Below are 70,606 nucleotides of genomic sequence, written 5' to 3'. Positions count from 1 at the left end.
CTCCTGTCCTCCTCCTGACCTCATCCTGTCCAAGACTTCCCCTTGTCCTCTGCCATGCCTCCTCCTGTCCTCCTCCCGATCTCCTCCTGACCTCCTCCAGTTAGCTCCTCCTCATCTTCTCCTGACCTCCTCCAGACCTCCTCCTGTCCTCCTCCAGACCTCCTCCTGTCCTAGACCTCCTCCTGTCCTCCTCCTGACTTCCTCCTGACCTCCTCCAGACCTCCTCCTGTCCTCCTCCAGACCTCCTCCTGTCCTCCTTCCAATCTCCTCCTGACCCAGACCTCCTCCTGTCCTCCTCCTGACCTCCTCCAGACCTCCTCCTGTCCTCCTCCAGACCTCCTCCTGACCCCCTCCAGTTAGCTCCTCCTGATCTTCTCCTGACCTCCTCCAGACCTCCTCCTGTCCTCCTCCAGACCTCCTCCTGTCCCAGACCTCCTCCTGTCCTCCTCCAGACCTCCTCCTGTCCCAGGCCTCCTCCTGTCCTCCTCCTAATCTCCTCCTGACCTTCTCCAGGCCTCCTCCTGTCCTTCCCCTCTCCTCCTCCTGTCCTCTTCCTGTCTTCCTCCCAATCTCCTCCTGTCCTCCTCCCAATCTCCTCCTGACCTTCTCCAGACCTCCTCCTGACCTTCTGACCTCCTCCAGTCTTCCTCCTGACCTCTTCCTGTCCTCCTCCTGTCCTCTTCCTGACCTCCTCCAGACCTCCTCCTGACCTCCTCCTGTCGTCTTCCTGACCTCCTTCTTTTCCAGACCTTCTCCTGTTGCAGACCTCCTTCTAATCTCCTCCCAATCTCCTCCTGACCTCCTCCAGACCTCCTCCTGTCCTCCTCCAGACCTCCTCCTGTCCCAGACCTCCTCCTGTCCTCCTCCCAATCTCCTCCTGACCTTCTCCAGGCCTCCTCCTGTCCTTCCCCTCTCCTCCTCCTGTCCTCTTCCTGTCCTCCTCCCAATCTCCTCCTGACCTTCTCCAGACCTCCTCCTGACCTTCTGACCTCCTCCAGTCTTCCTCCTGACCTCTTCCTGTCCTCCTCCTGTCCTCTTCCTGACCTCCTCCAGACCTCCTCCTGACCTCCTCCTGTCGTCTTCCTGACCTCCTTCTTTTCCAGACCTTCTCCTGTTCCAGACCTCCTTCTAATCTCCTCCCAATCTCCTCCTGACCTTCTCCAGACCTCCTCCTGTCCTTCCCCTCTCCTCCTCCTGTCCTCCTCCTGACCTCCTCCCGTCGTCCTCCTGACCTCCTCCTTTCCTCCCCCTCTCCTCCTCCTGTCCTCCTCCTGTCTCTCTTCAGTAAAAACGTCTTCCTGACCGTTGCTGATGAGGCTTCAGTCGACGATCAGCTGATTACCGTCAGGTCTTTGCTCCTACTATCCTGTCGTCCTCCTATCCTCCTCCTGACCTCTTCCTGTCCTCCTTCTGTCCCAGACCTCCTCCTGTCCTCCTCCTGACCTCCTCCTGTCGACCGTCAGGTGTTTACTCCCCGTTTCTTAAAGACGTTACTGTCAGATACACACTTCACACCACGCTGAGATCAGGTAAGTTTCCAGCTAACAGCTGTTGGTGCCACTATTTCAGGTCAAACTGTGTTTTTTCTTTTTTTTGTAGATTTAGCAAAAGAAGCAAATGACGTGTTTTGTGAGAGGCGAGCAAACACAACGAGCCTGAAGATCTGTTTTAAAATGAAAATTGAAATGTTGTGTGTTCATCTAGTTCATCCCTGGAGTTAGAGGCTCACCTTGGCTCATCTCGGCTTCACCTCGGCTTTACGAGCAAACTGAGCTCGGTGTTACGGTCGAAGCGGTGAACAGACCTTTGTGGGCTGTGAGCGCGCTTCATCGGCTCGCGTGGCCTTTGTGTGTTTCCTAGCAGTGGAAACGTAGCTGAATCACATTAAAAGAAGTGCGGTGTGACAGAGAGCTGGGCACGGCGCCGTGTTTTGGAAAGAAACTGTTGGTGAGCACCCAAACCCTCCAAATTTCATGTTTGGTTTGTTGGTCACACAGCAGGGGAAAGCCCCCTCTGCATCTTGGTTAACTAAAGGCAGTTAATAATGGAACATGAAACTGCATCTATTTCATGAAAAGCGTCTGCTGATCGTTCGCATGAGACACTACAAATATTAAAAAGGTTAACTGTAAGGACGCCCACAGCTGCTCCCTCCCAGCACGCTGTCTGCACGAAGAAAATACTCAGATGAATTCAAGGTTTCACCAACTAAAGGTGACGACGAGTCACACGGCACTCACCGACGCGTTAACAGGAGCTCATCTTTAAAATAAGCCCGGGGTTCATTCATGCTCATAAACCACACGACCTTTAGATCCCAGCAAACAGGTGGTTTCGAACGTTTTTACAGATAAATAATCACGTGAGAAGACGAGATAACGACTCACAGCAGGTAACAGAGAAGACTTCATGATGGGAAGTGTTTCCCTGTGCAGGACAGCCTCTGCTCTGAGACTCACATCACCAAGTCTCCATAGCAACTTCAGCCAAGACGCCAACACAGACATATCAGCAAACACCGCAGAACGACAACACCAAGAATAAACCCAGATGAACATTTCTACACTGGGTTCAAAGCCAAACTGAACCAGCGGCTCCTCAGGCCACATTTTTAAATATTCACCAGTCTTTTATGTGATAACATTTCAGTTGCACAGAGGAAGCTGGCCGGCGTTCTGCTGCTTCGGGTTGTGATAAACTCAGAAGAACAATGAGCCGAGAACACTACCCTGGGGTACACCGGAGTCTCGGATAGACGGCGAAGACGTTCAACTTTCAGATAAACAACACTCACTCACAAACCCACAGAAACGCTGCTCTGCTTTCACCTCAGAGGGTTGGCCAACGTTTGAGTGCAGGCTCGAGGTCAAAGCAGAAAATCAAAGCCAAACTTAAAAGCAGCTTTTGAACACTGCACGGAGAGCGGGCCGGGGTCGGGTTCTTCCTGCGTTCCAGCTCTGAGCTCTCAGCCCTGATATGAAAACATTACTTTTATCATGAAGCGTCTGAAATGTGACCAGAGGGACGTGAGACACTGTGAAACTGAATCACTGTGAGATCTCTGTGGACAAACATTACACTTGAGTCTCGTGAGCGCTTTAAACATGGACGGCTTGTGCCGATGCAGGGATATTAAAAGTTGTTTGCTGGCATCTCCACACCAGGAATAACACGGCACTTTATGGATGGAGCGATTAGCGGCTCGGTGACCGAGCAGCCGAGCGGGCGCTGCTGTGACTGGGAGCAAATGGGATTTCACTGCGGTACGAGCTGTAAAAACATGGCTGTGTTTCACCTCTCGAAGCACATCCTGCCTGCACGCTCTGACTGTGTGTGCGAGCTCTTTAGCAGCGTCCTGAGTCTGTGCAGCTGTCTCTCTTTGTTTGTACAACCGCAGCTCTGGCAGAGTTTCCGCCTGCTGCTGTTTCTTCCTGTGTCTTTACTCAGAAAACGCTGAGCGCTCGCCGCTCGACCACAAACAGCAAACAGCACGTTAACTGTTTGGCCTGCGACTCCAGCTGTAGCAGAGAGCCCGACCCTGGGCGACTAAGAGAAAACCTGTAGTGATCCCGTACGTGTCAGGAGTATCAGAGCAGCTGAGACGCATTTTTTCTAAACATCAGGTCTCTGTGGCTTTTAAACCCCAAAACACGCTGCGCCAAAAACTGGTCCACCCCAAGGATCGGGTCACAAACAGAGTAACATAGTGTAGCTGTTAAGTGCAGGAGGATTGGAAGGATTTATAATCGGGGAAACCAAACAACCTCTGGCTAAGAGGACGGCACAACACAGAAGAGCCACCTCGTCAGGCCAGGACTCTGCAGTATATTCACACCTACAGGCCAGTGGACACTCTTTCAATGATGAGGATGTAACATCCTGGACAGGGAGGAACGCTGGTTTGAGGGCGGAGTCAAGGAGGCCAGTTACGTGAAAAGGGAAAGACCATCTCTGAATCGAGGAGGGGCCTAAGGGTACATCTGTCACCATCTTACAATGCTGTGATTGCAGCCATTCCCCAACTCTCTGTGAATGGGACTCATGGCCATTGATCAGTGGTTGTTGATCAATGGTCATGAGAATTTGCATAATTATGATTAATATCATGTTATTACAATATACATAATTATCACGTTCGTACAATATAAATATTATATTGTTCAAACGTGAAAGGTATATTGCACGAACATTAAAAGTATATTGTTAGAACAATAAACTTTTCACGTTCTAACATGATATAGCTCTATTTTCCTTTTGCCTGGATGGCAGCTCTACGCTTACGTACTCGGATGAGCCAAAGTTCTACAAGTCGTGCCTCCATCTCTTGTGTCCAGATCACACGCTGCACTGCCGTGCTGCTCCACCTTTTCTCTTTCATTTCTGTGTTTGTGCGTGCGCAGTGTGAGAGGCTGCGTTGAGGGGCGACAGGATTTCAAACTGGTTTGATTATCTTGCGACCAAACGATTGATGATTGGGAGCTGGTCGTGAGGTGTTAACTGCTCATTACCCCATGTATACTACACAATGCACGACACACGATTAAGGCAAAACTCGGGACGATCCCCAAAACGGTTGCACGACTGAAAAATCGGCTCAAAATGGGCCAAAAATTGCACAGTGTATGGGCAGCTTTTGGAGGCTAGCTCCAAAAAAACATCCGCAGCTTGGCAGTGTATACAGCACTATAATGACCAGACCTAATTCTTTTGAAAACCTACATCTTTCCACAGGTCTCCACTTCATCAGACATCACCTAGACTCAGAGCTGGATGAGGCAGCACAAACAGCAGCCTAACCGACGAAGATGATGGATCCATGGGGTCAGGAAAGCCAGAAGCAGGGGAGCTGGAGAGGTACCTTTCATTTCCATTCACTGGAGGTGTGGATGTATTGCATGGCGTTCCTCACATCAAGAAGCTGTTGATCAAAATCAATACAGCTCTTCCTGCATCTGCAGCCTGTGAGAGACTTTTTAGTCATGCAGGACTCCTGTTCACTGCCAAACGGTCACAGCTTTACAGAAAGAACCTTGAGAGCAAACTGCTGCTGAAGTTTAACCATCACCTCACCGAGTGAAGAAATGGCACATTTTTGCTAAATATGCAGAAATAGATGCACACCCATTGTCAGGGTTTCTGGGTCGTTGACCCAGTATTTTCAGTTCAAGTTCACCATTTATCTACTGCCTGTTCCACTTCCTGTTTTATTGTGTTAGCCTTGGTCTGTGTGCATTATGTTCAGTCCTCTTCCCGTTTATCATTAGTTCATTATGTTCAGCTGTTCACTCACCTGTCTCCAATCGTTGTCATTGTTAGTCATGTATTTAAGCCCTCTCTTCCCTTCAGCCCTTGTCGTGTCATTGATGTTGATGTTACGTTGTCGTTTGTTCACTCAGTCAGCCATTCATTCAGTCGTCCAGCCAGCCATTTCCTACCTCTGTTCTGTTTGTTCACTCCATCGCAATAAACACCAACCTTCACCTACCTACCTGTGAGTCCAGCGTTTGGGTCCTCCTTCTCATCCACTCAGCAACCCCTGACAGAATGACACGACCCCGCGTTGTGGACCCAGCGGACTCGGACCTTTTTGAGCGGCAGGAGGCAGCGCTCTCCTTGTGGGCGGAAAAGCTCAAGAAGAGACAGCGGCTCTTCGCGGAGCGAGAGCACGTCTTCAAGGGCACTCGCTTGGCTCTGGGCGGGCCTCGGAGACGCCGCGTTCACCCACCTGCTACCTCCCATGCACCGGAGCATCTGCCACAGAGAGTGGGCGTTTCGCGCCGCGCTTCGGCGGCTCCCCCTCTCGCGGATCCGCTCCTCGCTCACACGCCACCTGCCTCATTCACCGGACCTTCAACCTCGCCATGGCACAGCGGCTCCGCCTCCCACCTCGGCTCAACAGAGGCTCCCGCGCCAGAGGCTCGGATGTGTACCCCGCCCGCTTCCTCTTCCCGGAGAAAGCGGCGCACACGCCGCCATAAAATGGACTATTTCCAGCAATACCCGGTGGTGAGTTCCAGTGACTGTTTTCCACCCTCATTTGCTTCTCCACTTAAAACCAATAATAAACCCATCTCTGATTCATGGGATGTTTCCCTCCTGGAGGATTCTGTAGACTGGGAAGAGTTTTTCTGCTCTGCTCCTCCAAAGACTGTAAATAGTGGTGGCAGAAAAACCAGAACAATACCCGATAAACCTGCCGGTATCACACACCCAGTCACTATTTCCACACCCATTACTCAGCCATTTCCCACCAGCACGGTGGCCCAGATTCGGCCTTCGTCTTCAGCCATTTCACCTCCTCAGATGTCTAGGGCCCGGCCTACACCCACACCAGTGCCAGCTCCCAGGAGGAAGGCAGCTGCGACGCAGTCTACCTCCACATCTGCTCTTGTTTCCCGGGTGGGGGTGACTGGTGTCCAGCCACCTCCCGTGCCTGTCCCAGCGCCCAGGCTGAGGGCAGCCTCAACCCAGCCTGACCTCCCTAGAGGCTTGGAAGAGCTAACCAGTCCACCTGCTACTTCACCACTTCCTCCACCTCCTGACCCAGCCTTTCACGCCCTCGCACTGTCCCTAGTTAGATTAGCTGACCTGTCCCCTGCTCAGGCACCAGCTTTACTAGCCCAGGCTGGAGCTCTATCCCCTTCAGTAACCCAGTCATTAGCTCAGCCATTATCCTCGCCCACCTCTGTTCATCCCTTAGCTTCCTCAGTCCAATCAGTTCACACTCCTGCTCCAGTCCCACCTGCTGTTCAGCCTTCACTCCAGTCAGTTCCCTCACCTGCTGTTCAGCCTTCACTCCAGTCCCCTGTAGTTCAGTCTCCTCCTGCCCTCCAGTCCCCTGTAGTTCAGTCTCCTCCTGTCCGGTCAGTCCAGTCTGTTGTCCAGTCTTCTGTAGTCCAGTCAGTTCAGTCACTCATCCACCACCCTGTTCAGTTCCCGGACCTGCAGCCACAGCACCCAGAGCCAGCTGTGAGCCCTCCTGCTCTCCAGCCAGGGGCTTCCGCGCCTGCTGGCCCGGCCGCTCTCCAGCCAGGGGCTCCAGCCAGGGGCTTCCGCGCCCGCTGGCCCGGCCGCTCTCCAGCCAGGGGCTTCCGCGCCCGCTGGCCCTGCCTGTCTCCAGCCAGGGGCTTCCGCGCCCGCTGGCCCTGCCGCTCTCCAGCCAGGGGCTTCCGCGCCCGCTGGCCCGGCTGCTCTCCAGCCAGGGGCTTCCGCGCCCGCTGGCCCTGCCTGTCTCCAGCCAGGGGCTTCCGCGCCCGCTGGCCCTGCCGCTCTCCAGCCAGGGGCTTCCGCGCCCGCTGGCCCTGCCGCTCTCCAGCCAGGGGCTTCCGCGCCCGCTGGCCCTGCCTTTCTCCAGCCAGGGGCTTCCGCGCCCGCTGGCCCTGCCTGTCTCCAGCCTGTCTCCAGCCAGGGGCTTCCGCGCCCGCTGGCCCTAAAGCTGTGGCTCCGTCACCCCCGGCTCCCGTGCCGTCGCCTGGTCCAGCCTCAGACTCAGCCTCAGCTTCTGCTTCGCCTGGTCCAGCCTCAGCCTCGGCGTCAGCCTCTGCTTCGCCTGGTCCTGCGGCTGCCGTGCCGTCGCCCCAGCCACGTTCTGGATGTCATCGCCGGCGTGGTCGCCCTCCAGACCTGCTCAGCGGCCCCCGCCGCCTTCCTCGCGGCCGCCCTCCGGACCTGCTCAGCGGCCGCCGCCGCCTTCCTCGCGGCCGCCCTCCGGACCTGCTCAGCGGCCGCCGCCGTCTTCCTTGCGGCCGCCCACCTGAACTGTCGCGTCTCGGCCGCCGGCCACGTGGCCGCCCACCTGAACTGTTTTTGTTTTGGACTCCGTCCTTCCGTCCTGGGCCCCCTCCGCCCGCCCTGTTCTGGTTTTTCTTTCTTTTGGCCGTCGGGTGCCGGCCTTTGAAGGGGGGGGGGGGTACTGTCAGGGTTTCTGGGTCGTTGACCCAGTATTTTCAGTTCAAGTTCACCATTTGTCGTTGCTGCAAAATGTTGTACTGCTTGAAATTGCGTCTCCACCGTTGCTCGACACTGCGTGTATAGAGCAGGTAGTGCAACAATAGAAAAATAGCTGCGGGACGGCACTGTGTAGCGTTTGTCTAGGGTGTTGATCATTTTCCTAAATCCCTCGTTTTGCACAGTGTTGATGGAGCCATATCTTTGGTCAGGTGATAAGTGATAGCCTCCGTAATTTCTTTGTGCCTGCGGAAGGTTGATGGGTATAGGGAAGCGCTGTATAAGGTTCCCGTTATTGATGTTTGGGTGGTTGACCGGGACAGATTTTCTCGTCACTTTCTTGGCCTTTACAGCTTCGTCATATTGCACTTTATGGTGACGTTTGAGGTGGTGATACAGATTTGTAGTGTTACCTTGCAGTGCTTGCAAATAATATTTTTTTGACTCTCATCGTCTTCTTTGAAGGCAAAAAACTTCCACACGGAGGAATGAGAACCTTTTCTTGGAAGTAATTTTACAGTGGGGTTGTCATTCTCACCGCCATCAGGAAACGTTTCTTCTGCGCTCATTGTGTTTTCTCCCCTCGGGCAGTTTCACATGCTCGCCGTTGTTTTTTCCCTGCCAGATGGCTTCTGTATCACGTGGTATAAGGCTCCGCCCTTGTCATTTGTTGAGCAGGAAGCGTGAGCGCTTGTTTTCATGCAGATTACGTCCCGGATCAAAATGCGGTACAATTGTCATCTTTTTTTTTTTTCTAAAATCGTTGTCATTTGGAAATGAGATCGCACATAAGTATGAATCGAGATGGCGATTTTCTAACGATTAATCGTGCAGCCCTAGTGTGCATACTTTATTAGGAGAGATGAGATTAAAAAAATTTCTTCCTTGCTGGTGCCATCGAAGAAGAAATGCTCAAGTAGCTATGTAGCACGTACGTAATCCAATTCCACAACACAGTGTGATGGTGGAAATCAGCTGTGTTTTGATGCCCATTTTATTTCGAATCTGGCGCGAACCAGCGAGCCAGTTCCTGAATCAGTCACGTGGTACGGACTGCCCGCGAGGCCTCGAACGTCACTGCAGACGTAATCAAAGCAAGCCTCGATACGCGCTTACCAAAAACTCCCCCGAGATTACCGACACACGCTCCGAAGCTTCGACACACAGGACACATCACTAGTAATTGGTGTAATTCTTTGTGAGTTGCAGTTGTTTTGTTTGTGCAGTCTGTGCATTTGTTTAATAGTTTGATCCCATGTGCTGATTTGTATAGTGGACAGTAACATGTGGCATAAAAGGAACAAATAGTACAGAAGTGCATCTAATGTGTTTATTGTTGTGCGTCATCAGCGTCCTCGTGTTTAGCCTGCCGCGGCCGTTGGTTGGAGGAGCTGCAACAACACTTAGAAACATTTTCCACTCGGTCGCTTAGAGTTTGCTGTGAAAACACAAAATATGCCCAGTCTGACAAATTATAAAGTGTAAACTTCGTTTGACACACAGCATTAAATACAGACGAAATAAAAACATACCGTTACAGTTAATTTAACGGGACATCTTCCCTTAGATGGTGGGTGTAGCAAATAATTATATTATATATTCTTTTAAAATTTCTTTACGGTTTATAACGCCGTCTCTTCACGAGATCTCATTAGACCGGCGGTCATGAATGCCGCTCCGCGAGAAGTCGGTGATAGGAAATCACGTGATGTTGTGGAAGTGTAACACTTCCAGCTCTTCAAAAATCACAGACGCTCAGAAAGGTTGGCTTTTCACGATTTATTCCTGCAGAAGACATAAAACACACTCAACAGGTGTCTTCTGATGGTACCAGCAATTATAGCTCCCTCACAGTGCAAACGCGCGCTGTGTTGACAGACTTACAATTAACTTTTTAATAAAGAAAAGATGGAAAATAATAATTTCTCCCATTTTACAGTCTGTCACCCTGAACTTGTATACAAAAAGAAATCTTATGACTAATAAAAATACATTTCACAACCGTATAAAACAAAATAACAGGATAACAGAAGTCTCAGTAAACAGTATCACCGGCTAACATTGCCCTCTAGTGGAAAATTAACGGTAGCGCACTACATTTTCACTTGCTTGTGCTTTACAGACAAGATGACTGTTAACGGCTCACATACCTGCAGAAGACATAAAACACACTCAACAGGTGTCTTCTGATGGTACCAGCAATTATAGCTCCTACAATGTAAAACAACATCACAAAAAGCACAGAAAAACAGTAAATCAAACACATTTCCTGCTATGCGTAGCAACCACTAGGGGGCTGACAAAAACTTACTGCCAAAGAGCATAAATACGGCAGGAACACTGTTTAACAGCAACCAGCCTTTGTTTCGGTTACACAGAAACTTTTTAACATCAATATGAACCTATATACATCGACATGTACAACTTATGTAACAACATTCACACCAGAAACCATAAAAATGCCAGAGCCTTTCATTACAGAACTTACCCTCACAGTGCAAGCGCACGCTGTGAGGAGCGGAAGCCTTAGCAGCTTCTAAACGTTAGAGTGAGATCCGGTTTCTGGGTTTTCAAAATAAAATATAATAAAAAAATGATAAAATTCACACTTAAAATAATAATTATGAACAGGTACGTGCACGTTTTTCAGATGTATTTTTTAACTCCGTTACAGAAGCACGGACGCTTACCTGACAGGCTCCAAGGCTGTGTCCCAATTCAGGGTCTGCACGCTTGAGGTACGCTTTTTAAGTGTGATTACGTCACCGCCACGCGACGACGGCTGTCCCAATTCAAAGTGTACTTCAAACGCATACTTCAAATGCATACTCCAAATGCGCCGTCGATTTCCCCAAATATCAAGCGTGGTCCGGTGCACGCTTCGTGGTCCCATATATCCCACAATTCATAGCGCGGCGGTGGGTGTGGATAATTTTGCCGCAAAATACGGCAGAAGGGAGCGGCTGAAGAGTGAACTGTCAAAAGTAAGTATATAAATAAGTATATGTAAGTATGTAAATAACGAAGAACATTGAAACATTACTGTTGGCCACATGTCGGCAAAGTTGTGTGACATTAGTGACGTTTGTACTGTCAGCGTTAAGTTGGTTTTAAAGCCTCTACTGATATATATATATATATATATATATATATATATATATATATATATATATATATATAAAATATTGGCCATATTATATTTACATTACCACAGTGAGATGACTTTCGTCTCATGAACAACATTAGCTAATTGTTATTTACTAACTAATCTTGAAATGGCTGTTCAGTACAGAAATGAAGCCCTTGAATCATGTTTTACAGTCCTGTGGTCTCAGCCTCAGATACTCAACTAATCAAAGTGATGTCATGACAGAAATGATTGACCAACAAAACATTTTTCTCCTTCATTTCTGTCAAACAAAGCTGTATGTAATTCTTGCGGTTAGTATCATGGTTGCTAGGCAACCTGAGCAGCACAGCGAAGGCTAGACCGTCCCATTTCACAAGCCTCTCACTGCCGCACTTCTCGTACTTATAGTACGCGCCGTACGTAGTACGCGTAGTGCCGTACTTCAAGCGTGCATACCCTGAATTGGGACACAACCCAAGTTTGCTTTGAGAAGTCTTGTGATAGGCTGTATCCCAATTCAGGGTCTGAAGCCTTAACGGTCCACAAGGGCCGCGTACTGAAAGACCGCTAAGGCCGGAAGTGCGAGGCTTGTGAAATGGGACGGTCTAGCCTCCGTCGCGCCGCCCAGGTTGCCTAGCAACCATGATACTAACAGCTGGAAACGTTTCATACAGCTTTGTTTGACAGAAATGAAGGAGAAAATCTTTTGTTCATTTGTTTGTTTCTACATGAGCTTTGATCATTCTCTGATTAAGCTCAGCTATTGAACGGCGTATATTTTAAAGGCTTTAAAACCAAGTTAGTACAAACGTCACTAATGTCACATAACTTTGCCGACATGTGGCCAACAGTAATGTTTTAATGTTCTTCGTTATTAAACATTTGCACATAAATAAGTGACATAATATTCAGTACTTACTTGAAGTTTACTCTTCGGGCGCCCCTCATCCGCCGTTGTTTTTCGGCAAAATTATCCACACCCACCGTCGCGCTATGCATTCTGGGATATGTTGGGCCACGAAGTCTACACCGCCACGTCCTTAAAATTCAGGGAAATGAAGGACGCATTTGAGGGGCGCATTTTGAGCAGCCTTTGAATTGGGACAGCCTTCGTCGCGTCGCGGTGACGTAATCGGCCTTAAAATGCGGCCTTTAAGGCTGCAGACCCTGAATACAGCCCGGGATACAGCCATAGTTTTTTTTTTTTTTTTTCCTGAGACCCAGCGTGAGATGACCAAAACTTAATTATGAAGTACAGAGAATGGAAACCAGGAGAAAAGCAAACATTAAAATCTATATTTAATGAAGAACATTAGAAAGAGAAATGTCACAGTTTCCTTTGATTTTCTTAAAATGCTTATGTTTAATTTTCAAACAACATTAAAAAGTGTCTGGACCCCGTTTGGCAGCATCAGTTTGATGTTCACAGTCAAACAAGTCAAAAAGTCGGACACAGAAAATCCGGCTGGTTCATTTGCAGATCTTCTGACCTGCAGCACCAAATAATGAGCTGGTCTACAAACACGAGGAGAACCTGCGAGTCATCGACGCTCAGAGCAGCACACATCAGTATCATCTGTTTCTCAAATAGGGCGAGAACTCCTCCTCTTCCTCTTCAGTTAGCGTGTCCGTGCTGCTGCCTTCACATCTGCTCGCAGTGCGGTCTGTGTGTGTCGGGAATACTTGAGGTGTCAGGTGATCTGATTCAGTTTGTGAGTCTGTGGCAGGTAAACCCTCCAGGCTGGACCCTTTCAAAAAGCCTGTGACGTCCTCCTCATCTTCATCGCGTGCAGCCATTGAGGCGAGGGTGACTGAGAACAGGTTGACATTGCCGGAGATGTCCCGCACCTCCTTGTCCTCTTTGGACTTCGCCACCTCCTCCTGACTTTGTCCCCAGACTCCACTTCGACTCCTCTCTTTCACCAAGCAGAACTGCGCTCCCTCCACCTCCGTCTCCACCTGGCCTTCGTCAGACTCTGCAGGCAGCGCCGTTACCTTCACCTTAGCAAATAACCTTGAACTTCCAGCGTCCGGTGCTGCCGTTGGCTCGCTGTTCGGTGACATGTTGCCAGACAGCTCCTCACAGCAGCAGCTCTCCCCCGAGGAGAGATCCACTGCTCTGTTCACATAGTGCATGTTGCCATCATCATCGTCATCGTCCTCTGAGATATCGTCAATGTTGGCAGAAGGTGATGTTGTGTGATTGTTATGCTCCCCGGTCTCCGAGGTAACTGAGATGGGATCTGGGACGGTGGGCTGCGGGGTCAGGACGTAGCCTTTGGTTAGAGCCGTCTACAAAGAGAAGAGAAAGAAGCTCTGAGAAGGTGGAACAGAGGCAAACTCTGCTGAAGATGTCTGAGTATCATCGAGTCACAGCTGTGTCTAAGTATGCAGGACAAACACATCAGCCAAAGCTGTTTTCTGGGGACAGTCACTGTGACCTGTTAGCTGCTTGACAACTACTCTTTCAAGGATCTAGAGATGGTCTAGAGATGCTTTTGGAGTAAAGGTTTAACTGCAGCCAGCTTGAAGTACACAGATGATTATTAGAGACAGGTTGATCATATTTAAGACTGAAGCAAGATCTACATGGAGCAGCAGGCAAAACAGAAGTAGTTTTCAGCTCAGCTGACTCATTTGCTTAACCTTTGAAGGACTTTGGTCCTGCTGTGGAAATGCAAATCACAATATGCTGCAGGAGCTTTACGACTGTGGAGCTTCAAAGTATTTGAACTTTGTCCTCTGAGAGACGCTCATGGATGAAAATGAACTTCACAGCAGAAATAAACACATCATTATAAAATGTCTCAAACCACAGGTGTTAGAGTGTATATGAAACTGCATTTCTTACAATTAGAGCTCTGGGCACAGTTTCCTTCAGTTTACAAATGACTCCCGTGTAGAAGAGGAGGAGCAGGCAGCTCGTGACGATGAAGATGGCAACCATCGGGACGCCGATGACCAAACCTAAAGTGAGGCCTGCAGACACACAGACACACATTATTCCATGCAGACGACCGAACCAGCCGAAGTACAGCGGAGGGGTGTGGTTTGTGGCTCTGCTGTGGGAGGGATGGGTGGAGCAGGTGGCTGGGGGAGGAGTCCCACTGGCGAGAGTGGCAGCCCTGGCATGTGTTAGTAATGACTCCCTCTGCATATTTACACAGATAAGGAGGCAGATGAATTGTGGCAGCTCATTACGCTCTGATTCAGCAACAACGCCGCCTTACCGGCTGCACATCAGCTCACCTCTCTGCTGGTCCACCGCCGTGGTGAAGGTGCACTTCCAGGCAGACGGCTCATGCGCGTTTAGATTTCTGGTGTTGAGCTTCACCTGTATGCAGTACTCCGCCCCTTTCTTTAAGTTTTCAAGGGTCAAACTTTCTTTTTCTGTTTCCAGCGTCTGCAGGTCAAAGAAGGAGGAAACGTGTCATTAAAATCACGTCTGGCATTCGTCCACGACCCACTGGTGGGATCCTCAGCATCGTTTTCTCCTCTGACCTCTACGCGGCCATGAAGACACCTTTGGAGGCCTGACCAGGTGCACAACACCTGCTCTGACAGGTGACTCTCAAAGTCAGTCTCCTCATGTCAATCAACCCGACACCTGCTTTTAGGCAGAAACCTGCTGTGATTGCAAGGGCGTAGATTTGGTTGTGGCGTTGGTGGGGACGGATGATTCAACCACCGAACCCTGCCCTGTTTCTTTTTTTCCCCCTTTTTGTCTTTGCTTCTTGATAAAAGGAGAAATATACTTGCCTACATATGCGATCTCTTTACATCAGCACTAAGGGAACACTGAATGACCTGCTGGTTTATGTCCATAAAACTACTCACGAAAGATGACCACAGAGTAAAAGATCTCTCAGCAAAATTCTGCAACATTTTAGGCACTATTGCCCCGATCAAGTCAGTGAGCTGGGATCTTTTATTCTAAACATGAACTACTGTTACCAGTTGGTGTTGGCACAAAACCTTCGGCCTTCTGTTAGAAAGCGGAAGATAAAGAGGAACTTCATCTTTCAGCACTGCAATGACCCAAAGCACACATCCAGAACAACAACAGAATGGATTCACCGGAATAAGACTGAGGCTTTGGAAGAGACCGGACAGAGTCCAGACCTGAATTCCAACATCTGTCGGCTGATCTGAAGAGGGCTGTGCACAGGAGATGTCCTCACAATCTGTCTGATTTGGACAGTTTTTTGCAAAGAAGAGTGAGCAAATATTTCCACATCAAGATGTGGCATGCTGATAGGTTCCTACCCAAAAAGACTGATTAGAGTGATAAAAGGCAAAGGTGCTGCAACAAGGTATTAGTTTAAGGGTGTGCATATTTGTGCAACCAGGTTATTTTAAGCCAAATCTGCGCCTTTGTGTGATTGGCTGCATTTCCATTTTTATATCGTATATGTTTTACAGCCGCGCCTGGACACCAGTCAGCGACCCCTGGCTCAGGGACAGGATGGTCTGTAGGCCTGTGTGACTGAAGCCTCAAACAGGTTTAAAGGAACTCTAGAATGAAGACTTTCACCAGCTGAGGTCTAAATCTGCACGTTGATGTTGGGATGAAATGGATGTCTTACCCTGATTTCTCCATCGGTTCCGATCCGAAATGAGACTTTGAAGCCGTAATATTGCTGGATAGTGGGAAAGTTTGGCAGGTCATCAGTCCAAGGCAGTGAAATGTTGATCTGGATGTAGTTTTCATATCCGACCAGTGAGACCTCTGGAGGACCTAATTTAGCTTGTAAACAGAAGAAAACACGCGGTCACCTTTTGGTAAAGATTCAACCAGTCCAGAGATTTTAGTTCAATCAAAGCCTGATGCATCTGGATTATGGGACACACTTAAATCCAAATGCACCAGTGTGAAACCCAGAAGACGCTCATGCTGACGTACTTTCTTTGTAAGGGACAAACTCAATTATTTTGGACTTCGGAGACCAGGTTTGGTTGAAGAACGCTTTGACGTGCAGGTAATAATGAAAGTTCCACTCTGGTAGCATCAGCGGCATCGATGTTCCAGATGTTAGGTTGCATTGGGGCTGCGTTGGTATGTTGCATTGCTGTTCCCAATTCTTTTTATTATCACTGAACAACGACAAACAGAACATTTTAGATCAGAAGGACAAAAACAGTAAAAGAAACATTTGCTTTGTGTGACGACTGTTTGCTCAAACAGCGACGATGAGCTGTTCATGTCTCGAATCCAGCTGGTCCTGGATTCAAACGAAAGCTGATTTCTGATTGGACGTACCATTCATGAATAAGAGAGGAGTTTAGATGTTAATTAAAAAGCTCAGAAGTCTGCTGCTTTGCTCAGAAGCAGCTTTTCAAACCTAAGCCGTGCTGTCGAGGCTGTGACCTTTAACCTGCTGAGGCCTGTAGACGTGTTTCCAGATAAAAGATGATGCATTCAGGGTGCTTAAGACAGGAATATGACACAACGCCAATATTTCAGAGCTAAAACAGGACAAGTGAAGGCACCACGAGTCTGTGGGTTAGCTTATTTACAGCAATGATAAAAACCCTGACACAGGTTTTATCCCCTCTGACAGCTCGTTCAGATCCTGATGGAAACCCATCCAATCATTTCTAAGACATGCAGGAAGGCGGCCGGATGCTGCTGCGTTTTAGCTGTAAGACACAATAAAGACTCGTTGGACCCACAGCCTGTGGTTTGGTGACGGGGACGCTGTATGAGGAAGAACACAGTTTCTGAACTAGCTGAAAAACACGAAGCCACGAGCAGTTTCAGTGTATTCATGTTAAAGCTTGCAAACGTAAAGCGAACCCTCACGATGAGTGCTGAAACTGAAACGGCGTCAGAGCCATCCCAGCTGCTCTCTGTGAACAAACCACCCAGGAGAGAGAAAGCACCCCGCCCAGGCAGATATTCCACCAACGAAGAAGAAGGAGCCCGTGAAGCTGACTGAAAACGTGAGCAGATTAAAGGTTAAAGAATATTAAAGGTGAGCTTTGTGTCAGACACGTCGCCCCTCGGATTACTCAGTACCCTTAAAGTAGGTTGGTGACCCTGGTCTGAAGAGGTCCCCACAAACCTCAGCACGCCGCTCTGTTTTCACTTCCTGTTTCATCTCCACGCACTCCAAAATAACCACGATCTGTGTGCTAGAACATCTTTGTGTGTGTGTGTGCGCGTAAATGGAAAACAGCTGTAAGCTGTGTTCAAGCTCTCGAGGCTGTGTGCGTCTGTTATCAGGGGGTTTCCTCCATGCCTGAGAGGAGCGCTCCCTGAAGCCTGGACCAGCTGATCTCTGTGCAGCAGTTACTCAGAGACGGCGGCTCATCGTCCCACAGAGCACGCCGTGCACGCCATCACAGGCAGCAGGGAGGGCTGCTTCATGTTTACCACACATCATAAACCTGCATGGAGGTCACGCCCCCACTCACACACCTGATCCTCCATCGTCTCACGATCACAACACACTTTGTCTTTTTATTTACGTGTACGAACGAGCTGCTTATGTTTCCCATGTCACGACGAGTTTGGCTCGAATGTTTCTGATGTCGTCACAAGTGGACACGACACCCGGTCTAAAGACCAGAACGTCTGTCTCCATGAAATCTGTTCTTCTGGATAAACTGCAAAAATGAAGCTGTTTCCTTTTCCATCCATCCATCCATCATCCATCCATCATCCATCTTCATCCGCTTTATCCGGGGCCGGGTCGCGGGGGCAGCAGCCTAAGCAAAGAGGCCCAGACCTCCCTCTCCCCAGCCACCTCCTCCAGCTTATCCGGGGGAACACCAAGGCGTTCCCAGGCCAGCCGAGAGATATAATCCCTCCAGCGTGTCCTGGGTCTGCCCCGGGGGCCTCCTCCTGGTGGGACATGCCTGCAACACCTCACCCAGGAGGCGCCCAGGAGGCATCCTTGTCAGATGCCCGAACCACCTCAGCTGGCTCCCTTCGATGTGGAGCAGCAGCGGCTCTACTCTGAGCCCCTCCCGGATGGCCGCACTTCTCACCCCATCTCTAAGGGAGAGGGTTAGGGTGTTAAGGAAGAGGCCAGCCACCCTTCGGAGGAAGCTCCTTTCCGCCGCTTGTATCCGCGATCTCGTTCTTTCGGTCACTACCCACAGCTCGTGGCCATAGGTGAGGGTAGGGACGTAGATCGACCGGTAAATTGAGAGCTTCACTTTTACCCTCCGCTCCCTCTTCACCACGATGGACCGATGCAGCGTCCGCATCACTGCAGCTGCAGCCCCAATCCATCTGTCGATTTCCGGCTCCCTTCTCCCATCACTCGCGAACAAGATCCCGAGATACTTGAACTCCTCCACTTGGGGCAGGAACTCATCCCCGACCCGGAGTGGGCACTCCACCCTTTTCCGGCTGAGAACCATGGCCTCAGATTTGGAGGTGCTGATCCTCATTCCCGCTGCTTCACACTCGGCTGCGAACCGTTCCAGTGCGAGCTGGAGGCCCTCACCCGATGAAGCCAACAGAACCACATCATCCACAAAAAGCAGAGATGAGATCCTGAGGCCACCAAAGTGAAAGCCCTCCGCCACTTGGCTGCGCCTAGAAATCCTGTCCATAAAAATTATGAACAGAACCGGTGACAAAGGGCAGCCCTGGCGGAGCCCATCACCCACCGGGAACGAGTCCGACTTATTGCCGGCAATGCGAACCAAGCTCTTGCAACGGTTGTATAGGGATCGAATGGCCCGTAGCAATGGGCCAGACACCCCATACTCCCGCAACACCTCCCACAGGACACCCCGAGGGACACGGTCGAATGCCTTCTCCAAGTCCACAAAACACATGTAGACTGGTTGGGCAAACTCCCATGCACCCTCAAGTATCCTCGAGAGGATGAAGAGCTGGTCCAGTGTTCCGCAACCAGGACGAAAACCGCATTGTTCCTCCTGAATCTGAGGTTCGACTAGCTGACGAACTCTCCTTTCCAGCACCCTGGCATAGACTTTCCCGGGGAGGCTGAGGAGTGTGATCCCCCTGTAGTTGGAACACACCCTCCGGTCTCCCTTCTTAAAGATGGGGACCACCACCCCGGTCTGCCAGTCCACAGGTACTGCCCCTGATCTCCACGCAACATTGCAGAGGCGTGTCAGCCAGGACAGCCCTACAACGTCCAGAGCCTTCAGGAACTTGGGGCGGACCTCATCAACACCAGGGGCTCTGCCACCAAGGAGTTGTTTAACTGCCTCAGTGACCTCGCCCCCGGAAATTGGCGGGTCATTCCCCTCATCCCCAGACTCTGCTTCCTCCTCGGAAGACGTGTCAGTGGGATTAAGGAGGTCCTCGAAGTATTCCTTCCACCGCCTGACAATTTTCTCAGTCGACGTCAGCAGCGCTCCGCCAGCACTATACACAGTGCAGGTAGAGCACCGCTTTCCCCTCCTGAGACGCCTGACGGTTTGCCAGAACCTCTTCGAGGCAGTCCGAAAGTCTTTTTCCATGGCCTCTCCGAACTCCTCCCACACCCGAGTTTTTGCTTCAGCCACTGCCCGAGCCGCATTCCGCTTGGCCTGTCGATACCTGTCGGCTGCCTCCGGAGTCCCACAGGCTAACCAAGCCCGATAGGACTCCTTCTTCAGCCTGGTGGCTCCCTTCACCTCTGGTGTCCACCATTTGGTTCGGGGATTACCACCACGGCAGGCACCAACCACCTTGCGGCCACAGCTCAATGCAGCAGCTTCGGCAATGGAGACGCTGAACATGGTCCATTCGGACTCAATGTCCCCCGCCTCCCTCGGAATGCTGTTGAAGCTCTGCCGGAGGTGTGCGTTGAAGATCTCGCGGACTGGGGCCTCTGCTAGACGTTCCCAGCACACCCTCACTACGCGTTTAGGTGCACCAGGTCTGTCCAGCGTCCTCCCCCGCCACCTGATCCAACTGGTCCAGAACATATGGTCGCAGGTCTGGTGATATGATTACAAAATCGATCATCGACCTGCGGCCTAGAGCGTCCTGGTGCCACGTGCACTTATGGACACTCTTATGTTCGAACAAGGTGTTCGTTATGGCCAAACTGTGATTAGCACAGAAGTCCAATAACAAAGCAACTTTCCTTTTATTTTATAAAATATGAACAAAAAAACTTGTAACTAACTAACTTTGTATTTGCTGCATAATTACAATATAATTAAAAATGAAATAATTCTATTGTTTCATTTCTTTCTTTTATCTGAAGAACAGTGTGAGTTACATAATAAAACAGGAAATCTATTTTTGAATCTTTTTTTGGTAAAAAAGTAGAAGCAACAGTGGAATTTCCCAGCAGGCTACGGGGGGACTTTTACCCTCCTTTAGAAAAAATATCGTGTTCTGAACTTCGACAGGAAGCATCTGACGAAAACACGCAGCTGATGCAACACTTTTATTTACAGGTGTTTATCCTGTCCTTTATCTCAGGTGTGTGTGTTTGTGAGTGTGTGAGTGTGTGTGTGAATGTGTGTGTGTGTGTGTGTGTGTTAATAAAAGCCTGGAGTCACAACTGAGCTTTAACTTGATCCTTCAAGCGTCTGAACTTTGTGTTTCTACATCACCCACAGAGCTCAGAGGTTTTTGGGGTTTGATGTGAGCACCGTCGTCTTCATGTTACCAGGCTGAGAGTGACAGGACGTGAGGACAGACGGCGGACAAATTACCTCACAAAGACCCCGTACTCTGTCCCAGGGGGCGTGTTGTTGCCGGGCTTCCACCAGAGGACGTGGCGGAAGTTCAGAGAGTCGACACAAGGGTTAACAGGTGCGGGAGGCGGGTGAGCGAGCTCTGCGCGAGGAAGAAAAGGGAAAATATGTGAGGCAATCTGATGAGTCACGAGGATCCAAAGTATACCTGACAGGTGTCAGCCTGTGTGTGGGTGGGGCAGGACGGTATTTGAACACCTGACTGCTTTTACATGACTCACCTGAGTGCAGCAGCAAGCTGAGGCAGAGCAGCAGAGGCAGACAGGCCATCGTCACAGGTGGGCAGGATTCATCGTCACGTCGGCAAAAGCGCTGAGAGCCAGGAAGCACCACGCGGTCCAGCTGCAGCGAAACATCATCTACATTTACATCTCATCCACGAGACGATTTTATGTTTCGGATTGTTTCAGTTCGAGAAAAGATTTTCAGTCAATTAAACATAAACTCAGTTAGTTGCCCAACTGCAGCCGCTTCATCCTGAAGACAGAAAAGCCCCACCATCAGACAGCGGTGACAAAAACCCCTTTTCACAGGAAGAGAGCGGGGAAACAGGATGAAACACAAAAAAGACAACATTTAGCGGCGCACTGCAAACGGCGAGAGAGGGGAGAGGACGCGCTCAGAGCATCACGGGAAGTCCCCGAGCCGGGAGAGCCCAGAGCGGCGCGAGGAAGGACGCTCCACCCGCCGAAGGTCACAGAAACAGCAGCTCCAATAATCAATAATCTGTAATCAATGCCGTGAGAGCAGCTTCTGTCAGGCCTGCAGGAAACAAAAGTTGTCTCTCAGACTTCTGGGCAACATCGTCAACATGTTGCATCAAGCATGAATGATGACATCCCAGCAAGTCTGGCACCTTCTCTCCTCTTCCTCCTCTTCCTCCTCTGCCGCTGAGCCCAGCCCTGCTGCCTCAGCACTCTCACATCCTCCCACGTGCATCACTTCTACTACATTATTAGAAACCAGAGTTAAAGCTTGAAGGTGAACTTTTTACTCAGTGTTCACCAAACGGGAGCTGCAGAAAAAACTGACGTTCTTTTACAAAAACAGGAGCCGTGCAGACTGACTGGAAACACGCTCAGGACCCCGAGTCTGGTTCAGAGGCTGGGAGCCTCAGCACCGCTGTGGAAGTCTCCCAGTTCCTGTTTTCAGTAAAAACATCACGATGAGGACGGTTCATGAGCGTGAAACACCAGGACATCAAAGGTTTACTGTATGGTGTTTGAAAAACCACACGTGAAAAACTCACAACACAGTCAACAACAATAACAGTGACAATAGCGATGATCCATCACTTCTGGTGATCCTTGTCAGGGTCACAGGGGGCTGGAGCCTCCCAGTTACCCTGCACGCTGGACTGGTCGACAGCAACAATAATAACTGGACAGTCTCGTGAACTTAAGTCACATTACAGAAGTTTTAGTCAGCGTGGTGTTTGTCAGAGTGACAGATCGTGATATAATAATCTGAGCCCACGGTGAAACTGTCCACTCTCCCACGTTTAAAACAATAAAAGGCAAAATCAGATTAGTTTAATGAGCGCTTTGTTCAGAGGAACACAACACACAGTCTCAGTGACCACGGACACCCACGGACACCCACGGACACTCTGACTGACTTTCTGATCAGTCAGTTATCCCTATTATCATTATTATCATTGTTGTTGTCATTACTTCACGGCTGCTCGGTGTCCGCTCCACAGTCTGGCCCCTGCTGGTGTGTACTAGTCGGTAGTTAAACACCATAAACTGGCCCCGGAGTGCCCGCAGGTCACTGCTCCCTGCGGAACCGACACAGCCACACACAGGTGTCGTGGACATGCTCGGCCGGCCTCGGTGGCCCTCTGCCCGGTCACTCACCTCCTGTCTGCCCGGAGCGGAGCTTCCACAGCCTCGGAGAAAGACGAGCAGCTCCCAGAAACTCTCCTTACACTGTGACGCAGACGGGCTCCTCTCAGCTCTCCACATCAAACCTACCACCGCTTCCTGCCACGCCCTTCAAAGTAAAAGCCTGCCGCACCAACACAGCTCTACACTGGTCTCGGTGGACTTTTTTTTCTTAAGCTGGATCTAGTTTTCTGTATCTTAATAATATGTTATTAAATTATTGTAATGTGATCGAGATGAACTGTGGACCTGTCACAGCAGGAACTGAGTGGTTAACATCATGCGTGGGCGTGTCGGAGTGCTTGTTCAGGGGAAAGGTTGGGGGGTGTGGGGGGTCTATAAGTTCGGTATTTTAATGTCGGGGAAGCTGGGAGGAGGTGGCTGGGAGGTGTAGTCGCAGTTGGGGTTGTCAGTGTGCACTGTCGTTAATTTGCAGTGGGTGGATCCTGTGCTGTGGTTTATACTGGCGTGGACAGATGCGGCCTCGCTCGGGTAAAAAACAAATCTTTTACTGAAGTTCACGAACTTTTCCGGTAAAACAGAAGATTCCGTAGAATTTCTCTACTATTTACGGACATTCCTTCAACTCTAAAACGGAAAATTCCGTTTCTTCACAATAAAATTTCTATGAATAGAAAAACTGAAAGTCGTGTTTATCATTTACAGACAGGTTTTCACTGTAACTCATTACATGTATTTCTTTATATCCTTACACTTTGATACAGTTACAACCTGTTACACCATCTGCTCAAAAATTCGTAAATTAAAACTTCATGAACAAAATAACTGACAGACATCAAAATGTGAAGATTTGTATTTCCCTTGAAGTCACTTTGTCCTCATGTAAACGCGTTCATGCACATTCAAGTGTTTTCTTCCTGCAGGACACCTGACCAACAAACATGTAATAGTATTTGTACAGTAACAGTATCCAGAGTACTTTAGGTTCGAATCACTGCTGCGGTTGTTTTGGCTCAGCCAAACAGGTGTGGTTCACATCCATGTGTGTCCACTCATGAGAAGGACACACGTGTAGTCCTGCATTAACTCTGTGGGGTCTTCACCTTACAGTCACACGTGTGTTTGTTCACTGATGCTATATGAATAAAAGTGAACTACAGCTGTTCCTGAAACGTGTCTTTGTTAGAACAGGACGGATGGATGAGCTCAGCCCTCTCAGCACAGGGCTGACACCACTTTGCCCCGTATAATAAATACAACACAAATATATTAGGACAGGTTACTAAACCAGGCTTACAGGTAAAAGGACATTTACTGAGCGGATGTGTCAGCTCTTGCTTTTCAAGGACAGCGAGCAGCAAAGTACAGTTAGCAGTGTTTGTTCTGATGAAGACTGTAAACAGCAGCGCAGTGAACAAGGATCTGTGTCCACGAATGTGTCCTCTACTCATTTAAGCCAGACGGTGACTGCTGTCCTCCTCTGTGCTCTGAAACATGTTAAACATGGATCCGAGTGAATGGAGGAAATGAATGTGTTCATCAGATATTAATAAGAACAGCGTCTCCCTGTTTCTCTCGGTTTGTTGGTGATAATAAGAATCTGTTTTCCTGTGAAAGGACTCGATGTGCTTTTAGAAAACAAAGTTTTATTGGATTTTCTTTTTTCATTAAATAAATAGATAATAAAACGAAAAAGAAAACAGAAGGTTTTGTATTTATAATTGTATAAATACTTGAATATATTCAGACTTTGTGATTTATCGTGTTGTCACTTTTCTTCCTTTCACCCGCCTGTGTGAAAACAAAGCCCTGGGCTCCCTCTGCTGGTTCGTTAGTTGAGGACAGGCGGCAGAAAGCGCAGGAGGACCCAGTGCTCTTACGTTGAAGTTCTTCCGCTTCCTGTCTCGCTGCTATTGCGCTTCCCAAACGTCACTCGGTGGTTTCCAGGCTGCTGTTCGGGGGGCCGCCGCTGGAGGGCGCTGTGGGAGTTTATTAGTTAGGAGTTTTTTAAACGCTTTTATTTCTGTGAACTCTGAAAAGCTGCAGAGCTGTGAGGAAATGTCTCAGCGACTCGCTTTAATAAAGGTTTTAGAATCAAAGCCTGTTGGTCTGACTGTGACTGTTGTTTATTACTGTTGGTGTGAAGTGCAGGCACGAAGCTGTAACAAAGTCAACATCACAACACTTTTTCAAACTTTATTGTCAGACTACACAAAGCTTCCACATGATGACGTGTTTATGACATTCACTCCAAATTATATACAAATCAAAGGTGCCGAGCCGTTTCCAAATACACAACCTGCTCCTTAAACACACAAGTCATCACGAAGCCTGCAACAAGCGTGCAAATCATCCGAAAGCAAAACACATTCCCTGATGCAGAGTTAAGGTGCTGGAACAGAGACCAGGAGAGGAAACGGAGACAGGACGAGGGAGTGACGTCAAACCCAAAAAACCCGCTGAGCTCATTTTCACCCATTTTGTGGTGGAAAGTTCCAGAGTCTTTGACTTTCAGTGCCAGTCCTCTGTGAACTGCCTGAAAACCATTATGGAGGTGTGTTACAGCCCAGTTTAGCAGATGGGAAGAGCTGTGGAAAAATCCCAGTGTGTCAGTCTTCTGCCTGTTGCATAACTACAAGTGTTTGTGCTCAGGAAGAGCAGGAGGAGCCTGACAGTCACCGAGGAGGGCAAACTCACCCAGCGGTTCTCCTTATTCCTGGCTGGGTAACCTTGAAAACACAGACTGTATATAAAGATGGTCAGCATGGCAATCGCCCTCTGGTGGCAGGTTGGGGTAAAAGTTATAAACCCCGCCCCCTCCAAATCAAAGTGATCTTAAACATTTTCTTCTCATGAGCAGTGCTTCTTAAATTTAGGTTTTCACCACTAACCAGGTGACGTCAGCTGTTGGACGGGCCTAGAGACCGGACAGGCCGGCAAGGAAAAACAAGGATTCACCAGCTGGCTGGAGAAGCACTAAACCTCCCTGTGACCGCTTCCAGCAACCAGGTGGAGAATTCACATTTTCCTTAGCAATCGGAGGTTTCCGTGCAGTCGCTGACTGTCTGATAAATGCTAAGTGTAAACAATGTAAGCATGATGTAAGCATGAAAATCAAGTGCAGAGACCCTCTGATGAAGTCAGACACTCACAGGCTGAGCATCTTTCATGTTACGTGGAAAAACTCAAGCGGACCGTGTGTCACTGCTCCTGGGTTTGTTTGCTGATGGGGCGTGCAGCGCTGACCCCTCCCTGACTTCACACCACATGATCTATAATTATGTCATAAAAGCTGCTCATATGAGACCAGATCCCAAGGCCTGCAAGACTCTGGGTGCTTATCAGAGGCTGCTGTCAGGACGGCTAACCACGAGTCATTGGTCACTGCTGAGGCATTTAACTAACCAATATGGCGGAGAGGTCATGAATAATGTGCGCTTACATAAGCCTGAACGTCAGTGTTTATCTGCACGTTCGTTTTTCTGGAAAAGGATTAGCGGTTTAAATGTCTACACTTTCAACTGAAGTTCCACGTACAACCACTAGAGGGCTGCAAACAGCCAGAAAATAAAGAAGAACGTTTGTTTTGGTCATTTAGGGGCTGCTTCAAACAGCAACAGCCCATCAAAGGTTTATATGGACTGTTACAGTATAAGAAATGATAAATGTATCTTTATAGCTTATGGTTTAACTCAGGAGCAGCTTTCAGTTCTGTCTTTGACCACCAGAGTGTGAGGAACTACCAGGACATTAGCAAACATGCACTGATTTGCCTGACAGCCTCTGTCGTGTGGCTGCAGCACAGCGACACCTGCAGAGCCAAAACTGAACTGTTTCAGAACAGAGAAACTCCAGGAAACTGAACCCTCTGTTCACATCAAACGTTTGTGCATGAGATCAAACCCAGTTTAAGAAAAAGAGCTAATCCCTCTACCCGGCCTTGATTAAGTTGAACGTGCTAGCTTGGACTCTGGCCATGTGTGTGCACTTTGTAGCTGTCCTGCTGTGAATGAGAATTAGAACCTGGAAGCGAATCAAAGCATTTCTGACGCACATCATTTTGGACTCTAAGGTTGGTGTTTGTAAAAGTGAGCCGTGCTCTGTGCACATTTCAAAAGTGTCTGTTTGCGGGAACATTTCCTCACACAGAGGCGCTGAGCAGCGTGCAAAGTCCCGCCAGGTAATTAAGGATAGAGGCCAGCATGTGGTGGGCGTGGACCTGAACTCTGACTCTCTGCTCTGAATCCTCACTGCATGGCTTTAACACACACACGTTTATGTGCACACAGAGGTGTTTGTGCGAGCAGGTCTCACAGAGCCTCTCAGGACTCGAGCAGGAGGACAGCGAGAGCATGTAAGCTCCTCGGCCTTAAAGCGAGTGTGAAACAAACACATTCTGTTTGCGCTCTGCTGAGCGACAGCTGCGCAGCCCCGCCCACTCGTCCAGCTCAGCAGAGCCCAAGTTATGGTCGCCGTCCAAGCGAGTGCGCGGTGTTGGCTGCTGACGGAGGATCCTAACGCTGGCACTCGTGTTCTTCGGCGTCCATTTTAACCTGTTTCAAAACAACTTGTTTTATGAGGCCATCTGCTCTCAATCAGAGCAGCTGGGAAAACGCGGCACAGCGCCTGCCGAGCTCTCTGGCCTCAGCAGACCCCGCTGCTGTCGGACATGTTTACGTTCAGAGGTGTCGTCCTTAAACCGACACAGCGGTGTGTATGATTCATGTTTCAAAGACAGAGCGGCAGACGCGCTCGTCCCGCTCTGGAAAGCGTTCACTGCGGCCAGCTGCCCCAGTACGTCTTGTTTTCATCTTCATAATCTGCACCGACAGGATTTCATCATGTGGCACACAAATGTTCTTCCACGAGGCCGTTATGTAACGCAGATCTGCAGGAAGCCAACGCGCCTGGTTCTATCTGCAGCTCTGCTGAACGTTGGTTTGAGTCTGAAACCGCTCAGCACTCATCATTTGATGCTCTGAGAATGAGACTGGAGGAGTTAAAGTAAAGACGTGAATCTGAGAGCGGCTTCAGCGCTTTGTCGTGGAAATTCCTTCTCAGACCGTCTTAATGTTGATTTATCATCTCGCCAAATGAAACTGAGTGCTGAGCTGCTGCCCAGGATGCACCTGAAGAGGTTTCGTATGGGGTTTATTGTTTATTGTTGACTCTTTTGAAGTATGAACTCTGGAGCTGTGAGCCTCTGAGAGGTTCTGCAAGTCTCTAGAGATTAGGGTTGGGCAAATATATCGAGTATCGCCGATCGGCTGAGCCCATCAGCGATGTAAATATTTATTTGTCCATGAGTACGTTTGCTAATAATGATGGAGCTAATAGAAGCAGTCAACAGAAAAAAATAATAGCGCTGTTTTAACAGCAGCCTCTTTCACCTGCGAGCACATGCACCCTCCTCAGAGTGCGCACAAATGCTTGGTGGAGCTGCAGAAGCTGGTGATAGCCTAGCATACGCAGCCGCACGGTGGACACGTGCATGCTCATGCAAGTTAGTCGTGTTTGAGTACTTTGCTCGTACTATGTGTCTGCACAAGTGGTACACCGCTTTGGTTGCGTCCTTAGGTTTGCCTCTTTCATCCCAAATTGGCAATTTTATATGTTTTTAGCGCTGTCAGCTTTAACGCGCCATCATCATGACTAACACGATTAACAATGAACCCATCGAGAACAGAATGAGTCAAAATCCCTGAAATGTCTCTGTCAACGCATTTCGGGCAGTTTGTCCAAAGTTTGTTCTTTCTGCGCTCCAGATGGGTTGAGTACATTAAAAAAGTTTAATCGCATTAATCGTGACGACCGCGTTAATGCCGACAGCCCTATTAGTTCGTCCATGTTTGTACTTCTGCCCAAATCAATCCGTGCATGATCACATTGCTCCGCCCATCAAAAAGTCTGTGCATGCGTGACTTTATCGCCCATCGTCGATTATTGGACTGATGACTGTCGGTTGGAAAATTTTTACATATCGCCCAACCCTACTCGAGATCTGCTATGAAATCTATTTTCTAAAGATATTCCTGCTGTGATGATGAGGATGGCGTGGTTCATCAGTACGAGTGTGCAGGGAGCCCTGCTGTTTTTCTGATTTGTGTTTTTGCTGTAAGTTGTCGCCCATGTAAGTCTAAGAACTGAGAAAGAGACGGAGCACCTGGGCAGGACGGAGCGCTAACACCCAGCCGGCAGCTGGAGGCAGAGCCTGGATCTCCTCTGTCTCTGGGAACAATCGTGTTGTTTGTCTCATAGATTCAGGAAGCCTGCAGACTGCAGACTGTCTGCCCAGTAATGACTTCACAATTACAGTCGTTTAATCGCCGTACGGCACCTGAATGAACCACAGCTTTTGGTAACAGTTATGCTGCAGTCCATAAAGTCTGAGCGAGGTCTAAAGGCTGTGAGACGGCTTGCGGTCGATGGTCGCTGACGTGAACCTTCAGTTCATGAAACGCAGACAGATTGAATGTGAACTGGAGGAGAAAAGTGAGCGCAGAGACAGGAGAGCTCACCGCTCACAGCGCCTGCAGCTCGGTCATGTTAGCACCTCGTCCCCTTCCAGCTGTTTCACACATTTTTCCACGGAGTCGTCCTCGCCCACTATTACTAAGGATTTACAGATCACTTACATGCCACTCACACACCAAACCATTAAAATCGCCCAGCTTCAGTTTCCTGATGAGACACTCGTTATAAACTGTGAGTGAAAGGCTTTATGAACCACTAACACCAACAGCACATCAGTGAGTTATGAGAACATCGCTGGGCTCAGCTTACTGTTTGGTTTTGTTGGTAAAACGCTAAAAAGGCTAATTTTCATTATCTGTGACAGGTCAGAGTATCTTGACGGACACTGAGAGGTTAGCCGTAAGGCATCTGCAGATGTTTAGACTCATGAGACTCCAACAGGTCCTGGTAGTGGGAATTCCTGTTAACCTGACATGAAGCCCAAACCTAACCTATGATGTTTAATAAAGCTATGAGTTTCTACTGCGGTGCGTCACACGGTACCACAGTGGACGGTCAGAGTGTGTACATGCGTGTGAAACCTCTGTGGCTTCGCGCAGCTGTCCTCTTATCCAATCAGAGTGCAAACATTCCCAAACCTCGTTACAGGATCAGAGCATCAAAGGGCACTTCATCTCCGGGACAGGAGCAGCAGCAGGAAGGGAACGCGTCCCACAAAAAGTGCCATCGGTGTCGAGGTTCAGTACACGAAGGTCACCAGCAGGTCCTGCAGGCGGTCTGCAGCCATCTCAGCCGGGTCATCAGAGGGGGGCGGGGAAACGGGCAGCAGGGGGAAGTGCTGGGAGAGGGTGGTAGCAGGCGGTCCTGCCACGCTGTACGCCTTCAGGGCGGACAGCCCGTTCAGCACGGCCACGTCCACGAAGGTCATGTGCAGGAAGGAGGAGGAGCCAAAGGAAACGGCGTCCAGCTCTGCTGTGACCCCCGCTGGGGGGGAGAGGGTCATTTCCTGGTCAGGGTATGGAGCCCGCGGCACGGCGCTGTGGATCCCGAGGGTCTGCAGACCCCGCAGAGCCAGGTACCGGCTGTCCACAGGTTTGATCCCGCAGAACGACAGGCGCAGGTGGCCCACCGAGCTGCCGTTCAGCAGCTCCTCCAGGACCCAGAGCTCCTTCACCCACACCGCCAGCTGCCCCGCCTCCCGCAGCCCAGCGCGGGGCAGGGCGGAGCGTGGCACGCTGTGGCAGCGGCACAGAGAGTTCGCCAGCACTTCGTCGCAGTCCGTGACGGGGGAGGAGCAACTGCAGTTACGCAGGCTGCGGCTAGTCGCAGCGCCGCTCTCGTAGAGTAGCGTCGTATTGGCCCTCGGGGAAGCTGCATGTGTGGGGGCGGAGCTCGTCGTCTGGGGGCGGGCGGCAGTCAGGAAGAACAGCAAGCACAGTGACCATGGCAACAGGGCAAAGACTGAGACTGGAGACATCTCCATGGAGACCAAACAGACTACATCTTCACCAGGTGGAGGGAGAGGACCAACCTGAGAACACACGAGGGGGGGGGCGGGTGTTAGCATGGACAGCACCAGAGAGCTCGACTCACACACACACACACGCACACACACACACACACACACACACACACACACACACACACACTTGTTTTCATATCTTAGTAAGGACCTAAGTAAGTAAGGATCTAAATGACGTTGCCATCATCATGACATCATTTCCCACCATAACTGTGACCCTGACACTAAAAACACATTTTGAGCCTCAGAAACGTCTTCAAACTCGTGGTGACGGCGTTTTGTCTGCATAAGGACTGTTGGTCCTCACAAGTATAGCAGCATGCCAGTTTTTGGTCCCCACAAAGATCTCTGAACATGGTACACACACACACACAGCTTTATGGGCTGATTTCCTTCCAGACCTCGGGCTGGCGCTGGGTTGATGGAAGTTTCCTGTGCCACGCTGCGCTGCGGTCAGCGCGGCTGCGTCCCACCGTGTTAAACGCTCAGGAATGAGCACACTGCTCTCTTTATTCTCCGGCTCAGCAGCCGTGGAAAAGTGGACTGAATAAGCAGTCTAGACCTCCAGAGCGAAACTTTCCCCTCTTCTTTCCAGAGTTTATGTCGGACAAAGTCGAATCAGTTTTCCAAAAAACACAAACAAGTGATGCTTTCAGGAAGGTCACAGCCATTTCTTATTCTTCACTAATAACTTTAAATGCAAAGTTTCTGCAGACATCACTCGACCCGTGACACGTCTGAAACCTGAAATCATTACGTTGTCGTGGAAAGGTCAGGGGTCACTTTAGACCCTGCTGCTGTTGTAAACACTTTAATGACAATCAGACGAACGCAATGATGTGCTCACTTCTCCCGTCAGCACTCAGAGTAATTTTCCTGCCGTTCCAACAGAACCTGAGACACTGGGATCATTGTTCCCACACTGAGTGCTGTGAGGAAAACCCGAGCAGGAAGGAGGAATTCTTCACATGTGAACTCTCGCTCTGCTGCCGCGCTGAAGTCACCAGCATCACCTCACAGCCTCTGACATCAATCAGCCCTCCGATTGGCCACACTGACACAGCATTATCCTGTGCAGATGCAGGGATTCGTCAGCGACAGGACCAAGAACATCTGGCTGTGTTTGCTTCACATGTTCTGGGGCTTTAAAGTAAAGTCTGTGAGAGCTCCATCCATCCATGCATCCATCCATACATCCATCAAACCATCCATCCATCAATCATCCATCAAACCATCCATCATCCATCAAACCATCCATCCATCCATCAAACCATCCATCCATGCATGCATCATCCATCCATCCATCCATCCATCAAACCATCCATCCATCCATCAAACCATCCATCCATGCATGCATCATCCATCCATCCATCCATCCATCCATCCATCAAACCATCCATCCATGCATGCATCATCCATCCATCCATCCATCCATCAAACCATCCATCGATCCATCCTTCATCCATCAATCATCCATCAAACCATCCATCCATCCATCCATCATCCATCAATCACCCATCCATCCATCCATCAAACCATCCATCCATGCATGCATCATCCATCCATCCATCAAACCATCCATCGATCCATCCTTCATCCATCAATCATCCATCAAACCATCCATCCATCCATCCATCATCCATCAAACCATCCATACATCCATCAAACCATCCATCCATCCATCCATCATCCATCAATCATCCATCCATCAATCCATCAATCATCCATCAAACCATCCATCCATCAAACCATCCATCCATCCATCCATCCATCCATCCATCCATCCATCCATCCATCCATCCATCAATCATCCATCCATCATCCATCAAACCATCCATCCATCAAACCATCCATCCATCCATCATCCATCAATCATCCATCAAACCATCCATCCATCATCCATCAATCATCCATCCATCAAACCATCCATACATCCATCAAACCATCCATCCATCATCCACCAAACCATCCATCCATCATCCATCAAACCATCCATACATCCATCCATCCATCCATCATCCATCAATCATCCATCCATCAATCCATCAATCATCCATCAAACCATCCATCCATCAAACCATCCATCCATCCATCCATCCATCCATCCATCCATCCATCCATCCATCCATCCATCAATCATCCATCCATCATCCATCAAACCATCCATCCATCAAACCATCCATCCATCCATCCATCCATCCATCCATCCATCCATCCATCCATCCATCCATCAATCATCCATCCATCATCCATCAAACCATCCATCCATCAAACCATCCATCCATCCATCATCCATCAATCATCCATCAAACCATCCATCCATCATCCATCAATCATCCATCCATCAAACCATCCATACATCCATCAAACCATCCATCCATCATCCACCAAACCATCCATCCATCATCCATCAAACCATCCATACATCCATCAAACCATTCATCATCCATCATCCATCAATCATCCATGCATCCATCCATTATCCATCCATGCATCCGTCAGTGACAGGACCAAGAACACCTCGCTGTGTTTGCTTCACATGTTCTGGGGTTTTAAATTAAAGTCTGTGAGAGCTGAGCTGTGGCGAGATGTTTAGCTTCCTGTTTACATTCATTAAAATAATTTCATTTACTCGCTTTATGCCCCAAATGAAACAGTGAGCACATCCAGACTCACAAGTTTGTGTTTGCTTTTGGTTTGGTTTGTGTCCACACAGACGTACAAACAGATTCAAACATCAGGATTACTGAATGTTTAAGTGAACCAACAAAACAGATAACCTGGAACTGACCTTTTTTTTGAAAGAACAGTTTTCATGTTTCTGCCAGCTTCCAATGAGCCACAACCACCAACAAATGACAGTGCTCTGTGATTGGACTGTGAGGGCACACGAGGAGGAGGTACGAGCCACTGGCAATGACCCCGATGCAAACACATTGATGAGACGCTCGCTAACTGCGCTCCACGAGACAGGAAGAGCTTGTGGCAGATGGAAAGTGCTGATGTGGTCACACGGTGGTAAAGGAAAGCTTTAAGTGGCCCGAGACAACATCACAGGAAGTTTCAGTTTCATCCTGTGACAGAGTGTGGTTAGTTAGTCTAGTTATTGTTCATGTAAACGGTTAAATAGCTGTTCCACTGAAATCATCACTGAGGCGATGCCTGTGCTTACATCTGACTTTGAGTTATGCGGTCTGCCATCACTCAGTATGTCCCTACCACCATAAGTATCATTATTGCAGCTCTCTTTGAACTATTGAGGCACGATTTTAAGGTTATATTGTGCTGCTCTGCTAACCTGCTCATGTTTCTAATAAATCTCTCGTGTTCTTTGCTCTGTTTTCGTCAGTTTTGTTGTGTTTCAGATTGTCGTTTTACTGAGCACTGTTTCTTTGGGACCTTTGGAAAACCAGAGATTAAGGAGATGTCATAAATGTCAACAACAAACATGATGTTGGCTCTGAAAGCATCAGTGAGGCAGACCTTTCAGAGGTTTTCACATATTTGTGTTGTGGTGTTTTCTGTGTTGTGTGTCTGAAGCTGCACTGATCCCAGGTCAGTTTGTAGTTGAGAACACGCCTGTGCTGAGCTTGTGCTCCAAGTGCTGATGCAGTCTAAATGCTTCACTCGGGCTGTATTTAAATGCCCAGTGGGATCCGTCTCTCTCTGGGATCACGCTCGGTTTTATCGTGTTTTGCTCCGTCGTCTGAAGCCGACTGCAGACTGTTGGGATATAAAGCGATCAGCGGCTTTACGAGGCCGACCGAGCTCTGCTCGAGGTGCTTCTGCACTCACAGATTCGGCAAACACTTCTCAGCTCTACACACCGCTTTAGCAGCCACAGGGGACGCTATTTATAGAAATGTTCCCGGACTTTGTTCTGGGAAGATCTTTTTTCAGAACACAAACCGGTAACCTGCCAGCCTTTTATGGATTTCAGTGCAGTGTAAACAAGTGTGTGTGTGTGTGTGTGTGAAGTAAAGTCAACCTTTTACTCGTTTATAAAGGCTGGATAGTCTCGCCATGACATCACACACTAGTTTAGACACTTCACGGTCAGCACCATCTTTTATTTGGAACTGAACAGAGGGTGCAGTGCTAAGATATCAGCTAGCTAGCTTAGTTAGGAGTTATAGGAACATAGCACACACACACACACACACACACACACACACACACACACACACACACACACACACACACACAGGCTTCCTGGGCAGTTGGTACAGTGACCTCACAGCAGCCATATTATTGGTCACATGATGCCAACAGCACGAACACGGTGCAGAGGTCAAGTTCATGTGAAGTTAGCAGACAGCTAGCAGCTACAGCCACCTGTGTCACCATCCACCTGGCAGAGGCCACGCCCCTGATTAAGGCCTCATGCTCATGTTTGTATCTGCTGTAAAGTTGGATCTTCTAACGTCTGGGGGACTGCCTCCCTGCTGGAGCCTCTGCTGGACGTTAGAGGAACTGCAGCGTTGGCTGGCGTCTGCTCTTTTTTCCAGTTGAATGCACTAATTAAACTCAAGTGTTTAATTTGGATGTTGATTAGCAGGTAACAAGGTGGCAGGTGTTGATTTGTCAAACTTTGGATTCTAGGAGGTCACAGTGGCCACCTCCATCTTTTATATACAGTATGTAGAGTAAAGCGGTTAAATCGAGCCGTCGACCATGAAAGATTCTGGTGAGATGACTGTGTGGCTATAAATAAACATGACTTCAGCGTGGCTGGTTTACAGTAGCAGCTGCCCTCCGTCCCCTCCATCCTCCACCGTCTTACCTCACTGCTAATATTAGTCATAGTCTTTCCAGCTGTTCCCAGCATCTGGCCCTCCCGCTCATGATACCAGTCACTTTCTGTGTGTGTTCCCGCGCTCTCTCCACTCCCTTTCCTCCATCTCCATCTGTAATCCTGCAACGAGCTGCAGCTGCAGGGCCGGATGCTGGAAATCGACCACTGAAAACACATTCCACACTCTGACACGACACTCTTCTTCCTCTCATGTCATATTTGTGCTCTTTTAAAGCATCTTTCTTCAGTAAATATCTGTCACATGTGTGCGACAAATACAAACGGGCTGCTCGGACCACAATAGGCGAGCGGCGGCTGACCCGAGGACAGAGAAGCGACAGCGAAACAAGCTGGAGAGGAGAGGCTCAGCACATTCCTCTGACATCATGCTCCGCCACAGGCACCCACCCTAATCCGCCCTTCCTTTCTCCTTCTTCGACCCAGTGGGCTGCATCATGTGCTCTTTTAACCACCAAGCTCAGGCCTTTATTGTGGCGTCTTCATGGTAACCGTCTTTAAAACAGCTCACAGTCACACCATCATCCATCAGACATTTAAATTTGGTTAAAAAACTGTGTTCCCCACAGCACAACAAGACAAGCCCAGACATGTCTGACAGCGAGAGCCACGTTTTGGCTTTGATGATGATTGAACACCTTAAAACACAGTTTACCTGCTGTAAACATCGATTATATGAGCCCAGCACTTTTATTCTATCTTCCTACCATCACAGTTATGGAGGCTGTGCTGTGATGATTACATATGTTATGGTAACAAATCCCAAAGCATAAGAAGAGAAAGTCATTCATTATTATTATCAAGGTCCAAGTAAAGTCTACAAGGTCGATCGATGTAGGCGAGGATGAAGAGAATCAGGAGAACAATAAAAGATGATCAGCCTTCAAAGGAACGCAGGAAGCTAATGATCAGGCTTTTTGTCTGCTGTGGTCTGAATCAGTCGAGCTTTGGTGTCTGCTCACACAGAGTGAAACACAACGCGTCACTATGAACCAGGTGGGAACGTCCAGTCTGCTTATTGGCCAGGTGTGTTTGAGGCAGGAGCGACAAAGGTAAACACAGGTACCCTCTGTGTACGCCACACACCACAAATGAAGCGCTTTGGCGATTGTTTGGACCTGAGCCGAGATCTCGTCCGACCTGAGGAACCAGCTCAGGTGTGGAAAAACCCCACACTACAGAAGACATCAGACAATAAGACGAAAAAACACTAAAAACAAGTACGGGCTAAAATATTCAAATCAAAAAAGTCCAAAAATCAGAATCTGTAATCTCAATGTGCGAACGAGGAGAGGCCAAAGAAAAGCCCGAGTAATCATCCATGATGCTGCTGGTTTCCAGTGTTCTCGGTTGGTCAGCCTCCCATATGTCCCAGTGCGAGTCGTCTATTTCATGCAAGTGTAACATGCAGAGCGGTGCAGGCACATGCTAACATGTCTTTAGCCTCGTCACTCTCCTGTCAGTGGGACCAAATTAAACCACAATGTTTGTAACAACAAACCTAATGAGACACTGACACCGAACAGGGATATTTTAGATTAGATAACAAAGGAAACAAGGCTACAGCTATGCAGAGCCTCGGTATGAGCAATGAAAGGATGAAAGCAGTCAGCTGTTGAGAGCAGATCCTGGAACTGACTGGAGTTTGGGGGAAATCAAAAAGTTTAAGCATTTCTTTCATTATGAAAATAAAGTTCTTGGAAAGAATATCGGCGTCAGCAGGTCTTTGCTAGAGAAACGTCTGAATGCACGAGCGGTGCATCTCTAGTTTGGGGCTGCATGTGTTTAGAAAGGCTCAGAGATCCAGACGTAGACACAGAGAGCTTACATCCAGCAGCAGAATGATATTTCTCTCATACCAATATAAGCAGATGTTTGAGTAAAACACTGATTTGGGGCAAATTGTTGAGCAGCCTGAGGCGTATCGGGTTAATCTGCAGTTCCATCTCTAAGACCAGCTGAGTAAAGAGAAATGACTGAAGAAGCTGTGAGGCTCTCAGTGACGGCGTCTCCCTTCTTCGTGGTTACAAGTGTTGTTTCAGTGCTGATGAAGAGCTTCCTGTGTGTGGAGCGTGTTTACGCGTCACTGACCTCCATCAGCCGTTCACTGGAGGTTTAAATCTGTGCTGCTGCAGACGCCCCCTGCCCCATACTTTCCCCACATTAAGACTGTGGTCTCTTTATTTTTAAGTAGACGGCAGGCTGTGAAACTAAAGTCATCATCCATCTATCCACCCAGACTTAAAGACGACCTCTCACAGGGTCAAACATACGATCTGACAGTAAGATTGTTTAAGAAGGGTGCATACATGGACTTTACCTCAAAGAAACCGCTATAATCTTGCCATCTTCAAGTTACTTTAAATGACTAATAGATTTTTATCATTAAGAGTTCTTGTACTTGTATCCACTTGTGAGGATTTCCTTGGAATATGAAGATATCCGCTGCATCTGTGTGAGGAAGTGTTTCTCTGTGTCTGTGGAACCTGAAGGTCTCAGATCCTCTTCAAAGTGTGCTGAAGCTTTAAAATGAGCACATATAGAGGCTGGACATTCACAGCAGTGAATCTCTCTGAGCCGCTCTCCTGGCCAGGCTCTAACAGCGCACACGTAAGAAGTCAGTAAAATGTGGGCTGTCCACCGACTCAAGCGCGGAGCGTGAAACTGCGCTGGCTTCAGAACACGTTACCGTCAGAGGATCAGCCCTCTGGCTGCTGCAGGAGCTCCTGATTGTTAAAAGATGGAAGAAATGAATTCAGAGTTCAACTGAAGCCAGTGAGCTCAGGGTTTACTTTGATGCTGAAGCTCCTGGACGCGATGACCCGACGAGGTCAGAACATGCGGTGAGTCTGTGGGTTTAGCTGTGAGCGGCCATCAGGACAGACGGATGATGACTCAGCTTTCTGCTGGTTTCTCTGTGATCTCAGCAGCGTCTGCTTCTCATTACTGTCCCGACCGATCCTCTGGAACCACCATCGCAGCTCCAATCACACACACTCATTCACAGACATTAGTGAGTGTGTGTGTGTGTGTGTGTGTGTGTGTGCACTCACATGTGCGGCTCACAGCGGGTTCAGGTGGCACGGAGCTCTGGGCTGATCGTCCTGCTTCCTGTGGCGGTGAGAGCAGCAGCAGCGTCCACATCTGTCTGCAGGCTGGCAGGAAACACTCATCCCTCTGCCTGCGAGCAGGGAGGGAGGGAGAGGAGGCCGGGATGGAGGCAGAGCCGGGGCTGAGAGGAGGAAGGAGGTGAGGGAGCCCTACTCTCTGCACACTGTGTGGAAACTTTCCTCATCAGATGGAAGAGCGTGGCCAGCTCCCTGTCCATGTTCTCTGCCTGCTTCTGCATCTGCGCCTCCTCCTCAGCCTCACTCTCCTCCCCCTGTGGACCCGCCTCCTGCGCCTTCTCCATCAAACATTTAAGAATGCAGCCATCTCGTGGCTCCTCAGGCCATTACAGGGGGAACAGGGCAGAAGCGTTCAGCAGAAGCCTCGCTGTGTGCTCGTTCAGGCTGCAGGACATGAAATGTCCCAAACCTGGCACGTGTAGGACGGCCCTGTAAAGACTCAGATATCAGCTGAGCATCTGAAGGTGGAACAATACTAAGTTTAACGTCCACCAGCTTCTTTTTCAAATTCTCCTCCAGACGTGTCGCTGACAGTAAGAATGAGAGGCTCGTTGACTCGCTGCACCATCTTGTGGAATAAACTGGTATTACACACAAGTGCCAGATTTGTTTCTGGACATGAAGTCATCGTTTTTATGTGTTTTAGCGGCTTTATATCGTTTGGTTTTGAAACATATGTTATGAGTTTAGCAATTCTTGCTTCTGGTCTCATATATGTTGAGTCCAGCTTTACCACTCAAACTCACACGACCGATTAAAGATGCCACAGCAACAAAATGCTGCCACACTGAGTCTCCATGTCAGCATGTGTAGACTAACTAACCCTTACGCCCCTAAACCAGAATTATGATAAAGAAAAAATATGTATTGCCTCCATTTTTAGGTAAAGAGTTGTAACTTTGCTGTTTGCAAAATTTGTGCTGTTAAAATGTTGTTTTGTTTTCAATTTTCTTAATACAGTTAAAATGAAAAAATAACAGTAAATTCAGACCTGTGAGGTTGTGCTCAAACAATGACACCAAACAAGGCGAGGAAACCGCTTTTAAAGGTGAAATGCAAAATCAGAAGTAGTCAAAAACAGCCGATTATACCCGGGACCTCAGAGGGTTTTAAGGGAGTCATACTGCACCCACTCCAGGTGGGTTAACCCACGGTTAACTTCAGCTTCATTCCCTTATGAGACAAACCCACGACTAACATGTTGTGGTTACTTTTGTGTTTTTTAAATTCACAATAACAGGAAAAAGGGAGGAGAAGTCGTGTACGGGTTTATGTTCATGCGTACAATACGCCGAGGTGACACAGCTTTACATGACTGCAGTACTTTTACAGCAGAACGCTGTTTAGCAGCAGGATCGTAAAGTTGTTTTCTCTGTTGTTGTGTTATGACTGACGGACGCCTCAGTGCACACTCAGTAAAGCAATGTTTTAACCAGAATCAGCACTTGATCGTTCTATACCTGCGATGTGTTAGTCTCCTGATGTCAGCCGTGAGTCTGCTGACACATCAGGTGTTCTGGGAAACCATCCTACCTGACAAACCATCCTACCCGTTATTTCTGCACGAAATTCAGTGCCAAATCATCCTACCTTTGTTTATAAGAGCTAGAAACAAACTCTGATGGGTAAAATTCAGTGCCAAACCACGCTACCTTTGTGAATGTGACCTACAAACATACTTTCACGGGTAAAATGAAGTCCTGGCTTTATGAATATGAGCTACAAGCATACTCTGATGGGTAACGTTAAGAGGCACTCCATCATACCTACTTAAATTGGTGCTGGAATTACTCTGTGACAGCAGAAATGTGCATGAACTACTTACGGTAGGACGTTTTGCCAAAGTAGGATGGTTTGTCAGAACACCGGCGCCATCAGGGCAATCACAAAGCGTGCAGTGTGTATCTGCTGCGCCGCGGCCACGTTCCTCAACGAAAGCAACAGTTCCTCAGCATCAAGGAGAACCAAAACTGTCTCAACCCACTCGTTCGAGGGGAACAAACCAACACTCCAATACTGAGTAAAACACTAAGAAAAGAGCAGGAGCAGTGACTGGAAAATGTAACCAAGATATTGGATTTATACTTTTTTAACATTTGATATCAACTGTATGTTTTCCTAAATGAAAGCTCTAAAGCTGTGTCATTCAGCCCTCTCACAGCTTCCCCAAAAACTCCCGACTGCTGGGAAATTCGTTCCTATTTAGTTTTATATTTTTCAATAGTTTAAATAAAAACAAAAGAAATGAAATGTGCAGCTCACTTCTGCAGCAGCAGATCGCTGCTCGGAGCAGCAGAAGGATAAAGATGACAGATACAGGATCACATTACAGGAAGGCCACAAATTCGAGCTTTGAGGAAAAAATACACGAGGGTTAGAATTACAGGCTGGACTACAAGCTTTGTAAAATGGGAATTACGCAGGTTTTTTTCTCCTGAAATATTATCATCATTCAAAACTTTCAAGAGGTGTTAGTAAAGGTCTCACCTGTCAGTGACTGCTGTTAGGACGAGCTCGTTCTCATCTATTCTGTGATGACGAGTCTGAGCAGGTTGCTAAGTCCAGCTTCTTGTTTGACTGATTCATGTTTTGTAACTTTTTCTTGAATATTTCTGCACAGTTTTATGACATCATCGGCTATTTCCTGGCCCAAACTCAAACATACACAGTAGCATGACTGAAAGTTAAAACCAATACATGGATTCATGATTTGAATTCTGGGTTGTGCGAAATCCCAGAAATAAACACAAAGTGAATCTGTGAACTAAGTTCATACTGGAGTGCAAAATTAAAACCAAGATGGACAAGAAAAGTTCAAAGCCATCAGGAGCTCAGTTCAGAAAACAGAGAAAAGAAGAGGAGGAGAAACGAGCAACAGATGCAGGTAAACAGATGTGTGATTGGATAATGGCAGGTCATCCTGAACCAATCAGAATACTTTTTTTTTTTTTTTTTTTAATTATGTGCATGACAGTTGCTCCAAGATGAAATGGTAAAAAATAGCAACAGTAACAGACTAAACTCCAAATAATATATTATGTTACAGATTTTAATATTAATGAGTCATTGTCAGTTGTTGATTTGTCCTGTTCTCATTGTATGACGAATTATGATGGCTGTTTGGTAGCTGTTTGCATACTATGCATACTCTCTCTCTTCATATGTGTGTGTGTGTGTGTGTGTGTGTGTGTGGGGGGGGCAGAGGGAGTGTTTGCCCAGGGCGCCAAACAGGCTAGGACCGCCACTGGGTACCAATGCCACCCCCAAAATGTGCTGTCATGATGTCTGGGCAGAATGAGTACGAGCAACTTTTTTTGCCCATATCAAAAACCGCTACTAGGCTGGAGGCATCTTACTCAACAGTCGATCCACACATTAGCTTGTAAGTGTTTTGCCCCACGAGTGTCTATTGCGAAAGCCTCAGGATATGTCCACTGCATGGCGGTAAGCCTCCGAATCTCCAGCTGAACCAGCTGCAGTGCTGCTGTAGCTGAAAGGGGAATCAGCCATGTGACGGTGATTAAACGCGTCGCCACAAGGTGTCACTGCTGGGCTTCCCAGCTCACTGAATGGACCGATAACACCTGAAGAGCTTCCTGAGTATGCCCACTTCTTCTTTTCTTCAGAATGCAGCATGACAGTTTATTATCACGATTCTTTTTGCTTTGAGGTAAAATCACGAGCACCAAGGTGTCCCCTCTGATGTTTGCTGTTCAGTTCAGGTCACAGCGAGGTGTGGACACACAGGTTTGTGGAAGTTATAGCAGACAGGAACTTCCACCTTTTTATTTCTGTCAATGATAACAATGGCAGCGTAGTGTTTTGTCCTGCTCAGCACCTGAAACAGTGTCCGATTAAACTGATGATCAGATTTTTATGAATGCGTGACATTTATGGTTATGACGTCAGCAGAGTAATTGTAAATGGCCTGTATTTGTAGGTCCCCAAGTTTTACACCCGCTTTACATATCCAATCATCCACCCATTCACACACTGCTGATGGTAAGCTACATACCGTCAGCAGAGGCGAGGCTGCCGGACACTGGCGCTACCGGGCCCTCTGACCACCACCAGCAGGCAACGTGAAGTGTTCAAGCTCAAGGCTCGAACTGGCAACCTTCTGATTATAAGGCGCCCTCTCAACTCTTGAGCCACGATCGTTGAAAGGTTTTTAGCACCAGAAAGGAAGCACGTGCGCGTGGCTGAGAGCGAGAAGAGGGAAGTCGAGGTTGTCTGTAAGGGAGGACGTGCGGATAACGGGAGCCACTCTTCACCGTGAGAGGAGCAGCCCGGCCTCTTGTGACAGACTCTGATTCAGGTGAGTCTGTGAGGACGCAGCGCTCACGGAGGCTTCCTGGCATCAGAAACGCGTTTATTGGCGATGAAAGAAATATTTGGCTCTTACTTAGCTGGGAGAACAGCTCCGGCTGTCACGGAGCTTTTATGACTGTGCGCCGTCCTGCGCGCTGCTGGAAACCTTTGAATCTTCAAACTCAGTTTGCTTTGAATCGTCTTTATCGTGCTGACCTGAGCCGGTCCTGCAGCGCAGTCTGGAGATTTACAGCTTTGCTTCTTTTTCATTCATTCCATGTTTGACTTCCTGTTTATTTATTTTAATATTAACAGTGTTTCCGCGGTGTGCGCGCTTGCTCGTCTGTGTGACTTTGTTTTATGTCGGATCAGCGCTTAAAGGCTTTCAGCAGAATCAAAGAGCGAGCCGTTATAGATCCGGACACTTTCTTCAGAATCTGCTTTTATAGACAATTGTCAAAACTGACGTGTAACACCACAGATGTTGCTGTAGTTCATAACATTAAAATGAAAAATAAATAAAACAAATGTATTTTACAGACATATTGAAATACATCTCAGTAATATTGAGGTAACATAACAACATTTATTTTTTATAGAATTGTCTTGATGTTCAGTTTACCTTTTTTTGTTTTGAATGTAAAAAGAAAAATAGTAAACCAGTATAACCAGTATAAACCAGCTATATAAATACAACAAAACTGAACTGAATTATTGTTGAGTGCATGTAGCTCAGATTGAATTAGCTGCAGTGAGAAACCAGAAGTTTCTCAATGAAAACACATCACTGCGCAAAGAACAAAGAACAGCTTCATGATGGTTTATTTCGAGCCAAGTTTGACTCGCTACTTCATCAGTAAAAAAGTTGTTTGCATTTATGACACGATGCCTGTAATACACCTGGGGTTTGGCTGCTAAATCTATTTGTATAGCTGGTTAGCAGCTGCATGCATAGAGCACACACTTGCAAAGTACCACAATCCCAGAATTTCCCTCCGTGATGCTCTGTGATGCTCTGTGGGCTCTCCTCACTTCAACTTTGAGTCACTCGGACTTTCTGTTGGGGGAACAGAAAGCTGCTCTCCAGGATGTTTGACTCTGTATCTGCTGTGTTATTTGCTTACAGCATGCAGAGGTGGAACAGCTGCTGTCTGTGAGCCTGACACCATCTAATCCTGTGAGTGTGAGCTAAACACCGTTTAAACACAAAGTACTGGGATTATATCACTTTATTACTGTGATCTTGTCACTAATCTGAATACAATGTGGGCTCATTACATTTCCAGTAACACCTGCTGGAGCCCAGCCAGACTTCATGAGGAAGATGAAACAGTGTGTTTACACGCAATAATAGATATGTGACCACAGCATGTTTTACCTTTGTTTTACAGGCAGACATGTTAACTGCAGGCCTCGTGGTCGGACTGCTCGGTGGTAAGATCTGTTTGGGCTTTACTCCTGGTGGAGGATGTGCTGCTACATGATGCTCAAATATCCCCAGAAATATGCATGTTTGGGCTCGATTTGTAATTTGTACTTTTATATTTATTTAAGGACTAACAAACCTAAAGTTATTAAAGACCATCTACTCCATTTGTCTTTCTTTCATGAGCCATCTTTTAATCATACAGTCAGTACAGCTGTATGATTGGTATGATCAGTACAGATTTACCATGTCCTGGCTTTAAGTGTACTGCATCCATACTAAATCCAAGTAAATGCATTCCAGCCTTATCGGCTTCAAGTGAAAGCTAAATGGAGTTTACAGCACACAGCTGAGGCTCTGTCTGCGTGTTAAGTGCTGATGTATCGACTGAGTGTCCAAGTGTCTCCTGCGTTGTGTGAGGCTCTTATTTATTGAACAGACACAAAGCCCCTAAAGCTCTTCAGTCATCATTCTTGGCCTCTGCAGCTCGAGGTGCCCCAGACAACAAATATTTAAACCCTCTGGTAAACAATCATTCTCGAGCCGACTAAACTCTCAATAGAAACCAGCTAACTACCTGCTAACTCTGCCTAACCTTGTAAATCCTCTTGTTTATGACACTCTGCTGTTTTTAACCTTCAGTTTGTTTCTTTGATTTTAGGGATGAAGGAGCATTTAGAGCTAATAATACCACAATAACCCAACAGATCCATCTCATCTCACTGGAGATTTTTAACATTAAATTACGTTTCACTTAGTTTAATTCAATTTAATTATTTAGCAACAAAAACAGCCTCGGGGTGCTTTATATTATAAGGTGAAGAATGGACAGTAACACAAAGAATACAGAGAATCCAAAACAACTGATAGTCATTTGGGAAAGTTAATGACCCAAATTAGCCACTAGTGTGAGAGACTGCACTCCAGCCAGAAGGAAAAAGGTTTATGAGGCACAAAGAACCAACCAGATTTCTGTTTTTAACATAAAATCTTTAAATAGAGAAAAACAAACTGGAAGTTGGTCCTGTCAGTGCCTGTCTGTTTACAGTTTGGCTGGTTTTCTTAAACTGTGTGTTACATCACTGATGTCATGATTACATCATTACTGATGTGTTTGTGTTTCTTTTTCCAGCCCTCATCTCGGCTCAGCGAGCGGAGCTCCTCGGTGCCGCTGTTGGAGGCTCTGTGCTGGTTCCCTGTAAACTCCCAGTTCCAACAAGGCCAAAGTGGTTTTACTGGCAGGAGGACGGGACTGAAAACATTTTGATTCATTGTAAACAAACGTGTAACCAAACAACATCTGAAGTCTACAGGAACAGAGTGACAGTCTTTGCTTCTGAGTTTGGATCGGGGAACATCTCCATTAAACTTCACAGTGTTACAGCTGCAGACGACCAGAAGTCGTTCTGGGTCATGGCTTCCTTCAAAGACAGACATGAGCGCCTCTGCAACTCAAAACTGCAGGTTTCAGGTAAGGAAGATATCTTCTTACTTCCAGATCGAATACGTCTCCACGGGCTCCCTGAGACTTTTCATACAGCTCTGACTCTGATGTTCTTGTTTCTGGCATGAAGTGTTTGTGCTGATGTGCTCTGAATGTCTGTGGTGTGTAAACAGTGTTCACCTCTGTCACAGCTCCCTACAGAGATATAAACCTGACCATTCACACAGCAGACACTGCGACCTGCACAGCGCGTGGAGGATACCCTGAATCCAGCGTGTCATGGTTGGGTCAAAACACGACCAGTGGTGTTTATGTGGACCTGCATGAATACAAACTGACCCACGAGAGGGACGCAAAGGATGGAACCTTCACTGTCAGGAGCTCCGTCAGTGTGAAGGAGCTGGTGTCGGTGACCTGCTGCATCACCAACCCTCGCTCCAACCAAAGCATCAACACCACCACAAAGATGGACAGAGATGGTGCTGGTGAGTGCAGCACATCAGCAAACCCCAGTATCTGCCAGAGTGGGAGTGCTGTTGGAGGCGGGGCTAGATAATGTTGTAACATTAGCACTATTTTGTTAAACTCAGTGCTTGTTTGAGCCTAATCAGTATTGAAGGGACGCTGCTGATATGTTTCTGTTGTACATCCGTCCCCCGATGGATGTTCACACAGTTTCAGGTAGAATCTGGGGAACATTTTTAAAATGAAGCAATAAGCCATTAAAAATCATTAAAAGCCAATAAAAAACATTAAAAGCCAATAAAAATCAGGGACTTTCTGATTCAGCAAACACTTCACTGAGTCGAAATCCTGTAAATCCTCCAAGACCTTTTTGGATCATCCTGCAGTGAATGTTTGATGAACGTTATGACAGAGATGACACCGATACTGCCATCACTGTCCTGACAGTGTTACATGGCTGTCCTTCAGATTTCAACTTCAATTTTATTTATACAGCGCCAAATCACAACAACAGTCGCCTCAAGGTGCTTTATATTGTAAGGTAGACCCTACAATAATACATACAGAGGAAACCCAACAATCATATGACCCCCTATGAACAAGCACTTTGGCGACAGTGGGAAGGAAAAACTCCCTTTTAACAGGAAGAAACCTCCAGCAGGACCAGGCTCAGGGAGGGGCGGGGCCATCTTTGACATACTTATAGGTGAATGAGTGGTGGTGTTATTACAGACGAGCTGAGCACTAAATCAGATAAAAAGTCTGAGAAATCAGACAGAAACTCTGTGTAAGGTCCAGGTGGACGATAGATGATAACAAGTAAGACTGGTTTCTGAGTTTTACAGCTGGGGTGGACGAGGCTAAGCATCAGGCTTTCAAATGAATCAAAAGTCTGTCTGGGTCTTTGGTTGATTAATAGGCTGGTGTGAAAAATTGCTGCCACACCTCCCCCTCGGCCTGTGCTTTGAGGTTTCTGGTAGTTAGAATGACTCGGGGGTGTTGATTCATTTAAACTAACATAATCATCCTGCTGCAACCAGGTTTCTGTAAGGCAGAGTAAATCAATTTGTTGATCAATTATTAAGTCATGTACTAACAGAGACTTGGAGGAGAGAGACCTAATATTTAATAATCCACATTTCACTGTTTTACTCTTTGGTTCACATGTGGATACTGTATTGTTCTTTCTTTGTAAATGTTTAAGTTGTTTGTTGCTGGTTTTTAGTTTGTTTTTTGTCTTTTTGGGAGCTGACACAGTCTCTATGGAGATGGGTTTTTGGGGGGGTAGCAGGAGGAGAGAAGCTGCAGAGAGGCGTGTAAGACTGCAACTCTGCTTCCTGGTCCCAACTCTGGATAGTCATATTTTCGGGGGTTTAATAAATTTGTCCATATTTCTAGAAATGAGAGCTGCTCCATCCAAAGTGGGATGGATGCCGTCTCTCCTAACAAGACCAGGTTTCCTCCAGAAGGTTTGCCGATTATCTATGAAGCCCACATCGTTTTGGGACACCACTGTCACTGTTAGAATTTCATTAATAAGAGAAAATATTCATGTAGCTTAACCTGGATTTTAAGGTAACATGAATAATAATTACAGTTGTTGGTAAAGCAGCCCAGCTCATTTCTGTTGTTCTGTCATATTCTTCACAGGTCCAGACACAAATCCAGGAGTGCACTCATCCATGAGTCTAGTTTCTGGCTTAATAGTACTACTAGTAATAGCAGGATTAGCAGTAGGCACATACATCTGCTACAAGAAACGTAAGTAAAACATTGAGTTATGTTCTTTTAACATTTACAGTAAACATATGATGTAATGTTGAAAATGAATTGTTCAAACACTGATCAATAAATCAGTGACAGCAATAATCAATCAGAAGGATGAACAGTCATAGACCCTGTTAGGCTTTTGGATTCAGGTCTTCAGAGCTGTGATGGAGAATCTTTGCACTTTGTCAGCGTCGTGTCTTCATCGATGACCTCTCCGGGTCACATGCAGACATGCTTGAGCGATCAGCAGGAGCATACTGCTGTGATCGCTTCATGTTTTTGTGATGTTAAAGTGGGCGGGGTCAGAGCCACCGCTTTGACCCCGCCTACGGAGCACTTAGCTGTTTCATAAAGAGAGCGAATGTTCATCCGTCTGTAAAGTCACTCAGGCTGTTCACAAACACACGTTTTAAATGAGACAAACGTGTCACACAGCACAGCAACACAACGTTATTATTAACCTGTAACCTGAGTCGTCTTTACAGTCGTACTGTAGCTATGGCTGTATTGTTGTGTGGTCATAGACTCAGCCATAGCTACATAAGTAACACTGCTGTCACAGTTACACAGTGTATGAAGCAGAAGAAACGTTTTCTCAGAGAGGATTCATTAAGTTGGCCCCGACTGTTGCGGCGATCCATCAGAGGACATTTAGCTACCCCAGTGTGGGAGAGTAACGACTCCTCGGGGAAGATCAGCTCAGGGCGAACGTCAGGGTAGGAACGTAGATCGACCACTAAACCAATAGCTTTGGTTTCATGCTCAGCTCTCTCTTTACCACAGCAGACCAGTACATGCGCCTGCTGCCCATTCATAAAAGGATCATAGTAAAGCATCAGTACACTGAGAGGTAGCTGCTGTTTCTGTTTAAACAGATTTTTGTATTCTAACTTTACAAGGAAGTAAAGCAACCTTCAAACTTTGTTAACTGCCAGAAGCAGCAGTGTGATTGGAGGAACCTGCACCAGCTGTGCTAACGACACTTATGTGCCTGGTCTGTGATTTCTGGGAAGAGACGCTGTTACTAACAAGACAGTTAGTCAAGACAGAGAGGCATAACATATCCAGGATTACAAAATAAAACAGGAAGTGACAGTGACCGTAACTGAATTAGATTCGCGCTTAACCTCTACCTACCAGATCTTTGGTGAACCAGTCAGGATCTGGCTGTTTTTTCCCACGTCCATATTTGACTTTCCAAATGAAACAATATTTTTCTCACAGCACTTCAGTTATTTAGTGTTTCAGGCTCCTAACTTTTTTCCTCTGCTTTTGCTTTTAGGCTGCAAATCTGGCGATGAATCCAACGGACAACTGAGTGGAGGTAATTCTGCAGTGAGGTCAAAAAGATCTATGATGACACGATTGGAGGGTCACAGCTCCACAGTTGATTCTTGACTGAAGAGCTTTGCTTTGTTTCTGGTGTAGAACAGCCAGGAGGTGAAAACCATGCAGACCAACAAATGGAGCTCCAAGAAGGTAAGAAGGGGGGAGGCGGTCCTGGTGCTCTCACAGCAGAGGTTCAACATCTGGAACGGCTGGGAAATAGTGACATATTTGGAAATATATGGTAGAGACCATGATGGTGTTACCAACACTGTGCAGACGGCTATATTTCAAAATAAAACTCGTCATGGAGAGAAGGAACCCTAACCCCTGAAATCTCGGAGCTCTCACATCCAAAGACAGCGTGTCACATGTCACATATCACAGTTCTTTAATGTTTGTCAACCATTGTTTCTTTGATTTTGTTAGAATCTCAAGAGTCTGAAGGGAGCAGAGACGACGAGGATTCACAGGATGAAGGTTTGGACTTTGGCTCACTCACAAACACAATGAGATAAGATGACTGACACTCTGCAGCTACACTCTGATGTGCTGTTTCCACAGATGATGGACATCAAGACAACGAGGACCAAAACCTTCTAGATGGAGCAGGTAGTGTTCATGTCTGTAGAAATATGAATAAAAATGTAATTTTAAAGCAGCACTTTGGTCACACCTTAACTGTTTGACACTGAATAGAAAAATGAGAAGTGTTTGATGTCCAGATACTTACAGCTCTAACTGTGCTGCACACACTCTGGTGAAGAGGATTAAAACCTGCATTCGTCTGTTTCACAGTCGAGAAATCGCTGTTGGATCGTTTCTGAAAAAATGTTTTGTCTGCTTTTCTTTTAGAAGACCAGGAGCACCGCCCTGCAGGTGGTGCAGAGCAAGGCGGAGGCAGCGTGCACGCAAACACAGACTAAACTGAGGATGGGTTCATTGTTCGACTGCACTCACACACGCTGTGAGCAAGACGACGGCTGAGGCGTCGGCAGAGGCGTTTCCTGAAGAGTTTAAACCTTTTTATTTGCACAGTTCAGTTTAAAATGACCTGTTATTGGCTCTTTCTTAGTGCCAACGAGTTCTTCTCCAGGCTGACTCAGTGAAACCTACAGTAAAACCAATGAACGATGCAGAGAACGAAAATGTTGTGTTTGAGCTCTGCTTTAGCCTCAAGACGCCAAGAAGGATGAAACGATCAGATGAACCGTGAGCCGGTGAAGCTGCTGTGACTGACTGAGCTCAGCTTTCCTCGAGCAACAAAACAAAGATTTCGTGTCTTTACTGTTTTCCAGCTGAACAGGATCAGCTGCACTGTTTTCTTGTTTGTCACTTTATTTAAAGATTGTGAACTTAGATGTTAGCTGACATCTGCTGTTTGCTGTAAATAACAACAGTTTTACTCCTTTACTTCATCTTTTATATATTTATTTATACATTTTAATTTGTGTGCATTCGATACACAGCTGGTACAGTAACACACTGACAAACATGAATCGAGGGAAATTTAGGGACAGAGGGGTGAAAGAGGCAACAGGACAATTTATGCATGATCCATGTGGTCAGATGTTCATAAGCTGTGCTCACTGATCCTCTGAAGCAGTAATACTGACCAGGGAGCAGAAAGGAAGCAACGTTTTTGCAGGTAATTTCAGATGCATCAGCTTAACAAACAAACTGTTTCTATGCTGTCAGTGTGTCTGACAGCTAAAGGTCCAACTCACAGAGAAACTAACTAACTCCACTCAAAGATGGAGAAAGATGAGAAAGGAAGGAGAGGGCTTCGAGTGCTTATTTAAAGCTTACATGTCAGTCCTCGTGTTTTTGAATCAGTCCAACAGCGTAACGATCAGAACTGTCAGAGTTATTTTCCCAACTGGACCATTACAGCATTTCAGATCTCAGATTGAACATACACAAGACATGACAACACCACATGGCGCCTGTGCACACCACAGCACAACAACACAGGAAATGGTTCATGGCTGTCAGGGGTTTCAGATTCTGTTTGGAATAAAGCTCATTGATAAAAATTGTGAACAGTAAAATCTGAAGATCTGAAACTGTAGAGGAGGACGGACGAGAGATCTTCAGTCACACGGCACCTCCAACCTTTGTCTTCTCAGACATTTCTCTGGAAGGTGAAATACAAGCTAATGTTGTGACCTTAGAAGTGGCAGTGCTGCTTCCTCTTCTTCACTGTGAGTCAGGATTTGCGTCATGAGGTTACAGAAAGCGGGTACTTCATAACAGAAAAACGAGAACTGTTGCCCTGATTTCTGTTTTTTGACCAGGACTTGTCCTTCAATGCACATACTGAACAAAAATGTAGGACTGCTTTCTTACATTTGTGCAACATCTCTAAAATTAGAAACATCCTGTCTCAGAGTGACGCTGAAAATTTCTCCTGTATTGGATTCCCTTCATCCTGGGAGGCAGAGCCTTCAGTTTTCAGTCTTCTGTGGAACCAGCTTCCAGTTTGGATTCAGGAGACAGACACTATCTCTACTTTCAAGATTAGGCTTCAAACTTTCCTTTTTGCTAAAGCATATAGTTAGGGCTGGACCAGGTGACCCTGAATCCTCCCTTAGTTATGCTGCAATAGATGTAGGCTGCCGGGGGATTCCCATGATGCATTGGGAGTTTCTTCTTCACTCACCTCTCTGCATTTAATCATTAGTTATTATTAACCTCTGGCTCTCTTCCACAGGGTGTCTTTGTCCTGTCCTGTTTCTTCCTGTTAAAAGGGAGTTTTTCCTTCCCACTGTTGCCAGATCAGTCAGCCTCTCTGGGCTGGGAACACAGTGATGATTATGGAGAATGTAGATCATTTACATAAACAGGAAATCAGCAGCTGGCGGTGGACCAACATATGTTGTCATGGTCCCAGTGACTGGCTGTTCCACCTCAGTGGAGCCCACATCAACACACCTGTCATGCTCACCTGTGTGTGATCCTGGATAATCACTCAGCAGTATTGAAGACCACAACTATTCTTCATCTCTTCATCTGTGTACCTGTGTTAGTAATACGCCGCCTTTGCTTCTTGTGGTTTATTTGTTTGTGTTCACTTAATCCAGTCTGTCACATGTCCTCAGGTCTCCGCAGTGCCCCTCCTGACCTTTCTCGTGCTGTTTCAGAGACCCACGTTCGAGCTCCACGTCCACACACATTTCTCCCGTGTACTGTGTTTCTCTTGGGTCTGTAAACGAAGCCAAGTTAAGATTGATTCCTGCTGTCTGCGTCTGAATCTGCGTTTGGGTTCACATTTATGTGCTGGCCCCCAGGCCCGCTCCATCCATATACCCTATATATGATGGCCATAGAAGGGGGCACAATTACCCCTGAAATATGAATGCCTGTGCATAGAACCTGTGCACTATTACGCTATTTAAGCAGGATTATCATTTCTAGTTAAGTAAAAGGAAAATCAGTTATTTTCTACACAGAAACGTCCTTCATGTTTGATGATGACTCTCACTGAAGCTAAAACAGTCTTAACCTGAACTGCTGTGATCTTTTCCACCAGTGGGAGAATATCTGCACTTTATCAGCCACAAACACTAAGCTACAGTATGAACCAGGGGGCATCCTGCAGAGGTCAAAGGTTAAAGTGCTTTGAATATAACAGGAAGGAAAGGTGAACTCGACCTTTGCAGGATTATTTATATTACATCAGGCTCTAGTTTCAGATGTGAGTAAGATGCTCGTGCTCGCTTCAGCTATCAAACCGTCCTGTGATGAGTACTCGCCACAAAGAGCTGCGACGTCTCACTCACTTTACTCTTTACTTTACTCATCTCTTACAATAAAACAACAATCAGTGGAAACTGCAGATGTCTTTCTGCAAGCTGCACTACATGAGAGACATCTCCATCAGGAGGTAAGACAAAGATCACTATTTTACATGTTTATAGTAAAATAAATGTAGATAAAAAACGAATATGTTAAGAAGTATATTTGATTGTTTGTTCTACTTTTTAAATTTATTTATACAGTAAAACTGTTAATTTTCATTCAACACTGTGCAGTTAGCCTATTTTTCAGGCAATATAATGCATTAGCATATATGTGCAGAGATGTGTTTGGGTGCATTTACATGATCGATTTTTTTACTTTACAATCTACTGATAATTACAGGACATGGACGTAAAAACCTTTTACGGAAGGAAACCAAAGGAATGTGAAGTTAGGGAGATTCCCTCAGAAAATGAGGACAGCAAGCTTTCAGGGAGCTACAGTGAAGTGGAGGATCCCTGAATCAGGTTTGAGGGACACTTAAGAGCTCAGGGGTTAGGGGTCAGTTGGTAAACTAATTGTGTGTGTGTGCATCTTCCTGTTGCATTTCTTTCTTTCTAATAAATAAATAAATAGATAATCTATTAATATCATCACAGGTGGATCGCAAGCAGAAGAAGCACATCACTGTCCCCTGCCCTGCTGTGGTGCAAGAACATAACAAGAACATGGCTGGACCTGCTTGACTCACTGACTGCACTCTAACGTAACAAAGTTAGATCCACGAAATGGTACCACCGGCTGGTCCACTTCCTGGACGTGATCATGGTTACCACCTGGCTGCTCTACAGAAGAGACTGTGAAGGCACTGGCATGGAGCAGAAAGACCAAATGAGCCCTTCAAATCATACGTTGCAAATGGCCTCTGCATGTGTGGGAAGAGCCTGGAGAAGAAGAGAGGTCGTCCCAGCCAGTTCATTGCTGGCGCATATGAGGAGAAGAGGAAGAAAGGACGCACAGCTCCCGTTCCAGTCCAAGATGTCCGCCTGGATCAAACAGCCCACTGGCTGATCATGACTGAGGACAAGGGACGATGCAGGGTGCCAGGGTACACCAAACATGCACCTCTGCTTCACCTCCAACTGCAACTGCTTCCTGAGGTTCCCGCTGAATGAACAAGACAGATCCCTGATCCAATGTTGGATGTATTTTGGTGTTTTATTGTTCTGTGAAATGTTTGCATTGTTTACTTGTTTGTTTATTCATTCAACCTTGTTGTACTAATACAACTTATTATAGAATAACTTGGAGTTGGACTACACTTGTTGCACAACGTTGCCTTGATGCAACAAACCATTATCTGTTTGGGGCCCTAAAGCTCCCCCAAAATAGGGTGAAATATTTTTTAGAGGGTTTTAAAGTTACTGAGAAGTTTACTTAAAGCTGAGAAATATTCTCTTCCACAACGATGCCTCTCGTACATCGTCTTATTATCCTTTGGAGACGCCTGTGTCGTTTCCAGTCAGAACAAAAAACTTGCTGGTTGAATAAAAGTACCAGGGATACGAATAATTATGGGCTTGACTGTATATTTATTTTCTGTATTTAAATTTTGGGAGCTTTTATTTTGTTTGTGTGACCTTTGACTTCCCACGAGGTCACTTCCTGTAGTTTTGTGCTATTCTCTGTCAGAGGTTTCAGATTCTGTTTGGAATAAAGCTCATTGATAAAATTGTGAACAGCGAAATCTGAAGATCTGAAACTGTAGAGGAGGACGAGAGATTAAACCTCAGTCACACGGCACCTCCAACCTTTGTCTTCTCAGACATTTCTCTGAAATGTCAGATACTCACGTTGTGACCTTAGAAATGGCTGTGCTGCTTCCTCTTCTTCATTGTGAGAGTCAGGATTTGCGTCATGAGGTTAACAGAAAGCGCGTACTTCATAACAGAAAAAGGAGAACTGGCACGGATGTAGAGCTGGATGTTCATCATCGCTGTTTCATCAGATTTGATGGAGCTGCATCTGAGAAGCAGAGGTTCATTGTTTCCACGTCTGTGGCTGACTGATTTCTGTTTTCAGGTGAAAATGTTAAAGAAAAGCAAAGAGCACAAAATTCAAATCATACCTACACACCTGAAAAACACCTTTTTTATAATTATAAAACTGCTGATGTGTGTTTAATCCAGAGTTCCCTCTTTCATGTCACACCTGGTGAGCCCAAATACAGATGTCACATGATTACCTCAGATACAGCTGATGGTTTGGTTTGTTCTTATAAAAACTCTAATCATGCCTTACTTTCCATAGGTCCTCTCACTTGACCACTAACAGCTGATTGTCTGTTTAATTCAACCTGCTTGGAAATGTTCAATTTCATTGCTCTGCTCACAAACAGGTCTGTAAAACCTAAAACCAGCCTTGGTTCATACATGATACCAGAGAACTCAGCAGAAAAGCTGAAAATAGAAAAGGACGGACTTCAGGTATCGTTTGATGTTCTTAGAGAATCTTTGTTAAATTATCAGAAGGTTGTGAGAGCAGCAAAAACAGTATTTCTCTAAGATTGTGTCTAATAACTGTCACAGACTTCATATTTATTATTAACTCAGTTCTTAATCTGCAGCTGCTCTCCATGTAGCATCGAAGGCAGCGTATGAAAACCTACTGAAATTCTTCATTAACAGGATCACAGATATCAGGTCTCATATTATCCTCCCCAGAGATGGGCAGTAACACGTTACTGTAATCCGATTACTTTTTTCAAGTAACGAGTAAAGTAAGGGATTACTATTACAAAAAGGTAATTCGATTACCGTTACTTTCCCGTAGGAACGCTGCGTTACTGCGTTACTAAAACCGTGATGTTTTTGCGAGAATGTCTCATGACAGTGACGTAAGCGAGTGCGACGTTCGTGACAACAGCTGTGTGCAGATCAACAATGGATCATATATCGAGTGCAGAGAGAGTATGAGCGTGCAGCGTTTAAAGCGTGGAAGTACTGACCTTACTTTGAGTTTGCATGAAGACAACCTGAAGTCCCTTAAAGTCGTTTTCAGCCACGCAGGAGAAATCAAGGACAAACTCTGCCAAACCATGGTTCCTGTAGCACAGGGGTGTCCAAACTTTTTTCACTGAGGGCCACATACATAAAAATATAGGAGGGGCTGGGCCACTTACTAGAAATTAGGTATATAACCTTAACTTTAGTGTATTAAAGTTAGAAAAATCACTTACAAGTGGTCGAATATATTATATTGTTGAATATAATTAAAGACAAAACTGCCTTCATCACAGCTTTCCATAAATGGATCTTTATTGATTTATTCAGAAAAAGCTTTGGTAGCTCATTCTCAGAACAGCCTCAGATTTCTTCTTAGACAGAAGATTTACAGCACGGAGAAAAAACAATAAAGGGGAAAATGGGACGGGTACATTTCAAGTTTGTTATTTAAGTTATTAGGCTTAGCAACACACCTATTAACGTTCGTTTGAAACCGTTATCAACATTAACAGACTGAACTGGACTTAATAACAGGAGTGCATATAATTTTACTAAATTATTCTGGTGAGTATCAGCTGCGCTGGGTATGTAAATCGGGACATCCAGCCGCGGTGCTGATCGCCACTCGTGCCAAAAATCCAGACAAATGTCACTTGATCAAGGAGCAAATCTGCATCAGATGAGATCAGCTGACTTTGCGTGTACGTGGGCAGTGCACAGCGGTGTGTACTCTGTGTGTTAACAAGAAAAGCGCATATAAGAAAGTGGTGTGCAAAAGCAGGGTAGTGACAGAATTGATGCGCATTATTGATATTTGAAGCATGTGTACCTGCACATTAACACACGGGTACTGTGGAATATATTTTTTACTCACCTAAAGTGCTCGTGCTCTCGTCCACTCCCCGCAAAAAAATAGCAGCTGTGCGGCGTCTGTGGCATCAGTGCTCTCATCGTATGTGATGGAGTAAAGATCAAAAGCACAGCTTTATCAGACAGTTGCAGTTTAATGTTGGCTGACAAGTCTTCAACAACTGGATTTCTGGACATGCTGACGTTGTTGATGGGCGCATTATTTCGGTGACTTTAACGAGGCTGTGTTTTATGAGGTCTCCATCTGAAAAAGGCTTGCCATGTCTTGCGATGAGTTGGGCGACCTCATAGCTGGCTATTGTAGCCTTTTCCTGGACCTTTTGACCACGAAAAAATTACTGTTGCTGACCCCGCAGGAGAGATACCCTTTGCTTTAATTTCTGCTCTCGCTCAGCACCAGTGTAGGATGCATAGGCCTGATGTTTGGTGTCATAATGACGTCGTACATTATACTCTTTCATAACTGCCATAATTTCAGTGCAGATCAAACAGACACACGTCCCCTTGAATTCTTTGAAGAAATATTCACTCTCCCACCATGTCTGAAATTTTCTGCATTCACTTTCTACCTTTCGCTTCTTTGGTTCTGCCATGTTTAGTAACTAACTTGGGCTAAATTTCTTCTGTGATTGTCCTTTTTGGTGGAGCAACTGCCTCGATCGACAGTAGCTCCCCCTGGTGTTAAAACTAAGAAGTGCAATACACTCAAGCAAAAGTTGAAGTGCGGCCATATTCTATTCTATTTATAAAATTACTTGCGGGCCAATTAAAAATGGATTGCGGGCCGCAGTTGGCCCGCGGGCCGGAGTTTGGACACCCCTGCTGTAGCAGGTTGGTATCTGCGTCACTTTACAGCACATCAAACTTGTTATCTTATATGTCATTAATACATATTTACAATATTTGCAGCTAATTTTAAGGAGCCAAACATCGAGATCAACCAAAAGAAGATGACAGCAACTTGCACAACACAGGGGGGCTTTCCTGAACCTGAACTGGCATGGATTTCCACCGACCACGAAGGACATGAACGTGCACTGGAACCACCTGATGTTCCGACCCTTCAGATCCACAAGGAGGAAGACGGCACCTACGGCGTCATCAGCACAGCCAACAGCACGGGGTCAAAGACGGTGCAACGTTTACAACCCAACTTCTAACAAGACTGTGGGAGCAACTGCAGACCTGCCTGCAGGTACACAGAGGATTACATCACCATTAATCAGCATCCAGCCTCCCATCAAAGTGTGTCAGTATCTCAAAACGCTGGGATTTCTGTCGCCTCACAGCTGCAAACCCTGAGTCCAGACAGGTGACAGATGAGGTCCCCAGTGAGCGCAGCACATTTACACTTTAAAACGACTTACACACCATGTGTGTTTAAAACGGGCTCTGCAGGAAAAGCAGCACATGTTAGCATATATCACACATACTACAGACTAATATGATTTCTAGTTTGATTTCAGTGTGCATTGCTGAAATGAGCAGAGCTGCTGAACAGCTGCAGGTTTTATTTGTGGTCCATTGCTGTCACAGCACAGCTAACTTACTTACACACCAAATAAACTGATTAAATAAATTTATACTACATGGATGATTTCTGTGTTTAATGCAGTCATTAACATAAACTTCCACTACATTCATGATCCATGCAGTCACAATAACGTTATGTTGCATTTGTGGGTGATGCACAATCTGCTCATTTACAGTTGAAGGTCTGCCTGTGGCTGCAACGGCTGGGATTGGACTATTTATAGTAGCCATAGTACTCGTAGTACTCATAGTACTCGTAGTACTCGCAGCCTTTGGCTACAAGAAATGTAAGCAAGCTTCTGAATGTTGTTCTTTTACCGTTTTAGCAGATACAATTATCTGATTTTGTGTCGAACAATAATTATGGACAGCTGATATTAATATGCAAACATCAAAATTTTAATTTATTACAAAAAATGTTGCGCGCACGTTAACCAGAGTGCTCTTAGTGTCACAGCAGCATCATTAACACTGATCAAAAGTTGGCGAGCGCCCCCTGCTGTCCTGGTTTGTGACTGACACATTTTTCTCTTGCTCTAGATCACCAACAGAGACAACGGAGGCCAGACAGCCGTCAGCTGCTTATCTTTCCAACGGTGCTGTGCTAGTGCTGTACAGGAAGGTGGCGCTGCACACGGGCTGACCAGTACTGGCAGGACTTAAAGCAAACACTGCTGCTCTGCTGCATCTCAATGCAGGAACGTTGTCCTTCCATTTCAGGGGCAGACAGCCAAAGAGAAAGCTCAGGAGAAGCACAGCTCTGAGCTTTCACAGCTCTGAGGTCAGCTCGCCTGCCATCGAGGCAGGATGACCACAAATGAAGCCTGCATTAAGATTCAGAGTGAGACCAAGACTCTAAAGACCAGCTTCATCTCTGTGGCATTATTTAATTTAGAGCTTCACACGATGGGCTGTACCTCGTTATGCTCAGTATTTGTAATTCTTGCTTGAAACTGAGAGATTTCTGAGCTTTAACATTTCTCCCTCTGTGAAGATAAACCGAAGGATCTTGTTACTGTACTTGCGTAGAAGGTATCTGGACTTCAGTATTTTCTGACAACGTTTTACTGCCTACATGTTAACACTACTTTCTACTCCTTGACTTTTCAAAACAGACTCATTACTTTTGGTTCAACGGTATCATTTATAGTGTTTATACTCTGAGTTAAAGCGGGCGTACGTATGTCGTCGGCTTCTAGTTTCTACAGAAGAGGAAAGAGCATCAAGGATGTTTCTCCAACGTTTCTATCGGCTCAACAAACATCAGCAAACACACAGCGTGTCTCACAGTGTGTGCTAAAGCTAAAGGTGAGAGCTACGTTCACTCAGAGATGGAGAAAGATCAGAAAGACGGGCAGGAGAGGAAGAGCTTAGACTTAATGTTTATATCCTTAACCATACTATGCAGTTACAACCTATAATTATCTGAGCTTAGTCCACAACAACATCGGCATGTTTAAAGTGAAATATTCTTTTACTCTCTTCACCTTAAAAACTATCCTAAAATATGATGACAGCATCCATCTCATCCTAAAACGACTAAACAGCCGATTCATGAACAAAATAACTGACAGACATCAAAATGTGAAGATTTGTATTTCCCTTGAAGTCACTTTGTCCTCATGTAAACGCATTCATGCACATTCAAGTGTTTTCTTCCTGCAGGACACCTGACCAACAAACATGTAATAGTATTTGTACAGTAACAGTATCCAGAGTACTTTAGGTTCGAATCACTGCTGCGGTTGTTTTGGCTCAGCCAAAGACTTTTGGAAGACTTTAAACTGTAAACAGCAGCGCAGTGAACAAGGATCTGTGTCCACGAATCCTCAGCAGTCACAACACTTAAACATCATAGTTCAAAATGTACCACTCTTCATGAAGCAGATCAAGTCCTGAATGCAGCCTTCAGTCTGCATCACGTTCCATCTGCCAGCGTTTCCTTGGATTTTCACTGTAGTTCAGTTCATACATGAAGTCGGGAGTTTTGCTCTTTCATTTCAGCCAATAAGACCAGTCAGAATTTATTCTCAGGAAAAAACAGAGGAACTAAAAGAAATTGTAAGAAGTTTTTTTTTTTTTTTTTGCTGTTTATATTTAAGCTAAAAATGAAATCGAATTAAAAAATAATAACTTATAATTTTCTAATAATACAAGTAGAGTTGCATATCCATAACAGCATTCAGTGCAGGTTTAGAGTGTTTCCTTTAGTGAAAGCTGTTGATCCACTTCTCAAATAATCTCTAAGGATCTGAAGACATGCTCATTATTAGGCTAAAAGCGTGATATAGACAATTATATATTTTAGCAGCATCCCCACAAGGCATATCACAGCCCTGCACACCAGCACAACGCTTATATTATACTTCAATCAAGATATAGTTATGATTTAACCACATTAGCTCAGCGAGGTCACAAAAATATCCCACATACCAGAAATGACATGCTCAGCACTACATAACCCACATGGAAAAGAAATAGTAAAAACTTATATAATTTACTCATGAAAGTGGCCACTTTCTCATTACTTTCATATATTGTTTTAGTATCCAAAACATACAAGTTTCATTTATATAATTGTTCAAGGGATCTTATATCTGTTTTCACTCTTGTATGCTTTTCATACAAGTTTCACACAAGACAGATAAAAACTTTATAAGATTTATATAAATCTTTTCCATTTGGGTAAATTTTCAACAAAAGTTGGACTTCAGTCTTTTAACCACCAAATTAGTCTATCCTGGTCAGCTAGCTAAAAGTCTTTACTTTAGCAGCCTAAATCAGAGGCTAACATTAGCATTTGCTAGCATCGGCCTGGATAGTCTGAGGCTAAAACTAGAGTTTGTGTAACTTTGCCTGAAACCCTTTAAAGTGTACAGTAAAGGCAACCGTGGAGCATAAGTATTATTATGGAACTTATTATAGTCCTAAAATTATTTCTTCCTCTCTATACATCAGTAGAACCATGAAGTTTTTACTTTTCCCAGTTATCTACATGGCTGACTTTAGCTCGTTAGCTAGCTAGCAGTCAGAGCTGTGCAAAGCCCAGAGAGAAGCAGACAACTAAATATCCGGCAGTGTTGCCGACTCCTCCAAGGGCGTAGATTTGGTTGTGGCATTGGTGGGGACGGATGATTCAACCACCGAACCCTGCCCTGTTTCTTTTTTTTCCCCATTTTTGTCTTTGCTGCTTGATAAAAGGAGAAGTATACTTGCCTACATATGCTATTCTACCTGCTTTTAAACCATTTAAAATTACAATTCATAGTTTTATATGTGAATTATATAATGTTAAATTACTATTAAACAAATGACTAAGTATTTTAGACTTTAGTTTACTTCAGCCATATTCCATATAAATCAGGTATCATACAAAAATAAAAATAGCTTCAAATAAAGTCATGACAATAAAAGAATATGACTTTAAGGACTTAACAGCATTACTTCAGTTATAGTGCACCAACATCTCTGATACATCAGCACTAAGGGAACACTGAATGACCTGCTGGTTTTTGTCCATAAAACTACTCACGAAAGATGACCACAAAGTAAAAGATCTCTCAGCAAAATTCTGCAACATTTTAGGCACTATTGCCCCGATTAAGTCAGTGAGCTGGGATCTTTTATTCTAAACATGAACTACTGTTACCAGTTGGTGTTGGCACAAAACCTTCGGCCTTCTGTTAGAAAGCGGAAGATAAAGAGGAACTTCATCTTTCAGCACTGCAATGACCCAAAGCACACATCCAGAACAACAACAGAATGGATTCACCGGAATAAGACTGAGGCTTTGGAAGAGACCGGACAGAGTCCAGACCTGAATTCCAACATCTGTCGGCTGATCTGAAGAGGGCTGTGCACAGGAGATGTCCTCACAATCTGTCTGATTTGGACAGTTTTTTGCAAAGAAGAGTGAGCAAATATTTCCACATCAAGATGTGCCATGCTGATAGGTTCCTACCCAAAAAGACTGATTAGAGTGATAAAAGGCAAAGGTGCTGCAACAAGGTATTAGTTTAAGGGTGTGCATATTTGTGCAACCAGGTTATTTTAAGTTTTTTATTTTCACCTGTGGTCTTCTTTTTTTTTGCAGGTTTGCCGCTGCTGAAACTAAACAGAGCTCCCTGAAAGGCTCAGCCAATCACATTGGCCATATTTGTCACATGAGGTAGGACTCCAGTAGAGGACGTAATTTAACTCTCTCTGCACCGCTGAGTGAATGAGACGGTGACAGATCGTTTTTTTCTTTCTTTCTATCGGATTGTTTTTCTTTTCTCGAAGAGATCAAATTACTGGTGGGGACACGTCCCTTCCGTCCATGCCAAATCTACGCCTTTGAACTCCTCAGTAAGGAAAATCGCTTTTCGCTGTCCTAAAAGTCGCTAGAACTCGCTAAATCACATCAAGCCTAATCTGCTTTGGTCATGTCCACGTAATTGTAACCAGTGTTGGGAAGGTTACTTTTAAAATGTATTCCACTACAGATTACAGAATACATGCCCCAAAATGTATTCTGTAACGTATTCCGTTACGTTACTCAATGAGAGTAACGTATTCTGAATACTTTGGATTACTTAATATATTATCATGCTGTTTACAACTACATGAATGTACTATTGCTGTGATTTATTACTGTTACTGAAGGTCCGCGGCTCCGAACCGTAGTAAAGGGACCTCTGGCTAATACGGTGGGTTCTGTGTCGGCTCGTAGCTGAAAACTAGCTTTACTTTGTTGTCTGGGTCAACTTTGCTAGCAGAGACAGAGAGAGGCGTTGAAAGGCTGCTCCAACAGAACTTATTGTTTCAGAGGAAAACACGAACACGGTGTACAGTCGAGTCTTAATAGCTTACTTACAACTGGGCTCGTCAGGCTCTCTTCTTGGCTGCAGTGGTTATTATTATATTTACATGCTTCCAGCTCCCGTTTCTGCTCGATGACAGCTCGTACTTTTCCTTTTTCTCCCTCCCTCGCTCACAGACACATAACGTGTACGGCAGTCCATTCTCCCTGCAGCACGGACTACACTGCCCATGATGCTACATTCTTTAGAGCTATACCTGTAGCATTCTGCCTGTTAGCTTAGCACAGCAACAACAAAAAGGCCTCTCTCACCCAGGAAACACGCAGAGAGAGAGCGTCACCCTGTAACCATGGCAACCGTAACGCTGCCTGGAACAACAGAACGTAGCTGTCAAACAAAACCCAAACAGTCCTGACCCGCCACAATATGAAACAGGGAAGTACCGCCGTGTAATCCATTTATTTCAACAAAGTAACTGTATTCTAAATACCACCTTTTTAAACGGTAACTGTAACGGAATACAGTTACTCATATTTTGTATTTTAAATACGTAACGGCGGTACATGTATTCCGTTACTCCCCAACACTGATTGTAACAGACGCTGTAGGAGAGAGAAATAACATTGTGGAAGAGACGTAAAGTGAGTAAAAAAAACACCCAAAAGTATTTAAAATATGTTTAGAACTACAAATTAAATTTCTTTTAGCAATTATTGTTTTTTAAAGGTCACAATTCCAACCCTGCTCCTTTATCCGAAATAGGCACTCTGGCAGAGTTACTTTGTGTGTGTGTGTCTTTTTAAGTAGTTTTAAACCTTGTGATTCATAAAAAGTAACAGTAAAAGAAGAACATTTTTAACCATTAACAAACAAAATGGACATAGCACGCCTCACCAGACAGCTTCAGTCGAAATCGGATGTACAAGATGGACTTAAGGCTCTGCAAAGACATCCCATTTCTATGTTTTCAATGATGGGAATGATGTATTTTAGTGCCTTGATTTATTTTAGACAAAGAAAATGCTGCTCCGTGAGGACTACCCGCTGCCTGTGAGCGCTTTCGCACGGGCGAGGTGCCCACCTGTTGCCCACCTGCACCTGTGGCAGCACCTGTTGCTTGTTGAGAGTAAGAGCGATAGGTGTCATCATGAGTCTCCAATAACACCAGAAAAAGTCACCAGATTTGTCGCTAGTCGCTTTTTAGAAAAAAGTGGCTAAGGGGGTCTGAAACTCACTAAATATAGCGACAAACTCGCTAAGTTGGCAACACTGCTATCCGGTCTTTAAGTGATGATGAGCCTGCTTCCAGGTCCAACCTACGGTGTGTTTATTAAGGCTGTTGTGTTTTTAACATGTTTTGTATCTTGTTCTATTTAATCTGAACAAAAAAAAAAAAAAAAAACAGTCAGTGGTCACTGTCGGCCTCTCTGGGTTCTGTTCATTTTAAAGCTCAGTTTTTAAACCCTTACGATGTAACTGCAGCCCAGCAGCAGTATATTAATGACTAACCTGGTATTGTGGATGGATTATCTCAGTTGTTCTCCTGACTGAAGTTTGGTCCGTTTACAGCATCCTGCCATGCGATTACATTTGTCCCTGACCACCAGAATCCCTCACGTTAACTTTTATCGAGTGGAAAAAAGTTAGCGTTCATCCTCCAGCTTCACTGTGCTATATCATGTTTAGGTGGAAGCTAGCGAGCTAACTTCCTGCTATCTTCTAAATCCGACTAAATCCAGGAAACAGCAAATGACCTCAGACTTAAAGACCAGATAGTATTTATGAAAACTGCTCCAGCCACTGGAAGCCAAACCGAGTATCATAGCGAAAGATAATTAACTAAAATGGAAAGTTTATATCGTGTTAAACCTAAATAACAATTATTTTCAAAGTAAGTCAGCAAAATATTCCTGACTTATCTGGATACAGTGGACACCATTTAACAAATAAATTAACAATTCTTTCTAAACAAAATCACTGAGTGTTTTGAAAAACATTATCTTAATAAAAAAATCTAAAAGTTTAATATTTACCACAGAAATGTGAAGGCAGCTTCTCCAACTCCAGAGTCTAAAATCTAAATGAAGCCTTAAAAAAGTCTAATGTCTGCTCTTGCTCTTATTTTGCCCTCCTTTTGGGGTTCTTGCTCCCACAATGCACTGCAATAGTTAAGAAGTACAGAAAAATACCTGTAAATGACCAGTGATGGGAATAACAGCATCACAAGTAACGGCGTTACTTTTTTCAGTAACGAGTAATCTAACTAATTACTATTCCTATCGTTACAACGCTGTTACAGTTACTAACAAGAAAATGCGGCCCGTTACTATTTTCAACAACCAGACGGTTGAAGCTGTGTTCAGTTTACCGCACCTTATATCAGTTGCAGGAAGTAGCTGTAAGTAATCTGGACGCTGCAGCTTTAAGCAGCTGCACGCTCTCGCGGGCGGAAATCACTTTCTGGCCGACGATCACTTTTTGACACAACACCTGGAGCTCAGGGGGCAAAACAATCGCACGAGTGCTGCTGTTTGACTGAGGAAGAATAAAGTAGTCGTGGTAAGCCAATCACATGACCACTTAACGACAAAGCAACAAGGTGATATATACCAGTCTATAAATTGTGTTGATAGGCCACGTAAAACCAGAGTCACGATAAACAAGATATACGGCGTTTTTCCTCAATAGTTTCGTCATGTTTACTGTCTAAGGACAGCATCGAGACCTCTCTGCTTATGAGCAAAAAAAACCACAACAAAAAACAGCTCGTTCGTATTGGTGGAAAAATGCACCATGTCGACCAATCAAAAAATGATAAGGCAACATGACATTTGGTTGTTTAGGAAGAGAGAGAGAGAGTTTTGAGATGTGAGAGATTTGTGACGTTTAGCGTGTTTGGAGTGTGCAGTTAATGTGTTGTCTTGTGTAGTTAATGTGTTGTGGATAGTTTTGTGTTGTGTGTCAGAACAATGAGGCGACTGCTGTCTCCAGGTAGAAACAGCAGTGACACACCTGCTGCTGTCAGACCTGCAGGTATCAGGCTGTGATGTTTCCTTTATAGTGGACAGAAATATTTGCAGTGGCACAAATAATTTGTGGCATCTTATTGAAGAACAGCTGATTGTTCTGGAAATAGTTTGAAATGGTTATTTAAAAAAGGTAAAAGGTAAATGGCTGCAAATAGCTTTGTTGTGTGCAAAACTTGACAATTTATAATTTAAAGTTATGAAATATGATTCATTAAACATGTTTGTGGTTGTTACAGTAAAAAAAATATAACTTCTTCTACTCGGATTTTATGTTTTTGGTCTGATTTTAGATCAGTTGTGTTAATACAGTAGTCAAAATGAAAACATAAATTCAGACACGTGAGGTTGTGCTGATGAGACCAAACAAGGTAAATAAATCGTTTTTAAAGGTGAAATGTGGAGGAAACATCAAAAGTAGTTAAAAATGGACAATTATACTCTGGACCCCAGAGGGTTAAACATTTTTTTAAAGTAACACAATAGTTACTTTTCAAGTAATTAATTACTTTTAGAATCTGGTAACTCAGTTACCAAGTCAGTTACTTTTTTGAAGAAGTAACTAGTAACTATAATTAATTACTTTTTCAAAGTAACTTGCCCAACACTGCTAATGACTAATACGGGAAGCAGAGCATTAGACGGGCCGACCTTCTTCTGGCTGTAAGAAGATGTCAGTCATAAACTCTGGGTGGACTTTAGAAAAGGACGTCCTGCAGAAACAGTCATAACATGGATGTTGGTCACTGCGCAGTCCAGTCTTTATTACTCTGCACCATCAGTCAGTCCCAGCAGACCGCTTCCAAAACCTGATCACTTCCTGTTTCAGTCCCAAACAAACAGCCGAGCGCACGGTGGACGGTCCTTCCTCCTCCTGATAATGCTTCCTGCTCCTCCCGACGACTCCTGACAGAAAACAAGTCGGCTGCAGTCTGCCACTTTAATGTAGCATGAAGTAAAGTGTTGCGTGGCTTCACTTATAACTCCTCTAAAGTTATGGTAGAAAGAGAGTCAGCTGATTCAGAAGGACGTCCTGCTCAATGTGGAGCTGGACCTGAGAAACCTTTCTCCTGTCAGTGTTCATTAAGATGTCATACTGTCAATAAAAGACGAGAAATAAAAAAAAGGCTCCAGCATCCGCGTTCACGTTGGTGTTCAAGTCCAAAAACGCGAGTTCCTCTAACGTCCACAGTCAAACAGGAAGACCTTCATCCTGTGGAGGTTCTTCTTCCATTTACTTGTTTTTGTTCAAACAGAGAAACAAAAGAAAGCTTTTCATTAACAGGAAAGAAGTGATTTGAACACTGAAGACCAACATTTTCCTAAACATCCAACAAACTGTGTTTATTGGTGAATTTGATTGTGTCTGAAAGCAGAAGGTAGAAAAGTTCTCTCAACCAGTGTCACATTCAGGCTCACAAACACTTCTACTGTTTCCTAACACTTTGTGTGACAGACTGTTGGACCTGAACTTGCACATCTTCTCTCTCCCAGAACCTCTCAGTCCTCCAGCAGGTGCTCTGAGGCAACTGCTTTTGTGATGCAGTACAAATAAAACTGAATTGAACTGGTGCACTCTGCTCTGTGAATAGCTAGTAACCAATCTTAACTGTGCTGACTCAAGCTGTGGACACAGAGCTTTGAAAAAGCGTCTTTTTTGTTTCAGAACCTGCAAACTTGTTGAAATGGCTGCTTGTGTATTAGCATTTAGGTTCTTCATTAGGGATGGGTATTGATAAGATTTTCACGATTCCGATTCCATTTTCGATTCTGTTTAACGATTCGATTCTTTATCGATTCTCTTATCGATTCTTTTTAAAAAAGGAGAACACTAAGGTCAAATAGCTTAGAACTTTGTTTTATATCTTCTCTTTGAACGAGATAGAAATTTAGGAGTAACATGGAGTAACCAACAGTGACATCTTAAGAGATCCACAGCCCACGGCTTTTCAATGGGGTGTCACAGGGTCCCCAGGAAAAAAATTGTAAATGTAAAATAATAAAATAAATATTCTTCTGTAGCAATAAAACAAGAATATCCAGTAATGTTCCTGCCTACAATTAAACACATTCACTTACCTAAAATCGGGGCATCTGCTGTGGCAAACGGCTGCAAGCCTTTGACCACAAACTGAGTCACTGCTCGGTGACATTCGTCTATCCTGGCCTGAAAGGAGACGCTACGGTAGACTGTAGCGAGAACTGCCAGCATCTGAGCGAGACTCTGTCTGTCTCTCTCATCATGGTCACCTAAATGCACAGTAATGGCAGGTTTGTAATAAGGCAGATCGCGCTAACATAATCTGCACTGTTAGTTGATTATTTACCTGCTGCATTAACGGGAGAGGACGTGCAAACGTTACCGCTGCTGCTGGGTTGAGATTCACGAGTCCGGAGCGGAATTAAAAACACGACATTCATTTAAGGTCATCGCGTGTTTTGTGAGCAAATGCTTTTGTATATTCGTAGTGTTTCCTTCCTTAAATGAAATATCTACTTTGCAAGTATTGCAAGTTGCCCTGTTGTCATCCGTTCTCGTAAAGTATAACCAAACTTTTGAGCGTTTGAGCCGCTTAGGCGCCGTGTTTCCTGCCAGGTAAATGACGCTCCGCAACGTGGTGACGTCATTCGGGGCGACTGGACTCGATAAGGGAATCGTTTGCAAAAATGGCAAACGATTCCAAGGAATTGAAACAGTGGGAACCGGTTCTCAACAAGAACCGGTTTTCGATACCCATCCCTATTCTTCATGTATGAACTCTCCGACTCTTTTCTGGACTTGCCCCTCTGCATGTCTAATCCAAACCTGGTGGATGTTAAAGGGTTAAAATACTGCCTCTGATTCCTGGTGCCTTGCTCTTGGGTGACTGTTACACCGTCAGCGCTGCAGACAGGAGCCCAGTGATCTGAGCAGCAGTACGTACGGACAGACTGCAAACGTTCACCTAAAACACAGAAGCTCAAAGCTTTTTAAGGACGTAGTGAAACCTGCAGATCCGACTCCTGTTTTCTGTCTTTGGCTGTAACTCAGACAATACTGACTCAGCACAGAAGCATTTATATCAATCATCACTCACACTGACAGAACACACAAAGAGCGATGCTGATAATCCCCACGATGACGGTAATGATGACGATGACAGCTATGCCACCTTTAAAAAAACACAATAAAAAGAGTGTGGTGTTAGTTTTACTGATCACATGTCTATCAGTGTGGCAGAGGCTTGTTCTGCTCCGAGGACACAGCAGAAGAAACAAAGATGGCTGAGCCTTCTAGAAACATCCTGATGCCCTACAGGAGAATATCGGTGTTATTGTTAGTGAGTCTACATCAGAGGTGTCCAACTCCAGGCCTCGAGGGCCGGTGTCCTGCAGCTTTTAGATCTCACCTTGGGTCTGCACAGCTGAATCACATGAGTAGTTCTTCACCAAGCCTCTGGAGAACTTCAAGACATGTTGAGGAAGTTATTTAGCCATTTGAATCAGGTGTGTTGGACACGTCTAAAACCTGCAGGACACCAGGCCTCGAGGCCTGGAGTTGGACACCCCTGGTTTACATCATTACACAAGCTGGTATTAGAACAGATCTAACATGAATGTAAAGTTTATTATATCTAATAAAAATGTACAATAAGAATAAATAAAGTTTGGCAGCTACACTCTGTGAACTGAGCTGGTGTTTCGTGGTCCTTGTGACTTTAACAGTGAGATATTACTGGCTTTTAAGTACCTGTAAACAAAGTCCCGGCAGGTGAGACGTCTTTAGTTGTTGTCTGACATTCGCCCGAGGTGGGATTACAAATTCTGCACGTTACAGTTTTTAATCCGCTGATGTTGGCTTTGCTGAAGACGCTGAATGTTCCATTCCTGGTGTTATTATCAGTCTTTACTTCCAGTGGCTCCAGGATGGTTTCGTTCCCCTGGTCGTCTGTGGAGAGCCACGTCACCTCAGGTTCAGGATAGCCCCCCACCGTGCTGCAGGTTGCTGAGGCCTGGCTTAGCTCGATGTTTGGTTCCTGGAAGACCGCTGGAAACAAGTCACAAGTAGTTTAGCAGGATGTTTTGGACTGTACAAATGTGTTTGAGCATGTGATTAATTTATCAGCCTGTGATGACCCACAGGAGTTAACGGCGTCTGTGGGTCTTCACAGGCTGAGGACCCACAGACGTCTGTAGGTCACAAAAACATCCAAGCATCCAAACCCAGTCTGGTCCTTTCACAGGAAACAGAGTATAAGACACGTCATTCTCTTCATTTCTGGTCAATTTTGTACCTTTTCAATTATTTGTGGGTCAGTTTATGATTTCAACATAATGTAACATGATGCACTGTTCACCCCACCTG

At 45.9% G+C, this 70,606-nt stretch overlaps 4 protein-coding genes and 1 long non-coding RNA gene across 7 annotated transcripts in view; 2 read left to right on the top strand and 3 right to left on the bottom strand.

Moving 5' to 3' along the window:
• Positions 1-12,358: 12,358 nt before the first annotated feature.
• On the bottom strand, positions 12,359-22,822 carry LOC146501169 (uncharacterized). Of its 2 annotated transcripts, none has more exons than XM_085135603.1 (8): positions 22,618-22,822; positions 20,980-21,100; positions 20,717-20,840; positions 15,981-16,171; positions 15,664-15,824; positions 14,327-14,480; positions 13,929-14,056; positions 12,359-13,369 (listed from the first exon to the last, which is right to left on the bottom strand). In XM_085135603.1, exons 1-8 carry the CDS (start codon positions 22,723-22,725, stop codon positions 12,650-12,652), a joined length of 1,707 nt encoding a protein of 568 aa, XP_084991729.1. In that variant the 5' UTR covers positions 22,726-22,822; the 3' UTR covers positions 12,359-12,649. The 2 variants fall into 2 exon arrangements, with proteins under 2 accessions (XP_084991729.1, XP_084991730.1); XM_085135604.1 differs by having other exon boundaries at positions 20,980-21,633; positions 21,958-22,719.
• Positions 22,823-26,580: 3,758 nt separating this feature from the next.
• On the bottom strand, positions 26,581-41,289 carry LOC146501168 (exosomal polycystin-1-interacting protein-like). The gene is made up of 2 exons (XM_085135631.1): positions 38,468-41,289; positions 26,581-30,610 (listed from the first exon to the last, which is right to left on the bottom strand). Exon 2 carries the CDS (start codon positions 30,560-30,562, stop codon positions 29,819-29,821), a length of 744 nt encoding a protein of 247 aa, XP_084991757.1. The 5' UTR covers positions 30,563-30,610; positions 38,468-41,289; the 3' UTR covers positions 26,581-29,818.
• A 1,402-nt stretch (positions 41,290-42,691) lies between these two features.
• Positions 42,692-51,821, top strand: LOC146501167 (ICOS ligand-like). 2 transcript variants are annotated; one of them, XM_085136397.1, is made up of 11 exons: positions 42,693-42,860; positions 43,980-44,030; positions 44,245-44,287; positions 45,412-45,750; positions 45,915-46,208; positions 47,839-47,949; positions 49,241-49,282; positions 49,387-49,437; positions 49,714-49,764; positions 49,849-49,896; positions 50,140-51,821. In XM_085136397.1, the coding sequence occupies exons 3-11, from the start codon at positions 44,251-44,253 to the stop codon at positions 50,208-50,210; spliced, it is 1,044 nt and encodes a 347-aa protein (XP_084992523.1). In that variant the 5' UTR covers positions 42,693-42,860; positions 43,980-44,030; positions 44,245-44,250; the 3' UTR covers positions 50,211-51,821. The 2 variants fall into 2 exon arrangements, with proteins under 2 accessions (XP_084992524.1, XP_084992523.1); XM_085136398.1 differs by having other exon boundaries at positions 42,692-42,860; positions 43,980-44,287.
• Positions 51,822-57,728: 5,907 nt separating this feature from the next.
• Positions 57,729-60,684, top strand: LOC146501166 (uncharacterized). The gene is made up of 4 exons (XR_014869825.1): positions 57,729-58,095; positions 58,610-58,720; positions 58,974-59,584; positions 59,749-60,684. It is a non-coding gene; the product is annotated as an uncharacterized LOC146501166 (long non-coding RNA).
• Positions 60,685-66,737: 6,053 nt separating this feature from the next.
• LOC146501165 (ICOS ligand-like) overlaps positions 66,738-70,606 on the bottom strand; it is a 7,624-nt gene continuing 3,755 nt past the window's right edge. Inside the window, exons 2-4 of the mRNA XM_085135635.1 lie at positions 69,992-70,288; positions 69,339-69,413; positions 66,738-67,498 (exon numbers count right to left, since the gene is read on the bottom strand). Of these exons, the coding sequence (XP_084991761.1) occupies positions 67,470-67,498; positions 69,339-69,413; positions 69,992-70,288 (401 nt within the window). The 3' untranslated portion in view covers positions 66,738-67,469. The remainder of the gene's footprint in view (positions 67,499-69,338; positions 69,414-69,991; positions 70,289-70,606) is intronic.

Source organism: Neolamprologus multifasciatus, chromosome 16 (assembly GCF_963576455.1).
Source record: "Neolamprologus multifasciatus chromosome 16, fNeoMul1.2, whole genome shotgun sequence".
Taxonomy (NCBI): Eukaryota; Metazoa; Chordata; class Actinopteri; order Cichliformes; family Cichlidae; genus Neolamprologus; species Neolamprologus multifasciatus.
Note: the sequence above shows the minus strand (reverse complement) of the source record. Positions and strands in the feature narration are given on the sequence as shown.

What these genes read in the sequence shown, in the direction of transcription:
- LOC146501169 (XM_085135603.1), bottom strand. Translation starts at nt 22,725, where the DNA reads ATGTGGAGAGCTGAGAGGAGCCCGTCTGCGTCACAGTGTAAGGAGAGT. An exon ending in CAGCTTGCTGCTGCACTCAG is followed by an intron (nt 20,841 to 20,979) that starts GTGAGTCATGTA and finishes TTCCTCGCGCAG; the next exon opens with AGCTCGCTCACCCGCCTCCC. An exon ending in GAACCGATGGAGAAATCAGG is followed by an intron (nt 14,481 to 15,663) that starts GTAAGACATCCA and finishes TTTGACCTGCAG; the next exon opens with ACGCTGGAAACAGAAAAAGA.
- LOC146501168 (XM_085135631.1), bottom strand. Translation starts at nt 30,562, where the DNA reads ATGGAGATGTCTCCAGTCTCAGTCTTTGCCCTGTTGCCATGGTCACTG.
- LOC146501167 (XM_085136398.1), top strand. Translation starts at nt 44,251, where the DNA reads ATGTTAACTGCAGGCCTCGTGGTCGGACTGCTCGGTG. An exon ending in GATGGACAGAGATGGTGCTG is followed by an intron (nt 46,209 to 47,838) that starts GTGAGTGCAGCA and finishes TATTCTTCACAG; the next exon opens with GTCCAGACACAAATCCAGGA. An exon ending in ACAAATGGAGCTCCAAGAAG is followed by an intron (nt 49,438 to 49,713) that starts GTAAGAAGGGGG and finishes TGATTTTGTTAG; the next exon opens with AATCTCAAGAGTCTGAAGGG.